This window comes from Anarhichas minor, unplaced genomic scaffold (genome assembly GCF_050575085.1).
Source record: "Anarhichas minor isolate MPS153535 unplaced genomic scaffold, ASM5057508v1 ptg000035l, whole genome shotgun sequence".
In the NCBI taxonomy this organism is placed as follows: Eukaryota; Metazoa; Chordata; class Actinopteri; order Perciformes; family Anarhichadidae; genus Anarhichas; species Anarhichas minor.
Genome location: NW_027466481.1, coordinates 2,628,381 through 2,700,469, shown reverse-complemented (window position 1 = coordinate 2,700,469; position 72,089 = coordinate 2,628,381). Strand labels below are relative to the sequence as shown.

The following is a 72,089-nucleotide window of genomic DNA, read 5'->3' as shown; positions in this document are numbered from 1 at the left end:
ACAAAACAAAATCTGCTGCATTTAACTAACTCCAAAAAAGGCATTCGGGAAATGGAGAGCAACAGAGGAATGCTTTTGGAAGACCACAGTGAGTCACTTTTGGTCAAAAGAAAAACACCCTGCCATACCACTTATGTTGAGACAGAAATCTGCCTGAAAGGTATATCTCTTTCTCTGGTACATGCTAAAATAGTTGGGACTTTTTTTTTATACAATAAACATTTTAACATTTGCAGCCTGAATCTTTGGCACTGAATTTAGCATGTCAACAGCACAGAGACTCTCACACACTAGCCGTTGCCCTGAACTTCTATTGTCGAACCGCGCGGATGCATTTAGCTTGCGGCAGAAATGGCTGTAACACTTGTGGCCAACTCGATGACTTTTTGAAAGCTTTGCCTGACAAGTCAAGTTGTGTTTCGCCTCTGTCTGGAAACACACGATGCCTGTCACTGGCCCCGCGGCTATACGAGTGCTGAACTGTAGGCCTTTAGAGCCTACAGTTTTTCCCTCTCAACATGAAATGGACAAAAGAAGGTCAGACTGAAGGCCTCAACATATACCCAGTCATGATTGGGTCATCTTCAGTTGCCATGCAAATAGCAGACAGATGGGTTTTTATGTGCTTCTGAGATTTCTGCTGCCACACCGATGCGATGGAAGGGAATGGAATTGTGTTTGTGCTCTAAAGCCGATGTAACAATATTTCAATGCTACGAGGAACACAATGCTTAGGATAATTAATTCACGTCATTTAAAAACGTATCACTAGGAAACAATACAATTCTTACGGGGCCCTGAAGGTGCACATGGGCCAGGAGCTAATTAAACTAATTAATTCATTAATAATTAATTGTGATGATTTCAAACAGGTCTAAGGCTAAGTAGCCTTCTGACAGTGGATCTCGTGGTACAATGTAAAAGTACTCTGTGGAGCTTTTGACCTTTTAGTAGCGTATTGAGCAATTGTTTTACAAATGGCACCCATTTTGCAAGTTAGCAAACATGTATGTAACAAGTTTTAAAAAAGGCTTTGCAAATGTGTTACTAGTGAGGAAATGAATTCACCGTGTTTGTCGTTTGCATTTTGGTGAGTAACACTGACTGTAAACATAACATTGTTTGTTTACAAGAAAACTCCACAGGGCACCTTTTTAAATGACTTCCTGATATCTGATATCGGTGGTATAAGTGTCTCTTTCCAAATGTGGGACTCACATCTCCAAGATGCATATTCAAACTTTCCTGCTGTCATCTTATCTTTTAGTGGTGCAGACATTTTTTTTCTTTTTGTTAAAATTTGTTTTCACTTCATGTTCTTTGGATTATCCAGAGTGATTATTAGGAAATTAAACATTTTTTTTTAAAATGTATTTTTTTATGATGTGAGCAACAAAATTCCATTGGCCTCCACTGTATTGCCGTTGGCAGCAGATATCTCAGAATCTGGGAAGATACATCAAAACTATCTGCATAGCTAGAAACCACAAGTGGCAACTGAGAAAATATGCATTTTTTTGTCATTTGGGTGAACCAACCCTTTAATTTAACTTTAACATCACAAATCAGAGGCTCTCTAGAAAGTTGCTCTTTCTGCCTATAAACTGCATTTGAGCTCAAACTCATTGAGACTTTTTCAGCTCTCATTAATAGTCTTTGGTGTTGCTCTTCCATTTACTTTGGCTACGTGAATGTTGCATGTGGGCACTCGGTAAGGACGGACTGTGACCCGAAGATATAAGTGAGGTTTGTTTCAGCAGTGTAGACCTCAGCAGCTATTACATAACCAAAATAAAGCGGAATGAATAGGAAGGTATATTCCAACTTAGCCTGTAATTCACATATTTTAGACTTGTCCCCCGCTTATGCTACTGCAGAGGTGGTCCACAGATGTGAGGACAAGTTTGCTCTGCTCTGTCCAACAACCACAGCCTTCAACTGTTTCCTGCATGCTGATCAACTCTACCAGTGCAGTAAAGCTTCTTTCTCAAAGGCATGTCAACAGTAGCGGGGGAAGAAGCGGAAAATGTTACTTATTGCACATGCCTGCCCAGACGTTTGCAGCCAGTTTAAAGATTAAAACCAGTGACCAGCTGGTCACAAGCCCACTTCTCAAAGTCAGAGGCCCTAATGTGATGCTGAGTGTTTTGCAAGGATATGCCAGAGCACAACCTGCAACTGCAACCATGGACACGTTAGTTCCAGCTGATTGAATTTGTTGACTGATCATGTATGAGAAATCTCCTTGGAAGAGGTACTCCAACACAGTCCCTATGTTGTGAAGCCTCTACAAAATAAATACATAAGAATGTGAAACTCCTGTGTTGATTATAAGTTAAATATTTTTGTCAATTGGGTCATCAAGTTGATATTTGGCTGGATAGCGCTGTATATTTATTTGTTTCTTAGAGTAACTGTTCAGAGAGAGAGTTCAAACAAGGCGCTAGCTGTGGTTTGTAGTAACAGAAGGAAAGTCATAACTTCAATTAATGCCACATAGCTGAGTGTTATGGTGGAAGATCTGGTAGTGTGCATCTATGGCTGAATGGGTATGTAGAACATAATGTTCTATGACTTCAGATTCTGAGCAGCCCAGACCCACATGCTCTCGAAGGATCAGTATTCATCGGTTGAAGAGCTTTAAAGGCACAAAAGAGTCTGGTGATTCTGGTTATGTTGTACATCATTTTACATAACAGGACTTTTGAAGTGAAAAGCAAAATTCAGAGATGCAACAAAACAGCTTTGGTGACAGTTATAAGGAGATGTAACCGTTCACTTGTTCACAAACATCAGCTGAGGGGAGTTTCTAAGTATCAAACGTGTTACCAAAATAGGATGACCAGGATTGTAATTGTTTTTCAGTGTGCTTCACCCCAGGGGAGAAGCACTACCGTGCTCAGGAATAACATATAATGAGTGAGGTCTGTGGGGAAATCATCATATCTGCAAACATGTCACACTGTCTCTCATTCTCACACACACACACACACACACACACACACACACACACACACACACACACACACACACATAACTTTTCTTCAAATATTTGTGACTGCTTTAAATTGGGAAACCTTTAAAAGCTGAGTAGATGAACATTACGTTGGTAGAGTGACATAAACTCATATTCAGACCTCATAATGACAAACAAATCCTTTGACTTAATAAACTGCTTAGGTGAAGCTCTTGTTAAATGAGAGGAGGCAGAGATTCTGACAGATGAACAGAAGAACCTGGAGGTGCTCCCATCCACTGTGGTTTGCCAGAATCCCATGTGGGTTTGATTCTCTCTCATACTGTGTTACTTAGTGGAAATAATTGTTTCCCAGAGAACGAAAGCCTTCACTGAAAGTAAATACAAATGACCAAAAAAAAAAAGCCTTAATTTGCATCAGATGTAGTGTAATTACTACACATTCATTCAACACACTTATTCCTTGGCTGGAATAAATTGTTTGGAAACTAATTAACACCTAATTTGGCAGTTAATGACGAGACACTTTTTTATATGTTTTCTTCTGAATCTCAATCTAATTTATAGCAAATTTGGTTTAAATGTACCTCACCTCATGGTTTGCTTGGCTTCAGAACTTTCAGGGCATGGAAAATTGCTACATTGGGAAAAAAAAATCGAGTTTCTGTGCAGTTGTTTGTTTTTTTTGCAAACTGAAAGAGGAGATGGCCTGAATATGTTTGTGTGGATGCAAAGGTCAGTTTGTTCCACGCGAGTTGGCTAACTGAGATAATGCTAATTCAAGGTCTTCTCTGAATTTATGGAGCAGTCAAACAGACTTCATTCAACCATTATGTTGACAAGTAACTTTTGACCTTGATGGAAAATGTTTGAAGGAAGGATGTAAAGGAGAGAGAGAGAGAGACAGTACATCAAATTAGTAAACATTAGTAAAGGGTAAATAGCACAAGACATTGTTGAGTGAAAGCTAACATTGGGCATCACATGTCTACATGCACATTTCTTAACTTTCTTAACAAAAAGAAATGCATTTCAGTTTTTTTTTTTAAATGCAAAGGTTCATTCAGTCAGCTTTTACTGCTTCTGCTTCGCCAAGCATGTGGCCTGTTAAGACATGTTTGGCTGATTGTGCCGTTATGATTAAGGGCTTCAGATTATGTCACAAACTCTCCTTCCCATTTGCATCTCTGTGTTGTCCTCGCTGAATGTTGCTCATGTCCTCGTGGATTGTGACTATTGGCAAATCCTTCCTACAGAGGGAACAATATAATACATCTCTTGTTATGCTGATGATATTTAGTTGTATTTGTTTAATTGTGGTAAGCCCATTCCTCATTATTGACCTTTTTTAAAGTTTTGGGGATCTTCTTTATCTTCAAAGTTATCCCAAACATTCTTTCATAATAACAATAATGTGAAAAGGTGAGCAAGTGAGTAAAACAAATTCATAATGAATCACTTACAGTAAGCCGTAATGTGCCCTCTCAAGTACCTACCGTACAGTGGGATTGAGTGTATTTATAGTTATAATTTCATGTTGTATGTGGTTTATCCAAAAATCCATCCACCCGCTTATCTATGTTTGCTATTTATTGCAAGCATTTGTGGGCCATATTTGTTTTCTGGATGAGGAAAATATTATACTTAACATTTCATTCTGGCTTTTCAAAGGCATTGTGATTAGCTTGAATACCTGGAGCAATCCAGTCTGTGACTAAGATCAGTGAGTGTGTAATGCTTGTGATGAGCCTGCACACAGGTTTTCTCTCATGGGGTCAGTTTAAACAGGAAATTGTGGTTGTTTGGCATCCTCGGTGGTTCATTTTCTTTTTTGTTTTTGTCACTGAATTGTATGAAAGCTATGTTTTTCAGAGAGTCAGAGACAGGTGTTATAGAAGGAAGGGCGAGTAAAAAGGGTCAAAGTGGAATCACACTGTAAATTTATTCTTCCGCTCTTACTCTGGTAGGGAAATATTTCCAGTCTCCTCCACTTCCGAAAACAACTCCACCAAGACAAAATGAGGCCACATCAGCTTCAACTCAAACAAGTTTTAGTTTCTTGTCTTGCATCCTCAAAGCTATACGATGAAACCTGATTAACTCAACTACAACACACACACACGGATCACCTGCTGTTTTGGAAGGTGGAAAAATGCTTTATTTTCTCTTTTTATTCATTTCTTTTCACCTTTTTCGTGTGATGGCAAAAAAAAAGAGTGATCTCATTTTAAACCCATTCCAACTGGTGCCAGGGGAAAATGGTTTGGTTTGAATAGAACCACTGTTCTGCTCTGTTCTGTTCTGCTAGATGTCTGTACAGAGCTCAGGGATGCTGGATCCAGAACTACTTTTGTGGCTTTTGGTTCAGCTCCAAGATTCAGTTAAGCTGTATTTCCCCCTTTTCCCCTTTTTCCATCTGATCTGTGCTGCAGAAACATGCACAGTCTGTATGTGCACTCCCTTTTACACATAATGCAAACAGCAGCCATGTTTGTCACAGATGCTCCATCACTCAATGTTGACACAGGCAACATCTTTGAGCTCACAAACACATTTTACAAAACAGGAGCATTCACAGTTTCCTCGCTGACTGTTTAGGGGCAGAGGGAGAGGGAGAGCTTTGTGTCGGCATTACATCCAAGGCTGTAGGGATCACAAAGCTTTTGCCGTTCAGGAATAGCAATGGCGATATACTACACCTTCGCGAACACGCAAGGCACTCCGAAATTGTTCCTCTCATAAACAACCTAAAGCTTTAAATGACGAAATCATATCGGGTTCATTGGACGGGCAGAGACTTTCTTAAATGGTCTCACCCTTGCACCTATTGAGTACTTTTTTTTTCTCTGACCTCAAAGCAACACATAAGTACAAGTCCACTGTTGCTCAACTTTTCATAGAGACACTATAAGTGAAGCATTTGTGCAATAGTTCTATACCGGAAATCATGACATCTCTGAGTTCTATTATTTTATGTAACAGTGTGAATTCACATTTGTCCAAGACGATCCAAATCATGCAATGGTCATCTGTCCTGGGCAAATTTTTAGAAGTAATACTTTCACAGTGAGAGATTATTAGTATCTTGAGAGATCTGGTTTTGAAAAATGTACAGATCGACATGATTCTGGTCTTCCCCCAGTTCTGAAATGTGGTCTGTGTTTCCCTCTGTCCCAATGAAACCCAAGATGTTGCACAAGTTGGACTTCTTCTCTGCATCCATACAAGCATTATGCATGAACAGTCTTTGGGAAATGTTTTATGATCATTGTGTGCAAAGATGCTTGGCTTAGTTTGCATAATCAGGAAGTACCCTGGCACTGGACCCATCAAAAGTATGTTTTAACCTCCCACAGCTCCCACGACCTTCTGAGATTGTCTGTTTTGCTGATTTAGTGTCTTTTCACACCAGATGAAGAACACATGTAGAAGACTTTGGTTCCCATGTTCCTCCTTCCATGGCTTTTCTTGTAATGGAAAATGAAAAAAAAAGAAAACAGAGGACAATTTTCTTTTGTGCAAAAACATGCAATAGCTTGATTATCCATTTAGAACAAGGATTAATAAACATCAATACAGTCATTTGGACTGCTTCCAACGCAACAGGGTGCCAAACAAATTGCCTGCCTCATGTACTTAACAAAGTCTCTCTGACTTTGATGTGTGACGCCATGCGAGTGTGCCGGTATTATTCTTCATATCTGCACATATCTCTGTCCTCTATGAACCCAAAGTAAGAAGGTGCTGGAAGCATAAGCTATAATCAGATACACATGGGAACACACTATGCTCCTCCTTGTGTTCCACTGTAATGTGCATCATCCACATAAAAAATGTTGACAAACATTTTGCACAGCAGGATGCAGCAGGATGCAAGTTTTTAGAACAGCAAAACACAAGCTTCTCTTGCAGCATGATACCCCTGTCCTAATGGATGAGCGTCGGAAACTCCATGAGAAAATGTATATACAGTATACTGTGTATATGTGAGCATATAAGTTCTCTGGCACACTGCAGCCTGTCTTGGCTGCACGTATTGTTTTTGGATCGGAGTTAAATAAAGTCCAAAGCAGTTTTCAAGTAACCAGCTTACTCTCCTCCATGCCAACCCCACCACTTTATTGATGCCAACCATCGGCAACTATTTCCTTGTTTGGCAATATCAGCGGGAGGAGGAGGGGGGGGGACTAAAACCTCCTTTGGACTCTTAAAAAAAACCAAGCACTCTGGAGCTACTGGAAGTGATTAGGTATATGCAATCTGACACTATACTCTACCACGCAAAAATGGAGTCTGATGGCTTGAACATTGTGGAGCAGTAGAGGTAGTCTTCTGTAGACTTAGACTTTGGGTCAGCTGCCATATTGCTGAACAAACACCAAAATGAGAATCTGAGAACACAGGGCAGAAGGGCAGGGTGCTGACATAGGCAGTGAGCAAATAGATGACTCCAGGTCAGAACCTCGCGGTGGGAGATCGTGTGAGGTTTCTCTGAAAATACGGGTCTCTATTAGCTTACTGTCAAATACAAAATGAGGCTGCAGGCTTTTTGTTTCTGGCATGATGGTAAGTGATGAGCCCGGTGGGTGTCTTGCAGACAGCTGCTGTTTATTTTTAATCAGTGCTGGTCGGAGAGGATGGATGAAATGCTTCATGTTGTAGCCATGCTCTCGGCATGGCTCTGGGGACGGCATCGGTCGGTCCACCACTCTTGTCCAGATTGAAATATGTCGACAACTTTCAAATCGATTGCCATTAAAATGTTGTACAGACTTTCATGGTGACGATGAATCCTGCTGACTTTAGTGATATCTTGACTTTTTCCTCTTATGCCGCCAAGAGGTTCATGTTTGTGGTGTTATAGTCAAGTCAATTTGTTCTATATAGCCCAATATCCCAAATCACAACAATAATAGTGAAATGTCTCAACCACAATTGGGTGGATTTCCATGTTCCCACAAGGATAAATTCAAATAACTTTGGTGAGTCCCTGACTTTTCATACAGCGTCATTATCAGATGTTTGTCTACTATTTTGGTTTAAGGCCAAACTCCTATCAGCCTCAGCTGTACTTTTTGTTATTGCTAATTAGCAAATATCATAGCAGGCTTATCTCACATGTCTCGCAGGGCTGCTAGCATTACTGTAGACTTAGAGTAGAATTGCTGTAGACTATTGTTTTAAATGTATACACTTAGGAGTGTAGGAGTCTACTTCACTGAGTAGAGGAGTGAAGTGAAGAGTAAATGCAACTCGGGATAATGAAAAAGACATGGGAGACAACATTACAGCCTGTAATGTACTGTATGTGTTTTAAGCATGTCACTCTGATTAGAATCATGTGGTTATGATAACTTAGTGTATTGTGTCCATCTGTGCTGTATTTTTCACACTATGTAGGACAGCCAGGTTTTTCATATTATTGTTGTTTCTCAGTTTATCGGTGTTCTTAGTTCAGGCTTCAAACAGTGTATTTTTTCCGGATGTCCTCCTTTTATTTCCATTCCTAAACCCAAAGACATGCTGTGAGGGGACTTGCATGCTGAGGGTAAGAGGACTCCATACCATCTGTTTGAAATTCAATTTCAACCACAGTCCTACTTGAAATGATTACATGGGATAACATCGGACATACAGTATATATATATATATAACCATACGGTAAGATAAGACTTATTGAACCAGAGGGGATTAACTGGTGGGTCAGTGGCAGACGCCTCCAGACACAATCAATCATCTTTATTTATCAGCAAAGAGACAGATTTGCAGAAAAAGGCTCAGCCATGTCACACCCAGCAGTTCCAAACCAAAGACAGACAGTTGACACTGTAGGCCAGCTTGCTTTCTCTCACATGTGAGACTGAAAATGCAAAAAAACTGAAAAAAAGGGACATCACAATGATTTGCAAAAGGGGACTTCCCTCTCTTCAGAGTGAGAAACAGCTGTGTTCTCCACTGGAAAATGGTGAGAAAATAGTAAGTAAATCAGGATCTTCACAAATCGGTGGAATGAGAACACTATATCTGGCTGGCTCCATAACACACATGATTAGAAGATGATTTAGTGTTTTTGTTTAAGTTTTGCATTTTAACAGGATCCAATTTGTCATGTTACCATTCAATGGCAGCAGTTGAATTATACGCATAGGTACTCTTTTTATGTAGTTTAATCCCACAGCAACACATCTAGTAACTATTTCCTGTGTTTTGCAAATAGCATAGTTTTAAGAAGGAAGGGAAATATTAATAACCTTCTTCATTCCCCTAAGGTCCTTATAGTTTATGAAGCAAATCTTAGAAGTGGCACTTGACTTTAAGAGGAAAGAACAATTAATATTACGTGCAATTGAACCTGAAGCTGTTACCATATTGTTTGAAGTATTGTATCTTATGTTCTTTGATTTTACTACTTTTAAATTATGGACAAATAATGACCAAGAAAGAAATTAACAGAAATTATCCCAAAACACATGTTACTTTTTTTAACAAGGTTTTTTTTGAATGTTTTCTGGAAAGCTACTTGTTTACAGTTAGAAGATAGGTAGTACTCATAATGAATATATAGCAGAACTGTGCAAGTACACTCACACGTATATTCACACGTTCTACAGGAAGCCATCATTATTTTATTTTTTCATCCCTGTGAGAACAAACCGTCACACCATGTTAACACATCAAAGATGAAGACAAATGCGTGGACAGAATGTGGTTATAGTGGCTCATTAAACAGTGCTTTGTTCATCAGCATTCGAAAGTCAAACGCAGGTGTTTCTTTTTCTCACCTGGTGTTTGATGGCAGTTTATGTAAATTTCATTTAATTCTCATTCTCTTTTTTCACTAGCGATCACTTTGTTCAAGCGAGGCTGATCTTTGACCCAGTGTGAAACAGAAATGTGTCACTGTTTTTCTTTTTCTTTTTTTTAACTTTCCTTCCACGACCTAAATGCTTTCACTCTGACAGCGTTGACAACTCAGGGCCACTGTCGCCGGGCGGACGGTAGTTTCAGCCCCCCTTTTCTCTGCTCCCTCTACTCTCCAGGGTCCTGGACGGCTGCTGTCATGTGTCATGCAAACACACTCGCTGCTTCGACCTCTTTCTCACACACACCCCACCCCACCCCACCCCCACACACACACACACACATACACGCTCCCACACTTAAAAAAACACATTGAGTATGTGTGTACACATATATATTCACATGCAAACAGAGTTGTGGGAATGCAAACACAAATTCACAGACATTCTCTCTCTGTATGTTTGTCTCTCACATAAACAACCACACAGATAGACATCCAGACACTCAACACCTTAACGCCTTGAAAATAAGTGATTGGAATCAAAAACCGCAAATTGCACCCATGTAGTTTTTTCCCCAGGCAAGATAAAGTAATGAAACACAAGCTTTAGTGCTTTAGCATCATTAACTACATTGACCAAATGGTTAAGTCATTATTTTCAAAACAATATTTTATGTTCTTGTTATGGGGGTCATAACTTTTCTAGAGCAGAAAATGTGAGAAAAATAGTCTGATTCCAAAGCATGAAGTTGTGAAAGTCTCCCAACATTAAATCAGACAGAAATTCCCAATGGAAAAAAAAAAATCAGTGTGGCTTCATCTGACTCTTGTGGTTGCAATGTTCCATAGTGTCACAGCAACAGTCACAACATATTCGTGGAATACAGATATACTTCGCAGAGACACTAGACACTACATGTGGTGCCAGTCCAACAGTGAGAGAAATCATCGATGGGAGTTCTACAATACTGAGCCAATACTAACAGAAACCAACACCAGAGAGGATCCGCTTTCTACTCTATATTTGGCTCCTTCTGTCACTCCTGGTGAGTTTCCCTCCATATGGAACAAAAAGAAAACTGAGCAATCCAAAGCCCCTTCTTGTAGCTGGCACAGAGTGTCCGACAGGGATTACTTCTCAGTTATCCCATGAACTGAAAATACTTAAGCCTGCAAGCTGGCAGAATAGAGGCCGCTTGTCCTCTGTGTGCTGATTCGTGGTGATGCTATAAAACTTAAAGAGACGACAGTGCAGTGAATTAAAAACTGTGTTATGGTTTATATGCGGAAACGCTGGGTTGTAGTTTGTTATTTGGCTTTTTAGCCACTAGCCACAGTAGCAGCGTGGCTCTAGGGATAGCAATGCTAGTCAGTCAGTTGGTCTGTTTGTCCACCAGTTTGGTCCAGACTGAAGTATTTTTCAAAACTAATTACTTTGACTTTTTCATCACTTTTTTGACATGCTATACAATCACTTTTTTAGGACTTTTTTGATATCATATAATCTGATTTCATGACTTTTTTTGACATACTATAATATTACTTTTTAATTCCTTTTTTATTAAGCTCTTTGACATTGATTACTATGATTTATATTGACAATTTTATCCAATTAGTTTCCTGGTACACTATAGTATGACTTTTTTTTATTACATATTCTATGGCATTCTATACAAAGACATTACATGGCATTCATGACACATTTTAAATAACTAATCGGCTACTACACAATAGATTTGCTATGACATTTTAAAATTGAATACACTACTCCTGTACTACGTCAAACAACACCCCCCGTCTTACTTGCTGTGGTGCAAATTCAACATTCGTTGGCAAGTTATTCAGGCGTACATTTTGCCATAGCTGTTAACAAAGGTATCTGAATACCTATCAACCACTAAGCAAATGCACCCATAAAGCAAATCCCTGCTGGTCCAATACATATTTTCACACTTTCAGATCATGCTTTGATTCACATGTACCGGTACCTAAAGGAAACATATTCCTTCAGCTCACAATAATGTGGATGCAGAGTGCATCACTGAGGTCAGACTCGTTAAATACTTGAGGTTTGGTGGAACATCATCAGGAAGAACCTGATCAAAGAGTTTTTACACCCGACTGGTTGTGACAATCCAACAGCCGCCTGTTTAGACTCAGCTGCTCCTTATCCCGAGTGACCACCCTGATGTGAGGCCCTGGGTTCTCTGTTCAACCTCCGAGGTCACTTGTGGTATCAAAGCCCTGTCTGATGGGGGTCGTTCCTAAATCTTGCTGTCTCCTGTTGAGATAGCTAAAAGGTTGCCCAGCTCCGACAGCAAAGAGGAGGATCTAGAAACAGGCTTGCTGTGGGTGCCTGCCTTTCTGTGGCCCTGTCACTAATGTGATGCCATATGAGAGGTTTACACTAGGACTATCCGATAAACCAGCACTAACCTCAACTGGCAGAAAGCACCTTTATTCATAGACCAGTAGTAGTTTTTGGATTACCTTTCTCACCCACAAATTTAACTTAAGTATTTTTTTTTCAGTCCTCATTCTGTGTGAATTTCCTCTGAGACCTGGCAGTACTCAGCCTGCAACTGTGCACTGCGTAGCTGACACCTTCCTAAAAATAGTGCCCACTGATCCTTGAGACCCCTCTGGGAAGCACCACACATTACCAGGACTGCATCCCGAATTACCGAAGGGAATATGATTTCTGTCGACGTTTAGATTTCACATATAAACAATTTCCCTGGTGACACACACTTGTATCAAACTTATGAGTATGCATGAATCCAGAGATATGTATTGAAACTTTTTTTGTAATGTAATATGTCACCGCGGTGCTGCACCCTCTGGTGGGGTTGATGAACACAGCTTTTAACAGCATGTGGTCAAGTGTAGTAGCAAAGTACTGAACCTGTGAGATCATATTGTCAAAACTTGCACTTGTGTGTCAGCAGAGGTTTATTTATTTTTCAAGGAAGCCTGGGAAGCCAACTGTCCATTGCATATTTAAACTATGAGCAATGAGAGATGATTCTTTTGTAAATATCATAATGGTGCCTCAATATTTCACGTTAAAGGGACGAAAAGGCATTCAAAGAAGTGATGCACTTATTTTGGATTGAGGGATAATTTGTAGGAATAATCACATTGTAAGATTATTACTGTTTCCAATTAAAACAACCGTGTATCATCATGTTGATAGCTTTAAAACAAACGGGGTTCTCACTTACTTCAAATCTTCCTCACATGCATGATGGGTCTCCTCAATGATGAATCTGACGATAAAGCCTTTTTCTTGTTTTCCCGTCTTCACTTTTCTGTTTTATTTTGATGAAAACATTTCCCTCTAAATTGTAGTTAGTTAAAACAGAGTTTGCATGCATTGCTCAGAGCTTTCCACTGCATGGTGATCAAATCCTGCGCAGCCCCGTGGGAGTTAAGAGGTTGTCTGGGCACCGCAGGTTCAAGTTAACAAACTAAAGTTACATTTCACAAGCAGCTATAAATCATTTCAACCACGTAACTTCCACATGATGATCAGTGTGGCATGTCTTAGCATTTGATAGAAGGGGGACATAAATTGTATTTGTGATGCACTTCAGCTGTCTAAAAGAGGCTTGAAACAGTGTGCCAGGTCTCCTGCTGGCCACCACTATATAGAGAAAGGGGCAGCAGTTAAAATGGCATGTACCCCCTGAGGGGATTTTGTAAAAGGAGACCCAAACTGAAATGGACAGCTGAGCCAACTCACATGCCTTGCACATCAACTGTAAGGCCTTCTGGTACCATCTCTCATCTCTAATTCTGCTTCTCTATGGTTAGCGTCCACTCGACGTTCAGTGCGAGTGGGAATAAAGAGTCTTAGGAATTACCAAGTCAAAGTACCACATTTTCCAAAACTGTCAAATTACTAAGTGATGAATAATTCCTATGCCTGTTTTAAATGAATGAAACCTCAAAGATTCAACACTTAATTTAGAACATCTGTATCATTTTCTTTCTTCCTGCAGTCATTTTCCCTAAGTTCATCAAATGCACTGTTAATGAAGACAAATGGATGAAGAGACAGCAGACTGGACAGCTTGCCTTTAATAAGACGTAAGATGCTCCCACTGACGTAACGCACATCAAAATAATTATAGCACATACACACACCAGCATTTCAGATACATATGAGTCCATGGAGTCTCAATGCATATGAGAGAAAACTTTGTCATGCTTTCACATGAGAGTTGAATAGTGGAGTAAATCCCTGTTTCTAGGGATTCACCTTAAATGACCTGCGGTTTCTTATTCGTGAAATTGCACACTCATTATTACATCCAGTTCTGCGTACAATCAATCATAGCTGAGATTTGCACACACAGTATTTCTACACACAGGAAGAAGCTGTTGCATCCAGATTTCTCAATTTAACTTTACAAAAACTGTTACAGGTAGCTTTGTACAGACCAGGATGTATAATACCTGGCTTTTACTTAGAGTGTCTACTCAGAGCAGAGTAACATAAAATGACTCTTTCATTTCAACTTTAAACCACAGACTTCCTTTGTCCATCACACAAAGTTAATTTACATTATTCACAGAAATGTACCCAGTCTTTTATATTTATCTTTCAGTTAAATAACTAAAGAACAAAGAAAAAAGAAACACTTACAGCTTATGGTAATAATTACTCAGCTGGACTGTAATGTACAAAGGAGGATACTATTGAGTATTAAGGTGCATGGAATCTATGCAACAAAGATCTTTTACAAGTGTTAACACTGACGCACCTGTGTTGCATACAGCAACACTTTTCCATCCCGTTGTCTTTTGCTTTTTGTGTCCTGATGCTGGATCGTCATCTTCTGTTGCCCGCTTCATCTTCGGAGAGAAGAATGTTTGCTTTTAGGGGCTTTGAAAACGGTTGGCACAGTTCACAGGGCTCGGGAAAGCACTGTGGCCAATGCGACGAGCACTTCAACACTGGGGACATGTCACAGGACCTCTGTGAGGGAGGCACAGAGCAAAAAGGGTGAAACGTCAGCAGCCGCTGAGCATTAATCAACACGTGCTAATGGACAAAACAGAGTCGACCTCTTTGATACGAGTAATGACATGGTCCGTAAACCTCTGACCTGTTGACGATACTAAATGCAGGATGTTTCAGAGGGCATGAGGCCATTAACATAAACAGTCTTGTGTACATGAGGGTAATGGAAAGGTCTCCAGTGAAAGTCATTGTATGGTCCAATGCAGCCAACATGTGGAATAAGTTTGTAATTGAATAGGCTGAGAAAACGAGCACACTCTCACCAGGTATGGCCATTCAAACAAACCCTTCAAGCATGTCTCAAAATAAAATGACGACCATTCAATCAGTCTCGTGTATCAATAAATGCCCCGCCAGGTCAAAGGGCGTCTCAAGTATGCTGGTTTACACGAGAAGAGAAAACGAGAAGAGAGAATGTTCACTCTTTATAGGACTCAGGCAAGAGGTGTAGGACGGAGGAAGGTAAGTGATTTCAGGAGAGAGGTCAGTGGGCTAGCAAAGGTAATGGTCCTCGGTTTGCGTAACTTAGTATTTGGGACTGCTGGCTTGTCTTCAGGCTAACAGGTGAGGATTAAGATCTAGCTGTAGGGCGCTGCTGACGTTGCGGCTGGGGGGAGGGGGCGATATGCTGCTTAATTGCCACCGGGTCTTGTTTCTAGCCCCTAGCAGTGAAGCACTTGTGGATAGGGTCTCCTCATCAGCTCGGCTATTCTAGGAATTCCTCACTGGCTGCAGGCCAAAGTCAGTGGAGCTGCTGAATAAAAGCTGTCATCGGTATAAAGATACCCCGTTCCTCTTCACCCTTCCCTACACTCTTCCTTCCATATCTCATCTCCACCCCTTTAAAACTGTAAATGGAGTCTCAGTGCCGCACCATCCACACCAGGGGTTACTCAGTCCCACAGGAGGGATGACCTATGAAGTTCAAGTTCGTTGACGCTTCGTGCCAAGGACAACGGCACCAACTATGGTGCCTTGTACCGCAGCCTTTATTGGGTAATGTGAACTTGGCCAAGTGTAAAATCAGCTCAGTGCAAATGAACCGTGGCTCTGCATGCTGCAACTCTTTATTAGGGACAGATCGAATTAGTACGTTGCCGTTCTTGGTTAACCTCGATGCTTTAACTCAGAATTTGGTTGTTTGGATACTAATAAATAGGATACTGTCAGTTATCCATTCTTTGTAGAAATCAGGTTTTTGTTAATTTCCCTCTCTGTGAATCAATAAAGCATTATCTTATCTTGTGCCGTCTCAAACCTTGAGCCTAAATCAGGCCGTTCGTAAGCTATACCAGCCTTGAGGCCATGCCATTATTTCCTTAGAGACTACTCACTGCACTTTATTCACAGCTCAGTTAGAAGCTTAATGTTCCTCTAGTTCATCTCAAACACCACCATCGACCTTTAACTAATAACATGAAACAAGGTCATAGTACATCTATTCTAGCCTCTCCGCACTGGTTGGCTTTGAGTTTTAGAATCAATTTGGAGATTATAGTAAAAAAAAATGTTTAAGTACTATTATCACCTTATTATTGGCCTTTTCGACTGAAAGTAAGGTGAGAAGATCAATAACACTCAAATATTAAGCTACAGCGAGCAGCAGCTCAGCTGAGCATGAAGACTGGAAACAGCTCTGCCCAGACGTAAAAAACAAAAAAAGTTACATTTCTGTTTTTGTATGGATTCAAAAAAACAAAACAAGATATAAGGTATTAATCAGTGAGCTTTATAAGGGCTGGTAGTCTAGCAGTCCACCCTGCTTCCAGTCTTGCTGCTGCTGGCTATAGATTCAAATCCACTTACCCGCATCACAACACAGGGTGGCCAGACCTGTACTGCACAGGATCACCAGTTGTGGTACATCCCCTCAGAGTAGCCAAGTTGGTATGATTGTTCTTATCCTTCCTTTCTTCACTTCCCTTTATATTTTCATTGCTAACTTTAGCTTTCTTTAGATCTAAAGTCTAAGTCTTTGACTTGATGTTTGGTATGCGTTGTAACTCTGTACCTGCGACATGCTGAGGCTTCATGGGGCCGGCCTTTTTCATGAATGACTCCTCACTTTCGAACGCGAGGATCGGCTCGGTGGCCATGCTGGTCTCAGACTTATCCCGCGCTCCGTTGGTGGTGTTGCCGTGATTTGCGAGATGGATGATATCTCCAAAGTGGGCGGTGTCTTCTTTAGTGGATAGACCATTTTCATGTCTCGTGGGCTGGATCCCATTGACCACAGGGACTGAGGGGCTGCTGAAGAGGGGAGACACAGAGCAGAATATGGTTTTAGTTATGATTGGACAGAGTGACTCATACAACGGATGAGTCATTGCATCGCCGTTCAATCACGGGAGTCTTTTAAAATCTACCCCATGAAGCGTATTCAAATACAACAAGCTAAACGTTTCAAGAAACCAACTCTCTCCCAGTATTACAGTTGTTTACTGAGTGTCTGAATCAAGTGTCTCCTTGTGTTTTCCGTTTAAGTTTTCAACAGTGCAAACGTACTGCAGGCTGGATTGGCGAAGTTTCTGTCACACAAGTTGTATCCGATCCGCGGTGGTCTTGCATCAACGTGAGCACAAAGAAACGTTCAGAAATCCACAAAAAAGAGGCAGTAGCTTTACCTTTCTTTGACGCTGGTCTGTCCATTTTCCTGCTTGTTATTGGTCAAGTTGATCTCTGGCTTTGGCTGATAATCAGCAGACGCTGGAGGAAACAAAGTAAAACAGTTATTAGTGATCACACAGTCAACACCCAACACTACCCTGCGTGATCAACCACCATTAATGATCAGTCTTAAACTGTGTGAGGCAAACTTAAATAAGCAGGAAAGGGATGCCAAATGTTCCTGGGCCAGTCTCCCTGTGTTGCCCAGAGTCGTCGTCAGTCGTCGTCTCCCCCCCCCCCCCCCCTACCCCAACTCTGCTTTGCTGAGTACTTGGCTGTAGTTGAGACAGATTTCCACACCACTGACTAGAATAGAGGAATGCCTGCCAGGCCTCCGACCACATAAGTGGCTGGCTAATGTCTTCCTGCATTGGGGAACCTTGACAAACAGCATATCTTACAGACCACATTGATCCCCTTCATCCTACTCATCTACTGTACGTGACGTGGGCGCTTAGACAAGGAGTCTGTGCAAGTTATACGCTTCTTAATATAGTTGTGTTAACGACAGAATTTTCCCATAATTCATGGACGAGGGGATCTCTGCTCAGTTACTCTGCTTGAGGTTTCTTTCCTTGGTTGAGTTTTTCATTACGCGCAGCGAGGGTCTAAGGACAGAGGGGTGTTGTATGCTGTTCAGATTGTAAAGCCATCTGGTGCAAATTATTGATTTCTGATGGCAATGGAAATAAAATTGACTTGACTTAGAAGTTGTCTGTCTCTGTGATCTGTGATCGCCTGGCAACCTATCCAGTGTGTACCCGGCCTTCGCCCTATGTCAGCTGGGATCGGCCCCGGCCCCAGCCCCCCCCCCCCCCCCCCGCAACCCCCAATCGGATAAGCGGCCCCGGACAATGAATGGATTAATTAGAAGTTGTAGGAAGAGTGGATTTTGGTAAGGCCTTTGCAACATCGCATGTGTCTTGATATTATTATTTCTTTCTAAAGTAAGCAAGCTTTCACCATGAGTCCGCTCTTCCTCTCCAACTCCCTCAGTCCCACAGTCCCACAGTTTGGACAACAAGCAAGTACACATGGGTCCTATTGTACTGTGTAGAAGAACTCAGACAGCAGCTGTGCAGGATATGAGGCGGAGAAATAATCTAATAACCCTTTTATACAAAAGGCTCTGGTGTGAGGCTGACTCATATGGGAAATGAGGGAAAGAAAGCACAAAACAATACCTGGGACTGTTTATTCTAACATATGGAAGAGGTAAAAGAAGCAGTGGGGGGGATGGTGCAGTTATGGGTCAACAAGTATCAACCGAAAGGTGGGATGAGTAAAATGAGTTCATCTAACATCAGTCAGACACCATTAAAAATCTACTCTGTAGATTGAAGCGTCAAGTAAAAAATCGACTTTAAGTGGATTCTGGCAACAAAGTATCCACTTTGTTTTAAATCCCTTCACAGATAACACATTACTGGGAGATCAGACCCTAAACGATTCCTGCAGATTAAAGGCTATAAGCGGGGAAATACTTTTCCTCCATTAGTTGAGGATGTTTTTGTAAAAAGCAGACGGATGTTCTGCTTACCTTTGCTGCTCTCTGCCTCTTTGTCGTTGACGTTTGTGAGAGGGGAGGACTTGGTCTCTTTCTGTGAAGATGGGAGATAATTACAGTCATTTTTATTGTTAAGTCAAGTTCTAGCCTGTTGTTTTGGTTAAAACTGAACACAAAATGTACTTTGTCGCCTGCGTCTGTCTTGCGTGTCCTCTTCATGATCTCGTCCAGACGCTGAGAAAAAAAAAAAAAGAGTCAGGGATAAGACAAAGGAAAAGGACACATAGAACCAAATGCCAAAAACAGAAGCTATTAAGTGTTTGTTGGATTTTCTATGCATTTTGTGCCGGGGGACACAAGAGATCAGCGCAGAAATGTTTATACATTTAAGAAATAAAGATGTCAGGCTGTTCAAAATTGGGTTACGTTTAGTGGGCTAGACTGAGCCCACACACCTTGTTAAACAGAGGTTTTACATGTTGCTGTTCATTGGGTCTCTTCACTGGGGAAAAGGAGTTCCTGTCTCTTGCGTCTAAGGCCGTGGTGCTTGAAGTGAATGCACTGCACTCCAGGTGGAAAGTTGAAATAATAATAAATAATGATGGAGCAGCACTTGGTCGTAGGATGGTCGAACAGTGAACAGTAGGATAGAGGTCACTATACTCGTATGAACAAACCATTCTGTGTGAATAATTTGTATGCACAGAAGGCAGAGGTTTGATGGGAAATGGAAACTTTATCTGAGGACACTGCTGGCCTGGGACAGTAAGACCATAACTGCAGCTGCCACTCATAAAAGTGAAGCATTTTTTAAGATCCAAGATTATTCATGGAGAGCTCACACACACACACACACACACACGGCTTTGGCATCTAGCTTTGCTGCAGAACTTCTGCCTCAGGACTGAAGATTCTTCTTTGTCTAAGTTATGTTTCCCCTCAGGATACTTTATTAAACCACCTGTGCACCACCTGTGCTCACTGGTCACAAACTTCTCTTTGTTGAGGCGATACCAAAAGCAGGCCGGTCAGCTTCGGTAGAAGTCAGTCAATAACAGTGTGTTGTACAGTGTAACTAAGAGTACAGTGAGTCTTTTGGGCAGAGGACATGCTGTTCTTGTGGGCCAATTCCAGCATGCAGTCAGGCTCAGCCAGCCCAAGCCTTTCTCTCATGGAGAGAATCTAGTTAGCATAGAGAAGAGCGAGCTTACTGGAGATGTGGGTGGCGTACTTGAGTAGATGGCGGTCACAGAACACACACATACATGTGAAAAAGATCTGCACAACTCCACACAGATGACTGGCACAGGGAGGTCTCCATTATTATTAGTGTGTATATATATTTACACAGTCTAAGCCCTATTAAATCCTGGCATGCAGACAAGCAATCCAGGATAAGCCAAAAACATCATTCATCTTGGTTTCAGGGACTCAACTTTCAAGGCTGCTAATGTCAAAAGGCAGACCACAGAGTGAACATAATATAGAATATAATGCCTCCACTGAGGATATGTATGCAGTTGAGAGCAAAGCTGGGTCTTTTTAAAGCATCAATCTATTTATATATATTTTTTAAGGCAGTTTTTCCCCCAAAACATCGAGCTACGGATGTTTGAAAAATGACTAGGAATTAGATATCTACTTTCATTCTGTAAAAAATGCGCATGTCCGATTGCAAATGGGTGACTTTAAAAGCTGGCTGAAAGCAGAAGTGATGGGAGGGCAGATGTGTTGCCCTACCCTTTTCCTCTCCAGCCTCTCCTGCTCCTCCTTCAGGAAGTGTTTCTCTCTCTCCAGACGCTGCTTCTCCGCCTCCTCCCGGGCTTTAGCCTCAGCTTCTTCCTTCTGAAACGCACAAGCGAGAATCCAATCACAATTTGAATGCCGGCTGAAGGGGGAAAAGAACAACTCAGCCAAAATAGGATGCCTTTGACATAACAAGGGTGTGGTTGCTTTCTGCAATTATTGTTTACAACCACAAAAAGGAATACTTTCCTGTACATCTGAGCCAAAAAAAAATCTATTTTCAACATTAACAGCCTTGTGAGGACCATTCAAAGAGAAATACAATACTCAAGCCTTTGGGTAATTATATTGGATCGTGTTTAACCACAAATGCCACTTCTGTAAAAGACCACAAGGGGGTGGCAAAGCATAATCGAGCATCAACAGAGAATAGACGATGCCTCAGCTGATTATATTACAGGTCTACAGGATAATCAAATACTGTGATGAACAGCCACATGTCCTGGTTCTACTAATCAAGCATCGCTGTTATTTTCATCCGCTTCTCCCTGGCAACATCGACAAACACACAAAGAGTCAATATTGCTGAACGGTTATTTGACAAACTGAAAAGTAAAAAGGGCACATTCATCAGAGCTACCGGCTCACCGGTTTGGATTAATATATTTTTCTTTAGAGGACAACAACATCCCACTGACGTAGAAAGTACTGGACTATGCTTTCAGACCTGTAGCTCCCAAAAAGGTCAGCGTGAGGTGAGCAGCTGAGCTGAGACAAGAAATATCTTTGTTTGCCAAAGATAGGAGAGCGTTTAAGTTTATGGCGTGGTGCATCAGTGCCTGGGAATGATGTGAGGAGTGCATGCATGTGTGTCTTAACCTTTATTTGAAACGCAGTCATAACTGTCACAGTGGTACATAATGGTCCTCGTCACTACTATGGGCTTTAAGGACTTGCAAGTTCCTTTAACCCTTATGTGACTAACCGGACCTGTCCACTGCAACCTCACCAACAACGTATATTCCAGCTGGCTGTGCATGCTGCGCATTCACAGTCAATATACCTGTTTTTGTAGGCGCAGGTTCTCCTCCTCCTCGGCTTTGGCTCTCTCCTGAGCCTCTTTCTCGTCCTGCACGCGCTGGGCTTCGTCCCTCCTCCTCTGCTCCTCGGCCATGGCACGTGCCTCCTCCTCCCTAAGTCGCCTCTCCTCGGCCTCCCTAGCTATTCGCTCCTCTCTCAGGATCCTAAAGAGTTTGGGCATGAGGGTAAGAATGAGTTATTTACCACAAAATATCCTGTGCCAACCACTTTGAATGAGGTAAACAATTTAAAAGGCAAATTATTCTATTGAATGGACATTTCTTCTTTATTTTTTACCACGTCTGCTGACGCACAAGCAACAGGAAACCAATTGGAAAAAATTGGAAGTCTTAGTGCCAACAAGAGATCACATCAATTCACAAGCTGTAAATAGCGACTTGCTGTGGTTACGATCAGCCAACAGGCTACCAAATTCGTAATGCGTCCATACATCAAAGGCAGTGTTGAGTGAGGGCTTATTAAGACATAAATGTGCTGTGATAGTGCGTGGAGCCTTCCTGTTTAGTTAATGCCTTTTTCATTCACTACATGGGAAATAGCTAAATGCCCGAGGTGAGCTTTGTTTTGCAGCATATTCTAAACCAATAAATCATCACTTTAAAAATAAATTCTTCTATACTTAGCATTGGTTCAAATGTTATATGCCTGAGGGTGACATTGCAAACTAACTTCTGTACTATTCTTGAGATGGCTGACTGGGAGAAAAAAAAGTAATGAGTAGTTACAAGACCAAACCCATAAGTGGGAACACAGCTGGGGAATTACTCATTCCTCATTACAGCTGGGGAATTACTCATTCCTCATTACAGCTGGGGAATTACTCATTCATTAGTCATTCAGCAAAGACACAGGCGTGTTTAAGAATAGTTTTTTCTCATGCAGTGTCAAAAAACGTAACAGATCTATGCAAGGTCAACACTGTGCCGACCATCTGCGGTTGTGTTTTGAGGCATATTAGAACCCTCTAACCTCTCCTTCTCCTCCTGTTCGCGGCGCTCCTGCTCGTCCCTCTCCCTCTGCTCTCGGGCCTGTCGCCGGTTCTCTGCCAGGATGCGAGCTGCCTCCTCTGGGTTGTTGGTGCCTGCCATGGGCTTGGCTGATGGAGACGGTGTAGGCGATGATGCAGGAACAGAATGAGCTGAATGGACTGGCTCAGGTGAGGCTGCAGTGGTTGATGGGGTCGAGGGACGGGGTGAGGCGGAGGCGGAGGCAACTGTGATGGCAGGAACCACGGCGGAACCTAAGACAGGGAAAATTAGTGTTACAGAAGGGACAATAACACACGTATCCTGTGCTGTGTAACTTACCAGAGATCGTTGATGCGATTAATTATGCTTCCCTACAAGTAACGACTCTTAAAGTGGTGCCGATCGATCGCTATTAATAACACATTCAACCGCAGCCTTTTCTCTGCACTGTGAAACATTCTGTCCCTAGCAACTGGAAATTGTAAACAACCATAGCTTCAGCCTACTTGGTAATAGCATAATTAAGGCTGATTAGTGAAGCCTCTTTGTGCCTTCTCAAACGCACAGACTGTGGAGCTCTGTGTGGCTCACTCAGTACTTTGTTTTAATGGCTAATTAAGCCGCATGGTAATCGCTGCCCATTGCTTCTTGAAAGAGATACTGATTTTCCTGGGGCTTTCTCACTTTTTCCATTAAGCTATTCTTCTGGCTAGTAACAGGAAGAGACCAAGGCACACAGTGAAGAATTATTTGGGTATAACAAGAAAAATAAAATCAGTATGACTCAGACATGGAGGGAAGCTACCCAAAACGAATAGGACAGTTGATCACTGTAGAGATGACAAATTGCAACAAAGTGAGGCTTATTGTGCAGTATACTGATCTACAAAATAATAATGATAATATAACAATAATAATCTGTACTCAAGGTCTACTCGCTAGCTTGTACCACAGCTTTCAAGCCCTTTAATGGCCTTCGTCAGCAGCTCCTCCAACATAGGTCAGACAATGTCAACTGATCAAACTCCATCACTGCTGAAGCTTGTGAGATGGGATTGAAAGCTCTGGAAATAAGCTAGTAACTGGACCTTGAATAAAGATTTTTTTTGTCAAACTACTATTCCCAAGGTTAAACAATTTACCTGCTAATGCTCTAGAAAAAAATCTAATTCTAATAAGGCTGATAAGGACTGGTGTCACTCTGCAAAGAATTTACTAAATACCTGAACCATCGTAAAGTACTACTCCCTGAGAAGGACATTTTCTTTAGACCCGAGTACGAGTTTTTTAATCCAGTTCAGACAGAAATAATTCCCATCAGAACATTTTCTTGTACTCACTCTTTCTCTTATCGGGAGTTGCGGGCCTGCGAGGCTCCTTCACTCTTTCGAGGGGGACGGGGGAAGAGGTGCGGTGGTCTATCCTGGCAGGGGTCCTGGCTCTTTTTGGTCGTCCTTTAAGGGTTGACGGGCTTCCACGTGTGGATGGAGGCTTGGGGGAGGCAGCAGGGCTGGGGGAGGCAGTTCTGCCCTTCGGCGTAGCTGGGGATGACGGCCGTTGTCTTGATAAAGGACTAGGACTGTAACAGGAAAATACAAGAAAGATGGGAAATTTAGCAACAATTATCTTTGGACACATTGGTGTTTTAGACGTGGGCTGAAATGTTTGTTTACAACCCAGACACATGTCCTGAAGAAACCGGACTTTAGCAGACAACGCACTCAAACATTGCATCATGACCCTCAAAGTGCTTTATCGGTCAGCATCCCAGCCATACACAGGCAAAGCAAAACTTAAGGGGAAACATCCATTATGCTGAAGAAGACATTTTATTTCCTCTTGCCCTCTGGCACTGACAGCTTTGCCACGCTCTTTGTGGCCTTTTTGAAGAATCAAAGGAACTTTTTTCCTGCTATTCCATCCCATCTGTGATGGATGTCATTTACTTCAGTGGCCTGGGTATACGAGAGGAAATGACCGCTCGTCTCGGGATCTTTCATGTCTGGGGTCAAACAGTGCATGAAATATGCAGACATAAACATGGTCTCTCTGCCTAACCCAGCTGTTGACCACAAACAAGCTGTGGGTCAGGCGGGTGTATGGTTAACCTTGTTTAAAATACGGTTCTAATGACCTATATAATCTGTATAAACGTCAAAGCAGCAGATTATTATATGTCAGATTTTTCAAATGGTTCTTGGAAATGGTTCTTGGAAATTGTATATTTTTTTGAAGTGGAGATTGTAGCTTTAAAATATATACCTTTATATGGTGCACTTTTCAGCTGGAGCTTTCACGAGGTTTCAAACTTACCGCGCATTTATCAACTATGTTAATGTTCAACCGAGACCTCGATGAACAATTCTGCCCATGATGGATTGATCTGCCCATTATTTTATCAATTAGTAATAATATGAAATAATGCTATTATGATTTCCCAGAATCCAAGTTAGAATTTCGGACTGCTGTTTGTACAAACAATACAGACATTTGAAGATTGCGAGATAATCTGATAAAAGGCAAAGGGGCAGCAAATCCTCACATTTGAGAAAAAAACAATTTGCTTTTCAGAATAAACTGTGAAATTCTCTTTCGTTATTGTAATAGCCTTTGCTATTAGGCGCTGGATTATTATTTTTTTACACGAAAAGATGAACTGCTGTATAGACCGACATAATCGATAAATAAATTAGTTATAAAATGAATGTTGCAGGCCTAACAATATAATTCCTCAATGGTTCGTCTTATTATTGAATAGAGTGGGAAACATTATACCGACTGAGAGGGCGATGACTGCAGCTCATGTCAGCTCATTTAAAATGACTGAGTTGTTGTTGCCTTCCAAAAGGGAAAAAAGGTGATTGCCTAGCAGCAGTGGTAATGGACCATAGTCTTTCTTGAATGTGTAAACAGAAAATTTATTATCATAATTAGAGATCTGATCGATGAAAACAGTAACCAGGTTAGTGGTAAATATGACACACATAAGGAACATATAACAGATGAGTAAAATCTAAATTAACTGACAGATTTAAAACTGAACTGAAAGAAATCCCCCTAACTAAAAAAGTACAAATAAAGTGTGTGTTTTACCTTGGATCCGGTCGGTGTCTCATACTGGGTAGAGACTGTCTCTTCTTAAGCACCTTCTCTTTACTGAGGGCACTCTTCTCCTTCTCATTCTCCCGTTCCTTGTCTTTCTTTTCTTTCTTGTTTTTATCCATCTGTACGACAAAAAGATGAAAATAGGTTAACACATTTAAATCTTTTTCATGTGCCATTCAAAAATAACATTCAATTATGATTGAAACAAAAAATAAGACAAGATACACTAAAGCTTGTCATACATGAAGTACAGGTCAGGCACTATGTTTTGCTCTTTTGGAAACAACAATCTCACTGGTAAATGTTTAACTGGTACAGGTGAACTGTATCCCCCCACTCCTAGAACAGAATCAGCCGTTATACATTTCATGGCTGTTTAGCTACACTTTTATCCTGGGAAACGGCTCACTTATTATTGAAAGAGTCTCAGAAGACTGTGACTACACTTGACTGTCAGATAGGAGAACCACAGGGCTAAAGCTAACTGGGCAGACTTACGGGTGTGGAGCTCTGTCTGTGTTGGCGCTGGGTGATGTCGGGTGTGCTGGAGGTCACTCTCCAGCGGTCGGAGCAGCGGCGGTGGGGCTGGTGGGCGCACAACGTGAGGGGACTGGCTGAGGCCGAGCGGGGGCAGACAGGAGAGTCTGTGGAGAGAAGTGACGTACAATTAAAGCTCGCCGACATTCATACAGCAGCACCTCATGTATTTATGGTAAGACAGATATTAAACTAACGCTCTTTATTTTTTTTATTTTTTTTTTAACTTACGACCATCTTTGCCATTGGTGAGGACACTGGCAGCACTGCGGCTCCTAGCGAGGAAAGACAGCGTCGGCGTCATCAGCCGGTCGACTATACTGCTCTCCCACGGACTCAGTGCAAGGCTACGGGCTGCAGGTTGGAAAAACAGATTGATGAAAAGATATGTCGAAAATGGATGTCCTCCGTTGAACCAGAGTGTATCACCGCCAACCGGCGGTCAAACCTGAAGTACTAGAGGAACTGAAGCCCATTTGAAATCAATCTTTGCAGAGTTCTCCGTCAGTACCCAGACACAGCGATAGAATAAAGTCTAAAACTTGTCACCAAAGAGAAGTGAAAAGAAAGAGTTATGTAAGTTATGGTTCTTGTAGCAGTATGTCTACAAGCCATAAAGACCCGATGAAATACACAGAACCCCAATAAGACACCTCGGTACTACCCAAGAGAAATGCTTGTCTAGACAGTGAGTCAGTTATTTATAACCACAGCCTCGAGCATACAAGCAGAGACGAAGAAGAGTATTTATTTGGGGGTGAAACGTCCTTCTCTGGCTTTAAGGTGCAGGACGACGAAGACGTTGCAGTGAATGTTCACACACATGGTGTTGTAGTGTTCAGGTAGAGAGGAGAGCGACAAGAGGAATAGAGTGGCTTCCCCAGCAGCACAGAGGAACAGTACAGTACCTGCTCCGGGGAGTTTTTAGAATACATTATCTCCTGAAAAATGCTGACTCACTCACTAACTTTACTTTTTTCAAGCCCTGAAGTTTCTCCCCTTTTTTGCAGGAGTACACCGTGACCTGGTTAACTGGAGACCTATAAAGAAGAGCTGCTCACACCCGCAGCATGAAGAAAGCTTGGTTGAAAGACACAAAGATAATTCAGAGACATACTTTGTCATTTAGAAATCACACCCACCTCCAGAGCATCAATCAATAAAGCATTCAGGGCAATATAAAAAGACATCCCATATCCAGTAGGTTGAAAATGAGCACAAAAGGATCTTTGACTGTGCAAACACATGAAATGACCATTACCACACAATGAACCAACAAAAGGATAGGGAAACGGACAGCACAACAAAATGTGGACACGGCACATAACTCATATAAAAATATGAGCATGCAGAACAAAAACCTGACCCAAATTCTGGAGAGTTAACAAAAAATAACTCAAAGTGGTTTTGGAAGATAGAAATGGGTCAGCTGCCAACCACCAAGCAAAAGAGTGGGACGGAAATCATGAAGGGGAAGAGCACAATGATGATAAACGGGTTCGGAGGAGTTGGCGTGGCAAAGTGATGGACACAGTTAAACGGGAGGAGGTGTGGGGGGTGGGGGGGTGGGGCATTCCAGATGTTGCCTTACTTCTGCCGGGGGAGTTCCAGAGCGTAGCAGAGGACTTGGACAGTCGCTTGTTTATAACAGAGTCCACGTGTTTGGGCAGGTTGACCGTTGACACAGAGCATCTGCCTAAGAAGCCAAGAGAGCGCCAACACAGATGTTCACACAGGTCACATGGTTGAGTCAGAGGGGGGGAACTTCTGTGGCGTCATGTGTTATGCTCGAATGATGCCTCTGTAAACATGCACCCACACACCGTGAAGGCAGCGGTACAGTACCGTACTTGTAATGTGAGCAACCTGCATTAAAGCAAATTCCTGTGTGCTGGCCGTGTATATAATAACTTCCACTGCTTTAAAGTAAATACACACACACACACACACTACACCATATGTTCACTTCAGCTAGCCTTTAGGTGTGTCATCAGGGACCCATAATCCACACAACACACTGTGAACCGTTTCCATTGGCACTATTTCTTTGCTACAGAAGTTGGTTCAGTGAAAACTGCTGGCAGTGAGGTAATCCAGGAAAACAGGGACAATATTTCAGAAGAAAATGAGTTGCTGGTGAATATTTTAAAATGGCATTGCTAATGCCGTGAGCACACCAAACTAAGAAAAAACACGTTGTCCCTTAAAGGGAAATTATTTTTATTGAATCAGTTGTAATGTTCTGCATTGTAGTTTGGCATGGGAACTTGACTTTGGCCAACCAAAACAGACTGAGGCCTCATCAAAGTGGCGAGTAAGATTTCAGGGAGGAGTCAAGTCCAGCTTACAGTCATGTATAAAAATCAGGTACTTAGGAAGGTCACTTCCCTTCAGGATCACCCCCTTTGGACAGAGTTTGAACTTTTACCATCAGGTCATGGTTTTAAAGCGCCTATTATAAGAACCAAGAGATGTAATGTTTCCTTTGTCCCTGCTGCCATTCACATGTTAAACGGCAGATAGTAGCCTATTAATCTTGTCAGTATCTTGCTCATTTACACAGACTACTTAAAATTGTTTACATTCTGTTGTTGCTTTCCATCAGTGTTTAGGGTTTTGTGTGTCTTTATGTATCCTTGCGGCAAACTGTCCATTAGAGAACATTCAACTCCATTAAAGAAAAAGAGAAAACAACTTTGCTTTTTTGTAATTTTAGTGAAATGAGGAGACTTCTTCTTCTCACCTCCCATGAGATTAACATTCCTACTTCCCAACAACACCGATTCCAAAAGTCACGTCAACCCCACTAAGAAGGAACCTTTTATGTCCACCTTATAAAAGCTACCAACAAGCAGTGAACAAGAAAATATGCCTCAAGAACAACCAAACATGTGATGGAAAGAGGCTGCTGAGAAACATCTGCCCATTTCATGGCTGATGAAGTGAAAGGGCACTTCATAAAAGGGCAAAAATAACTGAACCATCCATGAGGAATACTTGCATCTCTCCCAGGTATACATCCCTTTAATACACTGTAATCAAATGAACACACTGCTCTTTCCCCAAATGACATCAGACATGATTCAGAGAGCATTACAGTAATGGAGGCGCAGTATTAAAGCTGGCCTTGTCTGTTTACGATGAGGCAGTTTGCTCTTTTGAACGAAGCCAAGATGGGTACTTTGGAGCAAACCGAACTCTCAGCCACTCCACTGCAGCCTGTTTAGGCTTGTTTACTTTCATCATCTATCAGACGGCAGGAAGGGAGAGTAAGGAGAGATTGATTGGAGTGTCAATAATTCGCCTGGCATATGGCAGAAGCGATTACATGGCAGACGATAGAACTCAGGACTTTTTAGAGCTTCAAGTCGAGAGGATGGCACAAAGGGACAGAAGCATTCATCACACTGCACCGTTAAAAACATCATTTCTACAGCATTACATTATTCTGCAGCCAATCTGCTGTTGGTCAATAGAACCCTGCTTACTGCAACTGATGCAATAAAGCAGCTGAATACATTTTCACTTTGTGCAATCAATACAGTCTGGTGATGATCAGGGCCCAATGAACCTGAAGTAATGTCAAAGAGCAACAGCTTGCTAGGACAGAGCTGTAGTAGCCAACACATCAGAGGGAAGGGTGTGCTAAGATGGAGGAGTGCGACTGACACAGCAGCGATGGCACATCAGATTAAAATATAACAAAACCAAACTTCCCGTGCTGTCGATATCTGTTTGGGCAGTATTCCAGACTGTGCACCTGCTAACTTTATATGCCCGCCCCAGTAGTGAGCATAAAACACTGTACAACGAACTAACACATCGATTTTGCCGTATAGATTGAAAAAGAGAAAACAAAAATCGATTTTGGTACAATTCACCAATTTCAGGCTGCAATGCTTCAGATCCACCTAAGTGGTCATGTTCTAAAAAAGATCAGAAAATGAGTCAACAAATAACTGATTAATTATTCAAGAACTATATTAAGCAAAAATACCACACGTTTGCTGGTGCCAGCTTCTCAAATGTGTACATTTCAGTGTTATATGATTGTAAATGAAAGATTTAGGTGTTTTGGATACACATGAGGATGTGTATCCAGATTGGATCAGCGTACTCACCTTCTTTCTGGCTGGAGTTCTGGCTTAGTGCACCAGCCCAGGACCACCTTTGCTGGCGGATTTCTGCCCACGTTTTCTTGGTTGACCTGTGGATGGCTGCCTCATAGCGTTCCTGGAAAGGACACAGGAACAGATATCAGTTATTTGGATGTCTATTGCATCAAAAGCAAAATCCTAAATCCCCTCATCTGCAGCTGATCCTGATCAGCTGTCAATCTCGTGATGGAAGGCATAAATATTTAACCTCTGGGTATCATGTGAGGAAGGGAATTATGTGTAACTGTCCTCACTAATACAACACCATCACATATTGAATGGATTACTTTTCTAACAATCAGTTTTACTTGTCAATACGTACTTTATTCTTCTCCAGTTTCTGTTTCTGTCTCTCCTCCAGGGTGGCTCGCCGTTTCTCCGCCTTGATCCGCTGCTCCTCGAGCTTCCTGCGGCGCTCCTCCAACTGCTGCTCCCGCAGCTGCCGCGCCTTCTCCTCCTTCTCCAGCCACTGGCTCTTTTTAGCAGCTAAGATGGGGCACAAAACATGGTCAAGAGAGTGAGACTTTACCAAAAGAGCAGTGGCCAAAGGAGTCCCCTCTCTCTATCAGTTGGTATGGCACACATTCTCTTTCAAGTGTCTGTTTGGACTTGAAAGAGAAGTGTGATATCTGTTGAAAGCATCTTTTGATAGGTTGGGTGATTTTATGAACAATGTAGTTTGCCTCTCTGATGTATACTTCTCATCCACCAGCTGTTTTTGAAAACAGCTGTGTCCCTCCACCTCAATCCCACTTTGTGTTTTGGAAAATAAATTCAATTACTTGACTTTTCCACAGAATGCAGCATAAAGCGTAGTTAGACGGATACAGTACTTCTGAAATGACACTTTTACACCATACTAATCGCATCAAGCCCCCACTTCAACTTCAATAAACCGCACACTTTGATATGGAAATCGTCTCGTTGTCCCCGAGCCATTCAAAGAGGGCGTAAAGAAGCCTTTCGCAGCTGCCTCTCTGTGTACACAACTCACCATATTTCTTTAAGCTACAAAGCAAAACCTCCGTGAAGAATCAGCCTCTGCGAGGAGGCAAGGCGTAGTTCTCTTAAGGACTTGATGCAACAAAGGCAACTGGTTGTGGATTCAAGATTATGGTGACGGATCATTGCAGAAATGCTGGAGGCTAGAGGGGTTACAATTTATTGGGAGGCACACAGTTCGGCTTTTTTTATACCAAGGCACTGCTTGCCAGCACGGTGCAGCAAAGAAAATATCTGCTGCAGTGCGACTCTCAGCTCATCGCAGCACAATGGCCGCAGTTTAGGAGAAGCCACATCTTAACCTTGCAGTGCTGCGGATCTTTACACGTGGTGGTGCAAGCAAAGAGTAGTGGAAACTGCTTCATAGGTCGCTCGTTGTGCTGTGCTGAGAACAGAGGGTGGGGGGGGGGGGGAACCTGCTTCCATCTCGTGCGCAAATGTAATGTTAAAGGCTCGCAGAGAAAGATCACCATCGTCAACATCCCTGACATTTCCTCCCAACTCACAGGAGAAACTTTGAAGGCTGCACCCACTCACACCCACTCACAGTGTGTGACACCTCGCTGATTAAATATTTGAATTTGGCTCATTCAACAGAAGTGTTTGGTAATGGTTGCAGGAAGGAAAACGAGCTGGAGCTTGGCTGGAGGCTTGGGTGCTTAAGAGAGATTAGTCTGAATGATTTCAGCTCACGATGTAAACAATTGTTTTCAGTGCCATTCATCATCAGTCATTTAATCATCTATAGCAATGTGTTAAGTGATAAACAGATTCTAAGCAGAATCTAAAGCGGACATTTAAAATGCGTTCCTCAACTCTCTCCTCACGGTGATCAGTGCTGACATGTAGCATCGAGGCCTAATATAGTAAGACCATGAACTAATCAGAAGCAGAGTGCCGCTCTAACTCTAGTACATAAAGTATTTATAATAATCCACCAAAGACGGACAAGGCTGGAGAGTAGCTTCTGTGCAGTCGCAGCCAATTCGCTGATACAATTCCCTCAAAGCTTATTTTAAACATCACAAAGAACCGATAAGATACGAGCGAGGATTTCCTATTGTGGCCCATTTAATGCTAACATAGCAATACTACTGGTGATGGTTGATGAGCCTTTCTGGCCAGGATCCCTCTCAAGTTGATATTGTAAACACAAGCTTTGGATCTAATCTTATACCCAGGTCTGACTGTGATTATTAGATCAGACCCGTACCATCTGGCATGCCCTTGTGATCGCCCAATTAGACTGATCCGCGCTATGAAGTGTGTCAAACTCATCTCACTGCTGTCGAACACACAGTTGGATTTGACTGCATGGCGTTACTGAAAGTAGTTTAAAGATGTCAGTGTCATGTGAGGATATACGTCGTGATAATGAATTGTCTACAAGTGATAGAGATATATATATATATATATATAGTGTTTAATATAACGTTGAGAAAGCTTAATGAAACCGCGGCTAGCATAAGTCAGCATATTTAGACTCTATGTTACCAAGTTCTCTCTAACACTAAAGTTATAATGAACTCAGACTGTATGATTCTACTCAATCATGATTGTTTAGATGTGAATTTGCAGCCAAAATAAATTGGATTTCTTCAGTAGGATGGTAATCATAGTAGGTTTGCGGCATGTGGTTCAAACATGTTATCTTTAAATGCAAAACCCAAAGAGTTCTGTGGCGTCTGCAGATGGAACATGTGGATGAACAAAGTTCAAACAAAGGGCACGCTACCTGCTCTTATATGCGACCTGAGATTAAGCCCCATTGCTTCACAACCAATCATAACATTTCTTTATGGTTAATTGAACAGTCTATGCCTACATGATTTTTGTGAAAGATGATCTTCAGAGAGAGAAAAGGTTGCAATTAGTTGAAATGTCTATGACAAAGAAAAATATTTACGAACCATGATTTTAAAGCAAGGAACACCATGGGGATTAAATGAACGAAACCACTCTAGAGCTGGGCAATATGACTAAAACCCAATATTGTAACTTTTTTTATTTACAGTCTTTACCTCGATAATGATAAAACTGACAATAAAGTTTCAAAAATGTTTTTAGGGATTGTTCTTCAAGAGCTTTTAAAAAGCATAGCGCCAGGAGCAAGGTGCCTCAATGACTCCTAATGTCTGTATATTGGTAAGTTTTCAGTTTATTGCCCAGCTGTAGTTAAAACTACTGAACTTCATTAAATTGAGACATCCAAATATGACAGAATGATCTAAATGGGTCACCACCACCACCACATACACATAGGTGAGTGGCTTACCTTGTAACAAGCTGAGCTCTTCTGCAGGTGGGGGGGGGGGGGAGTGAGAGAGAAGACAGAGGCAACTGTCAGTCATGCAAAGCAGTGCACAACCAGCGCGTAGCCAGGTGAAAAAATGACAGCCGTGTGTTCAATAGAAAATAAGGACTCGGGCAAAGAGATGCAATATCAACTAACACAAAAAAAAAAAAAGTACGGCCATGTCAATGGCTATATTGCCCAAGTGACAGGCCCTGAGGAGATTTTGCCCCAGTTGATCACATTACATGAATTCAAGTTGGGATAAAATGTAGAAGGTTTCTGTGCTGTGATGACTCGGCGCTATTGCAAACAGATTTCAAAATAACATTAAGTCATAAGAGATACTGTATAGCTGTAAAATAATGTGATTTATTAACAGATATGGACACTATCTTTTACATATCTCTATTTAATACAGTTTGTATTAACATACATGTTAGTGGAGAGTGAGCTTAAGCGTTAATGTGTCAAACAAACATCACACATGCACGTAGAAAATAAAAGCTTGCTCGTCTTTGGTAAAATGGTGGCTTGGCTTTTGCTGATTTTAAATCACTTTTGTTGTCAGATATCAGACAGAACTGTCTGATAAGCAGTCAACTGAGTGGAGCAGGCGGATTCAAAAAGGTCCGGACCCACTTTTATACAGAAACCCAAACTACCCTTTTATCCTCTCTGTGCTGCATGTGCATGCCATCTGCAGCCTGGAGCCAGCTTAGTAGCAACACAGCTGCGAGTGTAAAACAACAACCTCTTTCACCCCAACACCAGGGGGAGCTCTCCTCCTGTGTAATGGACTTGTCCTCGCACCCCTTTATTCAACCTACCAAGATATTTGGCCTTTTCCTCTCTCCGCTCCTTGGCAAGCTTCTGCCTCTCCTCTGCTTTCACGATGTCTGGGACGAGGATGGAGAAGGAGGAAAAAGAGGGAGAGAATGTGTAAATATAAGTCTAATCCATAAATATAAATCGAATCCATAATTCCATAAGAATTCATAATTTAAGTATGTTTGGCCTAATTTTTTACAGAGTGAGATTCAAAACATACTTACACATACAGATAACATACAGATGAAAAAGCTCTTACTAAGAACTAAAAGCTGGTTAGTCAAGCTCACCTTGACTGAACTCATTCCTTGAGGACAGATCATTTATTAGTTAGTCTTTTTCCACAATGCTACATATCCACGATGGATATATGTTCTTAATAATTAATATTCAGTATATCTAAAATAGTATTTTCTTAACAAAGCACTTAAGTTACCAGTAACAACTTAAGTTCAAAGTTCTGTAAATGTATCTGTACAATAATGTGTTTTGAGACATTGAACAGTTACCTCCCTCAACCCAAAACTGACTTAGTGCAACACTGACGCACCTTTCCTCCGATAAACATAAATATATGAGTAAATGTTTTCTTCACTGCTGTAAAAAAAAAAAATCAGCACGACGGAAGCTTTACATTTAAATGTCACACTTAAGGAAACGTATGCCACGAGACAATGACAGAAACTGTCAACGTCAACAAAGAGCGGAAGCCGATCAAGAAATCAAGAAAAAAATAAATGTTTGGAGGAAAAGAATCTTCATGGAAGCCAATCTGCTCCAAATACAAACTGAGGCAAGCGGCAGGCTCACTAAATCACCGATGCCACGTCGGTGTATGTTTGACTATGATACGTTATGACTACAGGGGGCCAATTACATATATCTCTTCTCTCTGTGACATCTCTGACTTCTGCTCACACATAACAGTCCTTCCAAATACCCCAGTGGAAGCACTCAGGGGGGGAAAAAAGCCGAAGGAAACGGCAATGCAAGCAAACACTGAACTGTACCAACACTTCTAACTGCATCCTCTCATGAAAGCTACTTCTACTAAAATATTGTCTTTCTGACTTTCCAAAGGCACACTTTGTCTTTGTATGTATGGTAGTTAATGAATAATAGGGTAATGTATATCATCATATTGCCCAGGCACTTGAATCCCAATGGACAACACAAATATGATTACAGCAAATGAATGCATGCCTTCTCATTATAGAGTATAAGCTTGTTCATCAAACAAAATCGCAGCCTGGACAATGCCATCCTGAAATTCTGACCGCATTCGTGCAGCATGCCAAACACTGGCGCGTGCGGCAGCGCAGTCTTGATCTTTCTTTAGTCTTCATGCAGCATCATCACCCCTCTATCTTCACAAGCCAGATGTTCATCATCAAACCCAAAGGAACTCATCCTTCAGCAAAGTCTAACACAAACATGAAAACAAGCTGCCATGCAGCCCCCCCCCCCCCAAGAACAACCTCTGACCCACTTTGATATTTATAGGACTACGGCCCATGTGCACGGTGCTGGTCGGTGTGATGAACAGACTGGCCCAACAAACACTGCAAGGTGCAATGTTCACACACTCACAATATCAGCTCTGTGTTATTCTGTCCTCTGAATTTGAGTATGATAAGAGCCGTGCAGGCAAGATCGTGTTTACTTGACACAACCTACATGACGAGGTTCTCTTGGACGGAAGCAAATCAGCGCTTTCACCGAATAATGTTTAAGAAGTGACAAAACACAACGGAGCAGACTATTACCAGACGCAGCAGCAGTTCTCAACTCAACTCCAAGCCTCACCATTTCCTTTTACTAATTAAGTGGCTTCAGAGTGCTTTTCATCTTCATAATATCCCTCTGGGTGGTGCAAAACATCACACAAGTAATGAGCTTTACAAAAACCAGCAGAGAAGGAACTTGGAATGTCAAAAGGGAAGCGTGTGTCATTTTGGAATCAGCAGACTAAGGACTCAACTGCATATTTCTCTAAAATAGACCAGACTTATAGACTATCATAAACTCTTGATATAACTGACATGGGCTAAGGTCATAACAAGCTGGAAGTATTGTTATAGTTTTGGGAACAGTTTAGGGCTTTTGGGAGTTTATCCCCATCACCTCACGCAAGGGGAATAAAGACCATGACCACAGTGAATGGATTAATGGATAAAGAATAAAGGGGAGAGAGAAAAGAGGCTTACACTCCAAAAACCCTCAAACATTTTCCTTAGAGTTTGCATGTGTCGTTAGCCAGTGGCTGCAAGGACTTCAAGTGGCACTGCGGGAATGGCTAAATGGCTAAACTAAATGCCGTCCTGTCATCGCTCACTGAAACGGGGTTCCTATTCAGGTTGCCTACCTTTCCTTAGAAAACAGTGCATGTCCATATTTAACTGCAATATTGCCTTTACTAATTTGTTCCATGCTTGTTCCAACAACTGCAGCAGCTCTACTGGATGTAGCTTCACGTCTGAAAGCATGTGGTAGCCATCACTCAGACACTGACGCACTGCCTTGCCTCTAGAGAGCTGACCTAACTCCAGTAGATTGCAGATGCAATTGCACCACTATGAGAGCACTGCTTCGTGTCTGGCCAAATGTAGCTGTAACCTTTAAGCAACTGAACTTTGTTGTTACAGACAAGTAAATAAATGAGTCACAGGTGGAATTTCTTTTTTTACCTTTACCACTTTTCAACCTGGGGACAGGTGACGCAGGTGACCCGGGGGATCGAGGAATGACGTCAGGTTTTGTGGGGGTTGTCAATCTCCAATCGGTGTCTTTCTTAGCTGGAGACGCCATTCTCTCGGCGGTATCCGTGGTCGGGGGGCTGCTCTCCCCCTCTGGGTCAGGCCTCGTTGGGTTTGTGTTCAGAGCCGAGAGGGAAGCTGGTTGGAGAGAAAGACACAGAATAAAAAAACAAGCGAGTGAGGTAAAAGGTAAGACAAGCACACAGACGGAACTCAACCAGTTGGTCTTCATTCCTTTCACTACTGGGCCTATGAAGTAGTTTAGTGTAGATGATGTAAACTTCCTCACAAAGCTACATGGGTGGGTCCATGGCTAAGACTTTGTTTTCATTGAGAAACTGTTCAATTTGAGAACTCAAATAACCGCACTGTAACAAGATAATGAAACAGAACACCTTTCAAAGAAGCTCCTCTGTTTCTGAACAATGTTTCTTTCGGTTGTTGAGCGACATTATCTGCTGCAGAGAAGCACAAGATAATAGGTCTCAAGTCTAGCTGCTCGAACTCTACGCCTAACATCATTTTCTACTCTGTGCGTCTAATTTATCGACTGACCGGCCGGAGCAAATGGCCCGACTCCCTGGCAGAGCAAAACACAGTAATTGCTTTCTGGCATCCTGATGGTTCTATTGAGGTGAATTAAACTGCTTAGGAAAACAGAATTAGATTGATCACCTTCCCAGAAGCAGTCAAACTTTTTCTTGATAACAACAATAAATAGGAGTCCGATCAAGCCCGTGAGTTATCTGTACTCTCTGTAAATTAAAAGTTGTTTTGGATAAAAGAATAGCCGAGCCGGTTTGTTGGGATAGCAGCTTCACTCGCAGCACCATGACTCACATTTGGCACGCCGCTGAACTTGAATCTCCTACTCAAACATTAGTTTGCTCAGGCTTTGACAGCCAGACAAAGACCCTCATGGGAGGGACTCTTGGCTTTGTCCACTCAGCACTGTACCCCTTCGCTCCCTGCGGAACCGTGTTGGAGCACAGTTTCTTCTGCATAGTCTCTGAAGGTAAACGCTGGGGCAACATGCTGTATATTACGCAGACTTTGGCTCAAAACAACACAGACAGTAGGGGGTGGTCACACTGAGACGGTGAATGCACTGAAGATTTACCCTACAAATGCTGTGCTATTCAACAGTTTGGATAGAAGAGCACCAATGAGCAGCTAGACCAATGCTGTGCAGCTTAAAAGAGAATTGATTATAGCTTTCTATCGAGTATGCAACTGTACAGTGTGCCTCTTAAGCTATAAACATAAAAAAAAGCCATAAAACTTCTTTTTTTTTTTTAAACACATGACTCCCTAATGATTGAAACTTTGATTATTATAAAACCTAAGAGGCACAAAGCTGGACAAAGGTCTGCATGAATAACCGTGGCCAACTTCTCACTACTGCAACGACAATGCTTTGTAGCATTGAGCGAGGTATCAGGCCCCCATGATAAAGGATGTCTGAGCTCATCTGGGCACATGGAAAGGCGATGTCATCAGACGGAGGCAGTTACTGATGACCCTGAGAGAACAGCAGCAAGAGTCTATGAAAGAGTTCAACTGGTAGACAAGACAATGTGTTTCCCCTGTCGAGGCATGCCACTACTAAACAAGCATTCCTCGGGCAGCGATGCGCTCTGACAGAGAGGGGCCATTGTTGCGGTTGCTTCATGGCAACAGAACGGCGTCCAAAACACTGCAATGACAGCGACGGGGGGAGAGAGGAAGGAGGGGGAATGGTAGTGAGATAGACTGGAAGTAGAAGAGGTGAAATTTTGTAACAAAAAAGACAGAGGAGGAGCCAGTGATGTATTCAGGGATAAACTTCAAATTGAAATTGTTTACTGCAGAGAAACAAACGCAGTGTGCCATGTAAAAACACAGCGCCCGGCCCAAAGCATGCAACCACCTTTGTTTAAAACTATGTTACTCTATAGAGGGTACATCCTTACACAGAAAACTTTAGAAACCAAATCCAGACAACATTTTTGCAAACAAATGATGCTTCCCTCAACCCTGGGCGTTCCATCACAACACCCTCGTCTCTGAATTCATCATCTTTCAGAGCACCATTTTCTTACGAATCCCTGAGGGGCAGACACGACAACTGCCCTATCAAAGTCGGTATGAGCAGGTGCACTTCTGACAGACGAGTATTGTGTTGCCTCACATCCTCTGAAAGTTCCCCCCCTCATGTACCTGAGAACTGAAGCCACAGAGAATCGGCTGGCTGACAGCACTGTGGGCGACTGGGCCCGACAATCACTGTAATCTATACGTCAATGATGAAGAGAATGAGAATGTAACATACTCTGGTATGTTGGTGACACCGACAATGAATACCAATGAAACCTGAAGCTCTCTGGAGGAAGATTGGATGGGAGCTGAGGGAGAGGATCGCTGCTGCGTAGCAAGAGACTGAGACAAGGGCTGATTGATTCAGCAGTCTGACTGAAAAGCCCAAAGTCCAGTCCAGGTTTCCAGAGCCCAATGTGACTTCTTTAAATTGCTTTTTATCTTTACTTTAACCAATAATATATAGATAAAATATATCAAAACAATTACTTGATAAATGGCACTAAAAGTTAATTGATTATCAAAAAAGTTGGTGCTTGATTTTCTGTGGATCAAATAATCAAATTGATGGAAGAGTATTTTTTCAGGCACCAACAAAAACAGTGAAGAAGAAGTCCGCAAGCTAGCAAACATTCTAGCATATACTATAAAAAAAAGCACAATTCAAAATATATATTTAAGAAAACACCCGAATGACACATTTTCTGGGAAAGGAAATGCATTGAACACATTTTTCAAGCCTCACGTGATGCATTTTGGTTCGAAACTGAATGTGAAAACATTTGTTTACAAGAAACCTCTACAGAGCACCTTTAACATAAAAAGAACAAAGAAGTCTGCAAAGTGTAATTGCTGCCTGTCCTGGGCTGACATAGAGATGAGTACAAGTGTATTACAGCAAACAGGATTGGGACATACCCATGCGGAGCTTTGAGGAGAATGCTTAAGTAATATTTGCACAGATGTACCTCAAACCATGAGCTCCGTGATCTGCCTTTTGTCACAGACAAAACAACATGACTTGAACCACGCTAATAAAGTTATCCAGTTATTTTGTTACAGAGGGTTCTCATGTGGTGTGAAATCATTGCAGAAAGAGCAATATCTGCCTGATGTCATTACCATATTTTAACAACAAATACAACAGAGGGGGTCTATAGGCGGACCACTTTTAGCATATTTACACTCCAGCCTCCCGGAGACAGTGCACCCAGGGGACCGCCCGTCCTTCTTCAGAGGTCCTGAATAACTGGGTGTTTATCTGCTTCCTACTAAAAGCAATGGGGTCCAACATGTTTCTTTGCATTTGTGTTTGCGCTCTTCACGCTAGTTGGTACGGATCCACATTCCAATCATAACCTTACAAAACAATAATCAGAATCTGATAATAGTTGTTGGGTTATTGGGATATTCCACTGTCAAATCAAATGAAACCATCTCTGTTAAACAAATGATTGAGTTAGAAACTAAAGTGTTTTTATCAAAACTTCTTGATTGTCGCTTTACAGTCACTATAATGAGCATACTACTTGCCTTATTAGCATAATCTCTTACAAATATGTTGGTAGAAAGTGACTCAATCTAAAATCAGTGATGTTCTTGCATGGTTGCTTTGTTTCATCCTCCTGCTAATCATCAGCCGGGTATTCGACAGCTTTGAGACCCTACAAAGTGGGTCAGAGGAGGTTCAGGGATCTTCAGCATGCTGTGCATGATTATTGAATGACCATCACACCGGCCCCATAATGTCTCCCTATGGTGCCTCTCTATTGCTGCAAGTGTCAAACAAAGACTAAGGCTGATACAATGTAATAATATATATGGTAAAGTCAGCAGAAACAGTAAAGGAACCCCTTCCGAAGTGGGTGTGTGCTCGCATGCACAAGCACAGTGTGGGAGCAGAATGGCAGGTTGAGAATCAGCAGGTAATTAGCACAGGCTCAGTGCAATTCCCCAGGTAGAGGCATGGTAATATCGAAATATAAATATATGTGTGACTTCAAATGTTGGTTTGAAAAATCGTAGCATGGGCTCTGCAAAGCTCAGTCACTGTACATCACTCCCCAAACTGCCACCACAAAGGGATTTAGTACTTTAGAGTTTGACTGATGACACTGTGAGCACAGAGCCACGTTATAACTGGGACAACTAGTAATACTGCCACACAAAATGGGATTTAGCAGAAATCCCATTTCACAGCATATTATTTTGTTAGAGTAGGTTATAAATGCCCACACTGCTGCCCCTGTGCCGCTTAAATAGACTTAATTCACCTCAGTAACTGCAGGGCACAAGAAGAGCCTTTCCACTTTAATCATCTTAATAACAACAGAGTATGAATATTTATGTCCAAGAAAGAAGAAGGTAGAGGCACAGAAGGATAGGTTCTTAGAAACCCACGTGCCCACATTATAAATGAAGCACTTCTATCTCCACACAGCTATACAGGCTGCTACGGGATCTGACAGGCAACTGTACCAAGCACAGGGTTCACACAATAAACCACACTGCTACATGTCTACCTGCTCGTCAACATCACAGGGGACCCGTGTATCAGGGTGAGATAAGCGTGTGTCTGGAACAAGACAGCAAAACACATGACTCACTGTATGACAGAACCAGCAAACTATGTCAGCACATTCTCATGACTGTGTCTGCTCATTAACAGCTTAGGGAGGACACTTCCGGTTGAGAGCAGCTGTAAAAAGCCATATCAATGTGAAACAGTTTGAACCAAAAAGAAGCAGGCATTCGACAATACGAAGCTTTGAAATGATTACATGATAGTGACCGGTCATAATGAATACAGCCAACAACTGCTGCTGCTGCTCATTCCCGATGCAACATTGAGCACTGCCAATGTCTCGCCGAGACACTGTGCAGCGTAGAATATAGGGCAGGACATGGGATATTTATGACGCTAAGAGCTTCACTCTTAAGCACTACCTTCTCTGTCTCTTGCCAAACAGATAAAAAAAAAAAAGAGGCGAGGAGGGGAACGCAGACCACCAACAGGAATAACTAGAGGTTTGTAATACAGGGAATAGTTGCAATATCTCGATTAGTCTTATCTTACAAACAATGCCTGGTAAACAGGGTGGAGATGCAGCACATTCCCTTGAAAAATGGAAATGAGGCAAACAAGAGGCAAGGAAGCGGTATTGAGACCCAGAGTGTGAAATCAAAAGACTGGAAAGGGAAAAGGGCGGCAACCCCACCCCCCCCCCCCCCTCCCACCCCAAAAAGAAGGAACTCAGGAAACAAACAGAGAATGGATCTGCATCTCATTTGGGATGGGCCAGGGGTCTAATGAACTACCTCATCGCTTACCACCCCCCCCCCCCCCCTCCCCCGTCGCCCCTTCACCCTGTTGTGTCCTGGGTGATGTAAGAGGGCAAGGGGCCCCAGACACACAGGAAGCGCAGTGTAAACAACAAGCACCGGCTCCGTGCCAAACCAGGCCCTGTGTGTGTGTGTGTGTGTGTGTGTGTGTGTGTGTGTGTTTAAAGGCCAAAGTTTTCATTAGATGTGCTCACGACAGAGGACTGACATTTTAAAGGGGAACTGAACACATCGTTAAATTCTGAATGTAATGCAACTAATGATTATTAGAATTATCGATTTATCTGATCAACAGTCCAAATCCCAAAGATATTAAATTAACAATGATATGAAAAAGGAAAAAAGCGGGAAATCTGGAACCAAAGAACGTTCAGTGTTTGGTAACAACTTAAAGTTTATTCGCTATTCAAAATGTTGTTATGTCGATTGTGATCACGATACAACTGAGAAAACACACACTGCAACTTATGACTATTTTCATTATTGATCCATCTGTCTACTTATTTACTGGATTAACCAATAATCATTGAGCTTAAAAAATGAAAGAAAATACTCACAATGTGCCAGAGCTCAAGATGACATCTTCAAATGTCTTGTTTCATTCAACCAACAGTCAAAACACTAGTTTTTCTATTTACTATCACATAAACACCAAATCCTAACAATTGAGCTGTTTGGCATTATTGCCTGAAAAATGACTTGAACAACTTATAAATTATGAAAATAGTTGCAGATTATTTTTTCTATTAGATTTAGCCCTAAACTGAAATAATTAAGAATGTGTCAAAGATATCTGAGTCACACTGATGACTCATCAGGCTGGTGTTTGCCGTATAAAGCCAAAAGTGGTTCTGCAGCATACCAACCAACAAAGTTAAAGACGTTTAAAAAAAGCTGCATTCCCTCTCTGTATGCCAATCGGCCAGTGAATACTGATGTCTCCGTCAGTGACTACAACATCACCTGGCCCAGGCTGAGAACAATGCCTGGCATTTAGCTGCTGCTCTCTCTCCTGCATCAACATATGCACCAAAGCCACCGCGCTGATTAAAGGCTCTGCTTATCTGACCCAGCGGCAGCTCCCTGGGGACCCTGCATCAGCTGCTGCCAGCATCATGCTCCAACATAAAAGGATAAGTAACCTAGACAGTCTGACCAGTGGTGGTGGTGGTGTGGGGGGGGGGGGGGGGGGGGAAGAGTGTCAAGAACCGCCAAACTCAAGCCTTTTTCAATGACATCAGAGGAGGAGGAGGAGGGGTATCTGGGCCGCCATTCATAACTGGAAGCAGTACCCCAGCATGCCAGGCAGTTGCTCCTGACAACCCGCTCCACGTCCCTTTTGGGGGTTGGGAAGTGACAGCATGGTCTAATTCCCCCTGATCTCAATGGCGGGGTTTTCTGGTCCCCCGTCACTGTCGAGGACCAATTTTAGTCCAAACAGGATGTAATCCATTTGAGTTTAATCTTCTACGACAACGCTTCACAGATGCTTCAGGAGCAACATGATCAAGAAATGTAACTAATGGGAAGCTGACACCAAAATGTCCATATTGGGTTCATACTACGGTCTGTGGTAAGCCAGGAACTCGCAAAGCTTTGTCCGGCTGCTCATCACTGCCACTGCAAAGATCTCAGGTATCTGTAATCCCCTCTAGGAACTTTCCGTCTCTGTCGACAGGATAATTTCCCTTTCTGTGGAGTGATCCCCCTCTGCATCACTGGGATGAATCAGTGATTGAGAATTGAGAATTGTGCGTGTCCTTGTCTGAAGTAGCTCGCTAAGCCGTTGTTTTGTTCCAATATGGGTATTTTCGTAAACATTACTTAAAGCAAAAATCAGGCCTGAGCAGTAATCTTGTGCCTGTTCAACATACAATTATACCCAACAGTTATCATTAACTGTCTCCCCACACAGAAACCCAGAACTCTTCTGCTGGCAACAGGGTCCAATCATGGCTTTCATAATCACAGGTAACTGTGACGAGGCCAAATGTTCACTCCAACTCCCTTAGGTCCAAATCCATCAGCAAAAAACATGAAAACTGTCAAAATAACTAAAATAACTGTGAAAATGGATCAAACAATGGCTCTGAAATACTTATGGTACACTGCCAAGGAATGTGAAGGGCGATCGAGATGTGTCCACAGTGTAAAATGCATGCCCCTTAGGGACCGGTCTAATATTAGCAGATAGGTCTGGTGACTGGAACTTTCAGACGGCCGGAGAGCACACAGCAGCCCGTCTGAGATATTTTCAGACTTGGTGGAGGTGGAAGGAACAAGCGACACAGTCCAAATCAAGACTTCCCTTCCCCTTGTCCTTCCTCTAGTGTCCCAGGGAGAAGGGCAGTGTCCACAATAGCGGCAGCTGACTGACATTACATTTAGGCCACAACACTGCATCATCTGCCTTCTTTCTGTGTGTCACAGTCAAAACTAAAAAGCCTGAAAAGGGCTTAGGAAAAGCAGATGCCTTCCAAACAGTACATGTGTATGTTTCATGGGCTTCTAATGCTTTCAAGGCGAAGGGGTTAGTAGTGAGAACGGCATGTTTCTGTGGCATTCAGTCACTTTCTTACTACCCAGCTGCTGCAGCTGTGCGGGATCTTGGACCAAAGGCCTAGATTCTAGCCTCTTCATTTTTGTCATAAACTGTATTTTTTTTTCATTTCATGGTTTTAATGCATATGTAAAGCACTGTTATTTGCCTTCGTGCATTAGGTGTGCGAAATAAGCTCGCCCTTGCCGCTCCATGGTCCTATAATTTGAACAGCATCTGCATCGTAGCCCTACTGGTTTCATTATGCTCTGTGTCTTTGAAGCAATCTGCCTATTTTAATTACTAAAGGAATAGTTTGTCATTTGTGAAGTGGGGTTGGTGAGAGGTATGCGAGAAGCCAGTTAGCTTAGCACCTTACATCTCATATTAGCATTAAAAAATATCCCACTATTCTTTTAAAATCACCCTCATGCAGTTTTGACCTCACTTAGGAGTTAATACATTTTGCACAAAACAATGGTCCTGCATACTATAAACACACACACACACACACACACACACACACACACACTTACTTCTTAACACACCGACTAATCGGCAGATGATTGTGCACTCTATACCAGCCTTAAGTCTTTCAGTTCAAAGTGATCCCAGGTGGTCCCTGACAAGTCATAGCTCTCTGACTGATCAACTGTATCATATATCAAACGTTCTTGTTGTGGAGAAAAGACCAAAAGAGCTGAAGTGGCGAAGACATCATCAAGTCATTGACATGTTCTGTATGAAGTTAAAGTGTCTTTGTCCCATTTCAGAGGCTAATGCTTAACTGTAGCCTCCAGTCATTTGAAGTGTGACTAACAACACATGTAATGAGGCTATGGAAGGTGAGTGAATGACTACAGACATCATCACAATGCATGGTGCACACGCGGCATAGAAAACATGAGCGTTTATCAGCATTTGTGTAACATTAACAAGAAAATGACAATCCAGCGAAGTATTTACAAGGCGAGACCTCACAAAGATTCTTTGCTGTGTTTGAGCTACCTTGTGGTCTTATTTGATAAGAGGTGATTTAAGCGTAAGCAAGTTCAACTCTAATCCTCCCTTAATCCATGTTTTCAGAGTATTTGTCATGTTTTTCCTAATACATTTAAAACAGAACGTCCAAAATTAAAAGGACCTCATGTACACAATTTCAGAAATGTGTGTCTGTCATTCACAAAAACAAACATGAACTGTGCCTGCATGCACGTATTTCAGTAGCCATTTCCTGATTCAATACTGCAAAGGCGGAGACAGTTTGCCCACTTTTGAGTGCTGGTTAATGGGAAGGCTTTCTACATGGTTTGCTTTTGTAGAGTGGCGGGTTAGAGATCTACCGCTACTGCCTCATGAGAGGTCAGTATCTGGGCGATGTGATTTACACCATCTGGGTGCTACGGAGTGGATCGGCACTGATGTAATGCCTCCTCTATGTGGGGAGTTGAAGCAGGTCAATGACTTTATTTCACAGTGTAGCATGTCTCACCTTCGTCTGGTCTCTGTCGTTCTTCACTTTATAGCTCAACTCTTCTCTCGTCTGGATTTCTTTCTTTTTTTTATGCTTCACATCATGATTCTTGTACACAGACGCAAATATACGAATAAACCATTAACAGCTCCACTCAGAGAGTTGATACAACTTTTTTCAGATATACAAACTCCATATTCTTATACACACTTTACTCTGCTTTCAGGCCCAGAGAATCCTAATTTCATCAAATCGTGAGATAACGAAGGATTCACACTCTAAGTGACTATGCAGTTTAAGTGACAGCGTGAAATTTAAGGTGTTTAAATCCATACTGGGTGACCAAATAACAGTCATGCTGAGCTGTTCAAATACAGGGGTTATGTCTAAAACTACTAACAACTAATATGATGTGAACACCCTCAAACTCCCTCATAAGCTGCAACTCAGTTTTTTAACCGCAGTCAGTGTTTCATTTTAAATCTAATAAGCTGGAGTACAGAGGAGCCTAAACAACCTCAAATGTGTCACTGTCTAAAAACTTCTCTGTAGTTTCAAAAGCAGACCTCAGCGCCACAGTGCTGGCGTGACTTCAGTCGGTTCTTTGGGACTCAGATGTTTCTGTTCTCTCCCCAAAGTTCATAGGGACTAGCCCGAGTCCCTTCTATAAAAAAAAAAAAAAAAAAAGGTGCTGAATATGGGCTTTGCTATCTGCACATGTAAGAACTGGGAAGCCCCCCTAGACCCCTAGCCCCCCCGTCTCCTACAACAACAAAACTGCCTGAAGAAGCTTTAGAGGAATAATCTAATTAATCTACACACCAAAAGAAAAGTTCTGTCTTGTGAAAGAGTGTGGTAAAGTGTAATGATTCAGTTACTTTAATCCTTTTAGCCATGCATGCCTGGAAGAAGCCATTTGATTGACAAAGTAATCTGTGATTGCAGCCGCATACACTGAATTAAATGGATTATGCAGGATGGAGCCCACACATAGGACGGCCCCTTTTATGCGCACCTCACCGTAATATTAAGGAGATTATAAAAAAAAAAACTGTAAGGGGGAGAAATGCAATGTTGAGACATTATTTTCTCCCTCAGATATAGATATGATTCATATTTGATTCCACTGTATAAATTACATGAAGCTTCAAACAACCCATAGAACAGTACATTTCAAGCATGCTGCTCGACCCTGTACAGTAAGCATCTTATCTACGTAGAGAGAGTTACAGTAGCTTGCAACGTGCATTGCACTCCCGAAAATACACGATTAGTAAATCGCTCTGCTCCTATTCACAAACATGCAATCATACTATTGTTGACACATTCCATACACGAGTGCTTTTGCACGTTGCTAACCTGACGGAGACAAATATATCTCCTGCAGAACATGAAAACATCTCATTAGAACACACACTCCACCGATGTATTGCTCACAAGTAATCCTGGGCAAAAAACAATGTCGGTCCGTCCCGTCATCAGGCTCCATTATTAGACAGTGAAGCTCGGAGGGTCCGTGGGAGCCTGCCCACTGCTAATTTACAAAATACACTAGCGCAGCTCTCTCCAAAAATGGGACAAGGTCGCACGTACCTCCCACGATTACATAACAACTCCTGCGGCTGAAGATGTGTAGCTGACTGATCCTGTTCCATCGCAGCACAGGCTGGTGGATTCTCCCATATTCTATGATAGACAAGGACCACACTATGATCTGTTTCCCTGTCAGTCTGCTGAGGCTCTTTATCCTCAGTATCGCTGTAGTGGAGCAGCTCGTCTGTTGTCGTTTTTTGTTGCTTAAAACAAAGTTTGCATAATGGCTCATTAACAATTCAAAGCATCGCCACAGTCTCTTCTGCACAATAGATCCTGCTCCTACTGTAAGAGTATCAGAGATGGGAACAATGTAATTCCACTAGGGGGTGAATAGACTAGAAAAGGCAAACCTTAAGATGGTAAATAAACGTTTCTATTCAGCTTAGCTGTTCAGGTATGGAAATAAGTGAGGACGACCAAACCGAGCAGACTGTCAAAGAGTGGCAGAATGGAGAGCACAGAGAGAAGAAAGCCTGCATAAAGAAAAGGGGGATTAGAAGATATTCTCCATGAATCCAGAGAGCAGATTTGCTGGGCCAGGCTTTCAACAGCTCCAGCAGGACGGATAAAGAGAACATTCTTCAGTGACTGTATTGCAACAAAAGGAGAAGACTTTTCCAGTAGCCCTGCTGCTTCCAGGTGAGGTTTACATGTCTTGATCACGGATGTTTGACACGGGAAACACACATTCTGGGGAAGCCGATGTGGCAAGAAAACATGTCTTTTATCAGACATTTCAAGTGATGGCTCACTCCCCTTCGAAAGAGAGTGTCATGTCCCCGTGTCATGAAGGTACAAATCTTCCTCACGAGCAACATGATGAGATGAAGTGATATTCAGAACTTCATATTTGCATGTGTATAGGAGGAAAAAACGACATGATCACAGAGTAAAACCAACGAGCTGTGAGTTACGTACAAGGCGTGTTGGAGCTCTGATGACCGTTTCACCACAAATGATTTAAGTGAGAAAGAAAAACAACTTCTGATCATTCTCAGTCAGCAATGGAAGCTTGACGGTCTAGCTGCCAAACTGTAAATACATCCCGTGAAACAAAAAGCCTGATGTCAGTGCTTCTGCCATGAGGCACAACATGTACACTGACAGCCTTTCCCAGCTTTATGGTCATACGTGATGTTATTCAGAGCAATGGCTATTTACAAACACTCCAGTCTGATGGATTCCCACGAAAAAGGGTGGAGCTCGTCTCTCCTCCTGCTTGATGCAGAGCCAAAACCAGCTGACCTCCCTCCATGAAGCCCCCTGTCAGCAGGAAGGAAGTTTTCTGTTGTCAGAAGGAGGTCACAGTGTGTGTGTGTGTGTGTGTGTGTGTGTGTGTACCCCTTCCATTTCCAGATGCAGCAAACGTGTAAATACACAACGCTTTGGCATAGAGTGTGTCGGGTGTCTTGCATGAACAACTTGACATTGGCAGGTTCCCACCGTGGGTTTCTCATCTCGACATGTGTCCTCAGACATGACAATGGCCTTAAACTGCATGATCACACATTTGTAATCGCACATATAATGCAGTAACTAAGCCGGATCTGTCCGGAGTGTGAGGAGGACACTTTATCCGGCCATGATCTGAGCTTCTCATTACAACGTTCTTGGATTCAGGAGTTTGTTGATGCAACTCTGCACCAGCAGAAAAAAATGCACCTGTGCATGTTGGACAACTATTCACTGAATGTGGACAACGTCCTCTGGTAGAGCAATAAGTAGCAAAGAGGAGATGGGAAGGGGTGCCAGACCGTCTGTGACTGCATCATGTTAGTAGTGAGCTAAACATAACATACGGAGGGGGATGGGGTGGTACAAGTCAGATTACCTCATCTACCGCAAATTGTGTTCTTATAACCCCGAAGCCGCGAGCTCTGTGCGAAACAAACGGCAACATAGTTTTTAATTGACAGCCATGAGCAGTCAGCTAATCTTCACGCCGGTGTTGTGATTTTATCATCGAAAAGGTCTGCAAACAGTTAGTCATCATCTTTCATTGATTAGATCAAGATTAAAACCCGGTCTGAGGTTTAGGTGTTAAGCTCGTGGACAACAACGCGGTTGCGTTAGCGTTATGATTTTTGAGGACTGTCTGCACCTCCTAATGGATTATTCATAATTCATCAGAGAAATTAATTCCCGACACCGTTCTGTGTTGCTTTAGGATTACTCAGCTGCAACAATGTATCAACCCCTAAATGAGCTACAAAGTCAGCACGAGCAAGACGTTTTAAATGATTTTGTGACAACGTGACTAACAAGACAGATTCAACTCTAAAGGTAGACTGACCTACAATGAATTAAGACTTACGTGTTGATTCTGGCAGAGTATGTTCCTCCATTTCGGCGGCAATATCCTCGCTTTCTGTTCTTTTGTTCATTCAAACAGGCGAGTTTCGGCTCTTCCTCTCCGGCAGTCCTCTCATTCCTCAGGCAGAGACACGGGGCGGGGGGGGGGGGGGGGGGGGGGGAGAAACTTGGTGAAGTCACTCCAGTTGCACCAGATGTCCTGAACGAACCGGTGCAGCAAACCCTCCTGAGAGAGAGCGTCCGGATAAACCAGAGATAGGACAAGCCCGGCCAGTACCCGCCTGTTTGATGGAGGAACCGGTTGGTCCTGAGAGAAGTTACAGAAGAAAGGTTTCGGAAGGAATCCTGTGAAACGGAGAGCAGAGGAGGAGGAGGAGTGAGGGAAGTTTCTCACTCTCCCGACACACCACAGCTGATGCACTGCTCGTGCGTATGGTCCCTCGCTGGCCTTAAACGGACCGTACCATTACAGACAGGGGTGTCTGGTTGCTACCTATAGTATTTATCATGACATTCTAGCTATATGTAACATTACGGAAGACAGATACCCTATATGCAAGATATTAATGCCTATCTTATAATCTTAATTCATTAATACCGATGTAAAAATGTGAGTAGAATAGATTCTCCCCTCCGTTCTGATTGTGTCCTTCACCCACAAAACTACAATGCTCTAACAGCCAGCCAGTTCACAGTTCACACTCAATATAAATGTGTCCCTTGGAATTATTGTCTGCAATGTTTTTGTCATTGCCTATACTGCTTAAAGTGCTCTTTAACATCTGATTAAATGCAGCGTGAGTAAAGATTAGCAGGTCTGTTAATATGAAAAACTATTATATTCAAATAACAAAACATTGCTGTAACTTTTCACTGTTGTCAACTAAAAACTCCAACATACCATGATTTCACTTATTTTTGTTGGGAAAATAATAATAAAAAAAGCATTTAATTTACTCTGGATAAATCACAGACTGATTATTGCAGCCTCCCAAACACATTTGTGAAACAATGTTTCAGCCCTTAAGTCTCCTAAAGCAGGCTTCAATTTTTTCTTCAAAAAGTATGGGAGCAAGTTATGATCAGTGTGCAGAAAAACTTTTCCTTTTCTTTCACATGAATACAGAAACCAGAAAACATCACCCTAAAACATGACTAAGGGTACCCTCTACTACTATACATGCCTTTTAAAGGTGTGTGTCAGCATGCTTTGAGATTAAGTTCGGGCAGCTTTCTCACTGTCAGTGAGACTCAACCATATGTACTATTAATGATTTGTGCATGCATGTTATTTCAGTGTAAAGGGAACACTAGATTTTCCTGTCAGCGAGGTTATTGTTGTGGATGATGGATGTGTCCCCCACTCAAGATATATAGTAATATATTTCAATTTTTGTAAAATCTGAGACAACGCAGTTCAAAACATAAAACTCAACAAGGATATTTGTTACATAACAGTTGAGAGTACGGCAGAGTGTCTTCTCGTCTACCACCTGTGGATCTCTAAGAGCATCTGCCAAGGTGGGGGCTGGGCCAGGGGCTGATCGGCACGCTTGAGAGGGGACACCCCGTCAAAAGGACCCCAATGGGGATCCTTTGTGCAGCTGTTGAGTCGTGTTCACCCAAACCCCCAAGAGCCACCTGTCACTGCAACTGGAAAGTGGGGGATTTTTAAGGAGGTGGGGGTTGGGCGTGCATGCGGTAAAGTGTGTGGTTGGTAGGTTTTTGCTAAATTAAAGCCAGTAGAGTGACTGTTTAATGTGCATGTTTCAAAGTCTACTTGTATTTCTTATCACATTCATCTTAAATGTCCTTGATTAATTCACACCATGACTCAAATAAATGGTTTCTCAAAGATCCTAGTCGTCACAAGTCATCACAGTCTGAAGTCAAAACTATCTGTAAGTGAATCACAGATAAGAACAGCATTTTGTTTACTGAAAAAAAAACTAGCAATTTAGAGTTAATTTCCACTCCTTTCAAGTCAAGGAAGGATTGAAGGAGAGCAGGAAGCGTCTTTGAGTGCCAACAAAAGATCATTGGCTACATACCTCATCCAAAACTCAAGAATACAAAATGTTTTGTTTATTTACAGAAAAAGGAAGCCATATTTCTTTTCTTACACCACCCTTGTTTTTAGTAGAGCCTTATGCCCTAGACCAGTCGGCCCGCAGGATGTGCCAGGTGGCCCGCCATCCATTCTCTAACTCACCAAGGAAATTAACAGATTCACAATGGAATTTCTTTTGTACTTTTAATGTAAATAAGGTGCCAGAGTGTATGTGTATATATATATATATGGCACCTTATTTACATATATGTATATATATATATATATATATATATATATATATATATATATATATATATATATAACAAAAAAAATAGACTAATAGAGCTTGTTTATTAAAAATAAGTGTTAGGAGAGCATCCCCTGGACACCCCAACAAATGTCCGGGATAAACCCCAAATCAATCATACTCTTTCATGTCACAAACTCACCTAAAGCAATAATTATGCATTGTTGTCATAGAAGGGAAATGACAGAAGAAATTGGAATATTTTGGACAAATAAATACATATTTGTGGTATTGTGCTCATCCTTGATTTATTCTGCTGTGTTGTAAAAAAGAAAGAAAAAAAAAGAAAGACAGAAGAACCCAAGATGACTGAGCTGATGATAAGAGGGCTTAGATGTGGGGAGCATTAACTCTGCTTTTCAAGTGCTCTGCAGATGCATGTTTTTAGATCTTGTGTGCTTTAACAAATGTATTGAGACCCACCCCCATCCTTTCATCCTTTCACTCTCATCTCAATACCCAGCTGTTTTGCCAACACGTGCACAAACTTGCACATGAACACCTGTGCACACATGCACACAAAAATATTTACAAAAAAAAACATGTGTAATCAACAGCATAATGTCATATTTATACTAGTGAGCTTAAAAACAGATACACTGATTTCCAAAATTGGATGAGGCACAAACTAATCCATTTACTCCGTGCAAAATATGAATAAAACATACATTTTTAAAGAAAAATGTCAACATGGTTTATTTATGTTATTTCTGACAGATCTACTGATCTAACACAGGATTGCTACTTGCTACAGTGTAGTTTATAAACTGTGATAAATTTAACATGATTGAGCAGATATGACCAAAAGCTATCTGGGAACATTTTCTAATGTAATATTTTCTACATCTATAATTAAAAAATGTATGCTAATACTTTATAGACCAAAAATAAAGTAACTATGCCTCAAGAACATGTGACTGTGTTATAAATAAACCGTTACTATTCTACCTTGCACAGACAGTAGACCAGGTGCTTGAGCCATGCAGTCTGATAGGAAAATGAAAGGGCTCAGGATAAAAGCATACCTCAAAGACTAGTCACTGTACCATGCTGTGCTGATGAGCCATTCAAGCTAAGGTGGATGCAAATAGGATAAAAGAGCACAGTTGGCCTCCATTGGCTGCATGTTAGATGTGCTGAAATGATGCATATCTTTTCAAAAGTTCTGCAGACTGAAACGATACATTGATGAAGTGCATTCTAGTGCCTTTATCCGTCTTTCTACTATCGAACACCTCCATCTTTACCTTGAATTCATGGCAAGTTCTGTAGGCAACCTGTGCACCTGTGTCATCTCCATTTGTGAACCACTTGTATGACCTCACTGCACACAGGAAGTGGAGGACCCCCTCCTTCTCTATCCATCCCTCAGTGATCAAGAAAGGACTTGATTTTGGAGCTGCAGCTGCACTCCTCACTTAACACACAGAGACTCTCATACACACACACACACACACACACACACACTTCATTAAACTGCCACTGATCACCGTAAGCAGTTCACAGACAACACTGGGAATAAGAGAGTTCACAAAAAACATTACTTCTAAGAGTATGTGATTGCATCAGTAAGTACACATCCCCAAAACAGGGGAAACCAACTGCAGAGATAAGAAAACAGAGGGATAAGAAAGCTCAAAGGAACAGGAAGAGGGAGTTTGGATCTAGTAACAGACTCTTTGGGACGACAACTGATACCACCGAAGAACAGAGAGCGGCCAATGAGGACTTATTTGTGTGAAGATAGTATTGTGAAGACTGATGTCTCTCTTTCTTTGCACTTTTTTGAGTACTGTACTATTTAAGCAGAAACCGAGTACAGGAAGAAGGTACAGTCCAACACAATGAACTAGGCAAAGCCTGTGTGAAGCCCAGGTGTTGGAGGGCACTACAATACAATACAATACCAATATCCAGCAACTAAACGGTGGGAATTTTTCTTTGTGAAATTATTTTGCGTTACCTTGCAACAAGTTTTGTGGTCCCTCAAATCCATAGTAAAAAGCTCAAGTGGCTTAACAATACTTTTTTGGCTAATGTTAGTAGGAGTAATAAAGAACAGTCATAGCACAGCTGCCGTAGCCATATCCATAAAATCATAGGATTTAACCACAAATGCAGCCGTTGAACCATATCCACGGCCACAGCTTCACCCATCACAGCCAGGAAGAGCAGCGGCAATTGAGCTCACAGCCAGTGGCTGTATAATGTCGGAGCTCGGCCGATCAAAAGAAGTATTGAGGAGTTCCCAAAGATTTTTGTGGCCGTGACTCTTAGGGGTTGTGTACAGAATTGCTTATTTTAGAAAGTACTCAAAAATTATATTGTATACACAATGAAATTGCACAAGAGTTATAGGCGTACTAGCACTATACCGAAACATCTGTTCTGCAAAAGAAAGAGCTCCTAGCGTTCTAGCCGAAGGAGCATGATCACCACCAGCACCGCCAGTGAGTCTAGAGGTCAGTCTCCGTGAATGGCAAGGGTAACCCTCAGCCTGGTAATGAAACAACAATAGCAGGAATGTTCAGAATGTCCCAAGAGAACCTATAGACCCAGCCTATGTTATATAGACTATTGAATGCTATCTCTGCCTTTAGCAAATGTATTGAAGCAGGAGGGGTGGTGTAGCATTGGGTAAGGCTGGATACAAGGCTAATTAACTATGATTAACTGCTGAAATATGTTTGCACTTGCTCAATCTTTCTCTAGCTAAGACAGTTTTGCACACATTTCCAACATGTCGTCAGTAGATTTTGGCTAACTTGTACAACTGCTGGTTCAGTTTTTCAGGGTTCAGAAAGCAACACTATTTTGGTTACTTCACCAGTGTCTCGACTCAGCTATGGGTCAGATGTCACCTGCACCTATAGGGTGGCCCGTAGATTTATGTAATTTACGATTGTGTTGTCTTTTGTTTCCTGTAGTGTGATTTAATCACATGTCACACTGGAAAAATGTGTGTGTAAGCACAGACTGAGAGGTAGGGAGAGATAGAGTGTGGGAGCGTTCCCAGTTTCTTTGTGTTTCTCTCTAGGGTGCTGGGAAAAAAAGACCACTGTTTAGTCTGAAACATTATGAATTTAGACTGCCTCTCATCTCTTGAGCTGGGAGGTCTTGATGTATTGTAAGCCGTGTAACATCCAAGAGTCTTGTATTTTCATGCTTTGATGTAAGTAAAGGACTGAATGTTGAGACTTGTAGCTTCATTGTATTAATGCCAAACGAGGCTAGAATTCAATGTGAAGTCCTAGGTTTGAATCTCATAAAGTAACTCTCATCCCACTTCTGTCTCTCTCTCTCTCTGTTGTAGCTATCAAAGTAAATGAGTCAAAAACAATGTGTGGTCTCCAGCAATTTTCCACTGCATCTCCAAAAAGCTGGTGGATTTAGCGAGAAAAATAATGGTCAAAACAGCAGTGGTTAAGACTTTAAATCCTTTGTATGGGTCAAGCCCCCAAAACACTCAATCCTGTATTTTCCATGATGCAACCATACTGACATCATCAAGGTTATAGTTCAAACTGTAAAGCGGTCCCTCCTGTGCCAAAAAATTATATCTTTTTTGTCATTGGGTAGAACTCCCAGTGACACATAAACTGACGTCTTCGTGTAAAAACAACGGAGTTCCTCTTATAAAAAACAGTCTTTTCAGCGTTACATCAAATAAAAAATGAGCGGTGAAACACTTGAGTGTTCTAAATCACCTAATCACCTAAACTGCCAACTAAACAGCGGCAAGCATTTGGTGTGTCCAAGGTCAACCAATAAATAACAACTCAGTCTTTGTTCATGGATTTGTCAAGTCTATTTTTAAGGTAAATTACTTTTAACTGTTCTCCATATGGCATTCAACACAGACGGTAATTAACACAGCCCACCACTGCTCCTAAACGCCTCATGCACTGATGGCAGTTTTTCCCGGCCTCTCCAACAACAGGTGGCATTACCAGGGGCTTATTTTGCCGTCTTCCATGAGGAATGCGATTCCGCAGCAGTATGTCTCAAACAGCAGAGAGCAGGCCATGACGTAATGGCCTAAAACGTGCTATCAGTTAGAAGCAGGGCCAAAACACGTGGAGTTGGCTCCTCTCTCCGCTCACCCCCAGGGCCCCTCTCTATTCTCCTTTTCCTCATCTCTCTCTCTCTCTCCCTTCACCCCCAGCCCCTCCACCTCCCTTCTGCTCCACCGCACTCTCTGTTTATGAGTGCATGAATCGCTCCATTTCACTATACCCAACTCCCAGCCTACTACCAATCCGACAACTGCTTCAATAATAGAAGTCCCCCCCCCCCCCCTCCCTGTGCTTTCATTTCCATGACAACCCCACAATGAGGAGAGAGAGAGACAGGCAGGAAAAAACGTGAATGAGAGGGTGGGAGTGCCTTCGCTTGACCCCTGGTCACATTTTTATAGAGGGAAACCTACAACAGCCTGAGTTTCAGTGAGGTTAAACTGGCCAATCGAGACAGCACCAACAGCAGCACTGCTCAGTCATCGTCACACAAGGTGCATCTTGAGTATCAAGTTGACTTAATTTTGTATAGTACTTTAAAAATAAAAAAAAAAGAGTTGCAAAGTGCTTTATAGGAGGAATAAAGGATAAAGAGAAAAGAAAATTGGCAGAAAAGAAAACATCAAGACAAAGTCTGCAGCCAAAGTCAGTAGACACCGTCATCCCTGTTTTTAGCCACTAGCATGGCTACGAACAAGGAGACAAAGACAAAACACTGAATATAATGATATACAGTACTTTTTACTTTCAAAACATGGGCACAAATTCATTCATTTCCTATGTTACCTTTGGAAAGGTCTCATTAATACTAAAAAGGTGAAAAGGTCAGTCCTCCGTGATAGAAATCATTGATGCGGTGTCATATGGATGGGTGGCCTTCAGAGTGACACGGCCACAACAGAGGTAAACAAAGGGTGAAAGGTCTTGAGTTCAAGCACCAGTGACCCTTTGTCACACACACGTATACACACACACACACATGCTCTTACACACGCGTATGCACATTCACATAAGATTAGTTGTTTTAATTCAACTCCCTGGATTACAGCCAGGATTATTTCTATATGCCTCAGCACTGGTGAGGGAACATTTCTGTCCAGCTGTAACCATCATAGCTGTGTTCACTCTGTGTCTGGCCTGTTATACTATTCTTTTCCAAAATGGGCCTGAGTAGAACAGAAGAGATAACATGACACCATTGGCTTCCAGTTGATTGCCTGTAAAATAATTCCTTCCTCCTCCTGAGGGTCATGAAGATAACAAAAACCCGATCAAACGCTCCCGAGGGACACAAATACCGCAGCAGCAATTAAGAGTTGCATCCAGTGCATGTGGCAAAAACATTCCCTAAAACAAATCTGTGAAGGTTTCAGTGAGGTAATCCAGAACTACATCATACTATTTATTGTCAGGTGAAAATTCCAACACAGTACAGTGTCATCAACATTCAGGGGAGTGACAGCAAAGCAAAGAATGCTCATTATTTGCTGCCATGTGATCGTGTTACACACTTCTACTGCACTGTAAAAAAACAACAACAACAACAACTGTATGGCAGGAAGAGAGCTGTTCCAATTTAACAAGGAGGTAATGAGGAGAATGGTCCTGACCTGATCGGTGTGTGTATGCAGTAAACGTATGTGAGCACCTGCAGGCATGTGAGCATGCGGAGAGCACACTTTATACAGACCTCAGTTATAGAATCACAGCAGCCAGCTCGTTAGTGAGCTCTGTTGTTAATGATACGTTAAAAAACAAAATAATGAATTGGTAATTAACAAGCTCGTGAAGTGATGGTGAACTCAAGACCAGAGACATGATTTGCTCTTCGGAGCAGAAGTAAAATTCAGACTCATGCTTGCAACCCCACTGCTGCATTTTTAATCAAATCATGCAAGAAATGGTCAAATTTAGCTTTTCCTGTGCGTGCTGGCACAAGTTGAGTCCAGGACAGTGGGGTGACATCTCCTACGGGAGCTGGCATGGAAGAGGGTGAGCTCAGTAATCCCCGAGGTTCTGGGCCTCCCAGTGTGGCGTCCTCAATCCCCCCAAGGCCCCGCCAAAATCCCCTTGACAGCAGTCCCCATTATTTGCCTATCAGTGGCTTAGCCTCACCCCCAGACAGAACAGAGATAAAGGGATTTACTGTAGACTAGAGGAGGAAGAACAGAGAAACACTAAAGACAATACAAACACAATTTACTAATACCCCCCCCAAATCTTCTGGCACATGTGGAAAACTATAGAATGAGACTAGAAATGAAAGATCTATCATGATGATGATAAGAGGATGAATGTGGGTTTAAGGATTAAACTTAAATTTTTCAGTGTGAACAATGAGGAGACACAGTGACCTTGACTTTGTGCTATCTCCATTGAATATAGATCAGTTGATGCTGACTCAATGCACCATTACGTCTGATGAAAGCCAACGGTTTGCATTCTATTAGCCGGACAATCCTAAAGTTATTGTGTTGGAAAGCTTATTAGAATAAAGGAGACTCAGAGGGTTGCACTAACATTACATTGAATTATCTGTAATAGGAAATGATTTTGAAGCGACAGCTACTCCCTGCATTGTAGCTGTAAGGCACAGTGACTCACAGTTAACGTAGCACATTAGCATTTGCATGCTAAACATAACAGCAGCCATGTTATGGCAGTTTTTAATAGAAGAAATCTGCTTAACTGTCAAAAAGAGAATTTTCCCTCCTTTTGTGGAGAAGATATCATTTTTCAAGATGACGTTCACAAAGCACATCAGGGAGCTTTATCCATGTGCAATAGAGAGGTGTGGACACAGGTTTTCATTCCAGCCGAACAGCATTAAAGTTGATCTCACTTTTAGCCATTTTAATTAGAGAGGAGAAAATCATTAACGTTATCTGCTGTAGGTTTGACAGAAAATCTGCATGCATGTAGCTCTCAGTGACACATGGGTATATTGGGCAGACATGGGTTATTTTGGTGGGAAAAAAAAATTGATGAGCACATTACCTTGAGTATCACAAGATCAATTTATTACATAAATAACTGGGAGGCAGGGGAGCGGAATGGGGAAACAGGATAATTCCAAATTGAATTATGTTGATAAGATCGGAGTATTAATTTCCTTTCCGACACCATCCAAGGACAGAGGAGACAGATGCCTGGCTTGATTTATTGACCCGGCACCTTCTGATTTGTTCAGCATTCTGGATCATTGCAGAGGTAAATCCTCTTCACTGTGAGAGGCCCAATCAGTATTTTGGCCAAAGGAGATTGGACAGGTTTACTTTGAACCTTGTGATGCGGAATGAGTAAATAATATCATAAATCCATTAAGACAGGAAAGGGAAATGCCCCTTTCAATTTTAGTAGGTGTTGGTGATGTAAATGGGCTGAACACACAGCAGCTGATTTTAATTACTTTCTTGACAGCATGTAGGTAGAGAGATACTGAACATATATAAAAAATACTTACATCATATATCACTCAAACAGTTACACCGAGTCACACGAGGCCTTGTAAAAGGAATATGAACACACCCTTTAAAATGACTGGTACAGCCAGTTGTTCAAAACAAAATTATGAATAACTCCTTACTAATATCTTTAGTGAGTGCCATGGTTATTAGGAGCCAAGCCCAGTCTCTCAATGGAGTCATATCCCTGCTGACAGAGCACAAGAACTGACATGCATGAGTCATATAACAAGCCTCTGAGCTTATCAAAAATAATGAACATCCTGTGATCTCACACAGGACCACTGAGATCACTTGGCAATGACGACACACTGGAAAATACAAATCAGATATGTGCACAAATGTGTTATTTATAAGTATGAAATGTTTTTTGCCTACTCCTCTATCTACCAACACTGATTCTTACCTTTCCCTCCCTGCTTATTTCCACTCCTAATATAACTCAAGCCCAACTTCTAAAGTCTAAACACTTAACTTATACTTGAAAAAGTGAGGCTGAGACTAAATTACTTATTAGATGAAAAGTTTGAAACTTAAATAGCAGACCTACACAGAAGCACACAGATAAACAAAACACAGACAGACGAGCAAAGCCCATGTCGCCGTTTCTAAGGAGATGTCAACATTGTGAAAACAGATGAGGGAACACGTGTGGAATTTTAAGACTGTTCACCACTTCAACACTTCTTCCAGCCTACATCACTCGCTCCGTTACAAACAAATGGCTGCATGCAGATAACGGGCCAGTCTGAGAGATGATTTAAAGTTATTGTTTATTATCATATACAGTACAAATGATCCGTGTTTTCCCCCAGAATAATAATAAAAAAATAGCTTAGGTCCTGCTAAGTTCTCTGTAAAACAGCGTCATCAGAAGGGTACATACATTTATATATACCAAATATGTATTTATCGTGACTGTATAGGCAGTTTTTTTATTAAGCCATAACGGTTGTCCCACTTGCCAAAGCCCTGAGAGAATGTAAAAAAATAAAAATAAATAGGCCTGCAAGATCTGACTTAAAATACATTCACCGTCAACTGGAATCTATCCTGCTTGGCATCAGGTCCCCTGCAGACACAGCCCTGTGCACCACTTCCTCCAGAGGACACAGGACCAGCCTGTCAATAATTCTGTCCTTTGATGTACAACATCAGCAGCCATTAAAGAAGAGTGTCCTCGCTGTCCTCATTGTGTGTGCTGAGCTGGGTCTTCCTGTGAGCTGCGATGGCTGCCCAGATTCTACAGAGCATGCCACCTCTGAAACAAGCAATTTTGGATAGATTGAAATACAGGGTTACAAAACGAGCCATCTCAAAACACAACTGAGGCTTTTTGATGAAAGTCAAATCTTTACTACACCACCGCCTTTGAGGGCAATCCCCCCTCTCACGTTTCTGCATGGACAGATGGTGTGAGGGTGATGTGTGGCGGCAGCTCACCTTACTCCACAGTACATCAAGTCTTCTCTGGAGGCAATGTAGAAGAGACAGTCCAAGGTGAACTCATGAAAGAGCAACTAGAAAACAGGATTACACAGGTTTGGATTAACAGTGGGTCGATGCGTGATACCAATCAGCCACAGGAGTAAAAAAACAACAACAAAGAAAAAGGCCTATCTTAAGTTGAGTTTACCTGATTGATAGTGTCTTGATCTACAGGGACAGACTTGAGCCATCGCACCAAAGCCTTCACTTCTGGTTTAGAGCCTTTCTGTGTGGCCAATCCACCATCTAATAATGTACAGAGATTACAAACATTCAGACTGGATGGTTCCAATAACAGACAAACTGCATCTCATGGTATTAATGTTACACACAACCAAAATGCGTATCGTGTTTCCACAGGCAGACTTTGAGTTTGAGCACGTCAGCTGATGATCTACGCCTCCGACAGGAACCAGTCGGGCAGAAATCCAGAGCCTGAAGGTGAGGCGTGGTTGGGATTGACTGGTACAAGTGTTGAGAAACAGTAAGGAGCATACGAGTGTATTGATAATCCAAAGAGGGCTTGATCCCTTGATGCAATACTGGTCGTGCTGCAGCTTGTGCAGTTCATCATCGGACATCAGGCTGGGCTCTCTTACCAACTCTTAGATAATGGCTCACTCCTCAATGGGTTGGCAAACAAAAGGTAGATGCTTGGGCTGAATGTCCTCCATTAATTTGGTATATTTTCTTAACCTAATATTATAAGTGGAGGGAATCCTAACAAAGAAATTTACTTTACCTGGATTCAGAGGTTTGATGATGATGACTGACCCAAATAAAATATCCAAATTTTAAATGTTTGCTTTAAGCAGCTGGGAGTACTTGATGGATCAAAATCTCAATGTGATTATCCTGGCTAATTAAAGGTTAAATAAAAAAACCCGGTCAACTCATGTATATAAAGTAACATATTACATTAAAGATTCAATATTTATTCCAGCACTTTTTGTACTCTGTACCCTTGCAATATTGTATTCTCGTTTACAATTTACAGAAACACTTGACGTTATTACTTTTTATTATATTTATATACACATCTATTATTTCACCTACTTGTATGTACACAGTAATGATATGCTTATCCAACTTCATAAAAAAAACATTTTCCATCGTCCCAGAAATTGTTCTTGGAATTGTGTGAGAAAATTGAGAGCAATGAAAAAAAAACACACAAATTCTTTAAATGTATAAACATACTATGCCAATGAAACATACATCGATACGAGAGGAGAGACATTGTGTGTGTATATCCCAAAATTGCAGTCTTTTTTGTATAAAATGCCCTATTTGTGTTTGTGGACAGCGTTTCCTTACTGAACCACAGTGGAGGTATACGTCCTATTATGAACATCGACTATCGAAACGAAGATGGCGACTTGATTTGCCCGACTCAGACAGCAAAAAGCCTCATGTTAGCTTTCGCTAAACTTAAGAGGTGTTTTTTTTCCCCACAGAAAGACGACTTTGCATATTTCCTATAATGTAGTTGCGCTACCTCCTCTCCTTGACCCATAACTCTCAACAGACATTTGACATGTGAGATTTGTATTAAGTTAAACCTACAGCTTTACATACTCAAACTCACCTGGCAGTAATATGGAAGTTATTGTGCCATCTATGGATGTAACAAAGTGTGTGGTTAAAAAAAAACAAAAAAACATTACCTTCAGTGATTGCATCTTTTCTCAGTGCATCTATCAGTTCCTGCTTCCTCTGGACAGAGTTCCTCAGTAGCTCCTGATACTCTCTCTCCTTCTCATTCAGCTGACTCAGCAGTCTGAAACACAAAACACCCACCATTACTCAGCAGAAAGCAGTGCATCACAAACCTCTACTTAATTACTGTGTAGTGCCAAAGAGAGATGCGACACGACCATGAAAGCTTCACAGTAAAGAACATGACTAAACGCTACCTGCTGGTCTCTAGTCGCAGGTCCCTCAGTTCTTCACTGAGGGGGCAGCTGCTGTTGACGACGAAGTCTGTAGGGGAGTCGGGGCTTGCCGTGGGCAGGATCTCATATATGGACGCTGTCTGCTGCGTGTCTTCTGGCATAAACAGCTGGTCAGTGTCAGGGACAATAGCTACGGGAGTGTCTGGGTCAGCAGACTGGTCCTCGGGAGTGCTGTCCTCCGTCTCAAATGAGGACTGCAGCTGGAGTTTCAGCTCTGAGTGTGGGAGCGGTGAATAAATAAATAAATAAAAGGAACCCCAAAGTACTGAACTTTTACTGTATGAGAAGAAGCTGTACCTGGTAGGAGCACAGTGATAGCGTCCTGTACTGCCCGTCTCAGCAGATTGTCCAGAGCAAACATCCAGTGAGGTTTCACTTGCTGCTGCCTCAACACCTTCTTTACCTGCATACAGAGGAGATCGTTTAACATGATGGAGATCTCACGAAGCCTGCGGCTGACAGCAGTGTCATCACCAGGAAAAAATCTGTGCGTCGGCTCTGTAGCAACGTACTGCGTCCTGGAAGCTGAAGAGCACCACCTGCAGGCTGTTTGGTGATACTGCGGCAGTGAACAGTGTGGCTCGGAGTTCCAGCAGGCTGCTGGTCAGCCGCTTCCTGTCAGGGGAGCGGATGTTGTCTCGCAGGCAGCTAATGAGCTCTGTGATGTTTTCTGCAGTTAGTGTTGTTCCTTTGTCATGCTTTTAAGAGAGAAATTATTGGAAAAATGAGGAAACACTACTTTTACATGCCCTTAATAACGGAGATCCGGGTGCGTTTTCTGTAAAACACAGAAAAACTGCATTAACATTACAGTTGCGTCATTGTTTGTAGACAAACCCATAGTGCACCAGGCAGCTGTTATGAAGGAAGTACAGTACAGCTCTCATTCTGGAAGTACTTAAAGACTTTAACTCACTATCGTGGTCTTAGCTTGGAAGGAAGTCTTTTTCCAACTCATTAGGGTTAGACCAATTCAAACAATATTATCAGTAATATCAAATTTCAAATCACCTTTGTTCTTCCATATTTTTTATATCTTACATAATTTCTATAATCTGCATCATTGCACTGATGTATTATTCTTTGCAATTTACACAAGCAGTCTGACTTATAGACATTGTATTTGTTGTTCCTTGTTGTATTGTTAAATATATAGACTTTTAATATTCATCTACATGTTTATGTTAACTCTTGTTTAGCTATGTTGTCCTTGTTTTGAGCTGTATTTCTGTATCTGTGTCTGTACAATAAGAGCAACCAAAAAAAAAAACAGTCAACTTCCCGGTATGTGTACTCACACCAGACCAATAAAGCTAATTCTGATATTGAACCTCTGAAGTAACAGCTGTAGTGCTGTATTGAAAACAGCTTAGTTTAATGTTTTTATGCATTACTCTTTGCTCAAAGCACTTAAGAAATAAGTGCACAAAAATATAAACAAATGTTATGTTTTACATTTTCATACAATTGTTCATCACGCAAAAGAAATACAATTTATAATTTCAAGGATTCCTGTTATGCGACAGAATTTGCTGCATCTGTTCTGGGGGGAAAAGGCTTCCGTGCACAAGACTCAACAGCTTTTAAGTGGAAAACAAAATGCCAAACTCAGTATAAAACAAAATGGCAGAAATGCCCTTAGGCACAAGATTATTAACTCACAAGCCAACTTTAATTAAACTTTGCACTCACTGCAGACAGTCATGCCATGTGCATCACACAGAGGTTCATATTGTAAGGGTTTTGGAAATGCCAACAGTGCAACAACATGTCTGGACAATTTGTGTAATATCAAACTAAGAGGGTATCCAAACACGCGGGGCTGATTATGTGTACTTTGTCATTTACATACAATGTCTTGGCACAGTAGCTGGGAGTTTGGCGATACTGATAAACAGCATCTGTGGTATCTAATAATCTGTTTTACTCAAAGAATTGTTCTGCTATTTGTATTCTGTATCGGCCTTTGGAAATTGTTTATTTAATTGTTTAACCTGAATTTAAAAGCCTAATCAGAGAGAGGGACTGCTACTGAGCTTTAGTTAGATGCCCTACATTTTAGAAAAACACCTAGGTACTGTACATGTTGTGTATGAAGTCATGTAGTTAACAGATTTCACAATGCTGTGACCTTTGTTGTCGTGCTTTTTCCTTCACCCACCTGAGGCAGAGAATCCAGTATATTAAAGACGACGAGGCTCATGTAGTCAGTGAGGACTCGGTGCAGCGTGGCTCTCCTTTCGCTGTCCTTTCTCAGCATAAAAAGACCAACATTCTCCTCTGCTGAGGCTGGACTGCTCAAGTCTGATGAGGAGTCCTCTGGTATTCTGGACAGTAGGGGGCAACAAAGAGATCAATCACAGCAGATCAACAAATACAAAATTATACAAAAAACAAGGAATGCATCTACTAAAATGGAAATCCACAAAAAAGAAATAAAGAAAACAGGTATCAATAATTGATTATTTATGCAATATTTAATGCTGCAGAAGCCCTATTCACATTCTAATGTTTTTTATTATCATTACTATGATCTGACTCTGCGAAAATAGTGAAACATGGTTGTCTGTAGACTGTGGCATTATACCCTTTTCATGCCTACACAGGATGTAACCTCAAAAGACTATCTGCCTGAAACCACAGTGTGGTTTCACACTGATGTAAGACTCTGTAGAACTGTGGCTGATGCAGAGATTATAAGGTTTGTATATCGTCTGTTGAGCAATAATCTAACTCACGACAGGAAGCTGCTGGTGCTAAGTGGGCTCTCAGAGTTTTCATCTGCTATGAGGGTGGACTGGTGCCTCCTGAGGTCCAGGGAACAGGACAGGTCGATCGAACCAGAGTACGAATCAGTGTCCTCCACAAGGATGGAGACGGGTACAGACAGGCTGCGCTGGTAGTCGACTGCAAACCCTGGCGAGATTGTGGTTAGATATGAGTGAGTGTTCATAATTCGTGACATTAGCCAGGTTTCATAAAAACACATGCAATAACAACCGTTTAAAAGAAATGCAACAGCAGCAGAAGAAATTGAAATGAGAGAGATAGTAACGTGATAATGATGTAACTGAACTATAGAAGATCTTGTGATGGGAACAGAAAGCAATTTAGATAAACTGACAAACATATGTGAGAAAGAAGAGCCGTATGTGATTTTGAAGTGTAGTGAAGCTTCACCAGCAGAAAGGTAGTCTTTAGGTTCGGATTCCTGCGGAGCTTTGGCCCTCTTCCTGGGAGACGACCTGATGAAGGTGTCACTCAGCAGCTTTGTGGCTGTGGATCTGTCGTCGGGGTCCGGCACGAAACAGTTCATGATGAAGGCCTTTGCCCCGTCCGACATGCACTCTGGAACCTTGGGGTGGATCTTAAACATGCCCACCTTGATGGGATTGTTGAAAGGAAATTGTTAATGTTCATTTAAACAACTTCACTTTGGGATTGTGCGTTTTTAAAAAGAGAAAAGATGGAATATTTGTTCAACAAGAGTCTATAGCCATGCCCGTAGTTCTGCGATGATGTACTGATGCTGTGTTCATGTTACAGTAAATATGACTTCCCGACTTGTAAATAGCGCTCACATCAACATCCAATTGGTGGTTATGACTGGAAAACTCTTATTTTAGGCACTTCCATGTTATTCAGTGCCAAGCTGGATATATTGGAGCTTTGCTTTTATGAAAACACCACAATCTGTATGTATTAACTTTCCATTAGTTACCTTGAACATGGCTGCCTGAGGACTTCCCAGCTCATGGAAGGGTGGTTTGCCTGTCGCCATTTCTATAATAGTGCAGCCTAGGGACCAGATATCAGCCGGCTTCCCATAACCCCGAGGCCCCTGGTCTATGATCTCTGGGGCCATGTACTGGAGAGTTCCTATAGAAAAGTAATCATAAAGAGATTAAAATGCAACTAATGCAAACAGTTCACAGACAAAAAAAATAGAGTATATCCTTCTAATGTAGTTAAATCTGTAAATGCATGAACATGTGTGAAACAACACAGTCATACACGTTTTAAAATACACAGCATCTTACCAGCAAATGTCTCAGTACAGGGGTTGATCCCTGCTAATCGTTTAGAAGTTCCAAAGTCAGAGATCTTCAACACCCCACTATACGTGTTGATCAATACATTGTCACCCTGCAGCAAAGACACAGATGAGATGTTTCACAAACACTACTATCTTATACCATAAAGCTAAGATTTTTATTGATGCCATTCCCCCCCCCCCCCCCAAAGGTGCCCCACTCACCTTAATGTCTCTGTGGACTATCTGATTGTCATGAAGGTACTTGAGTCCATCGAGGATCTGTTTGGTGTAGAAGATGATGGTGGCCTCGTTGTCTTTCAGGGGACCCCATTTGGAGCGCAGGAGAGATGACAAACTTCCTACGAGCAGAAAAATGTCCAATTATGTAAGTGGATATATTTTTAAGAAAATAATTCTGCACATGTCCACTAAGGCAGAGATGAGAACAAAACACCGTTTCTACTGTTTGTGTCACACTGGAAAAATGCAATTCTCTGTTTTTATAGAAAAATAAGTAATTTCCCAGCTGCATGTGGCAATATCAAACCAAGATTTATTCTAACCTTGTACGTTTTTTTTTTAACAATCACACCATTCTCTGAAGAGATTTTTTTTCCAATGAGCAGGATGTTGAAACCGCCCACTTTCTAGCGACTGGCTTTCCAGTATATGTTACGCAATCACACATGCACTGTCAAATCACATAAACACGAGACAGACACTCACTTCCTTGATGCTTAATAAAGGCATCATCCTGTACCAAAGCTGCAGGGCAGGGCTTCCTTATGTCAGCCCTTCATAGAAAGCCAGGAACGACTTCTTTGGAAGTCTGTTTTCATTCCAGAGAATCTTTCAAAGAACATTATTTCATCTGGAGACCTTTTACTAATGGACCTTTGGCTCAGGATGTCCGTCCAGTAATAGACAGCTACCCTCTACTGCTCTTTGAAGCTGAAAGTATTCTAAGATTACATTTTAGGATCCATACCTCCAGGTACTTCCTCCATGAAGATTTTAATGAAGCCATCCTGACTAACTGAGCCCAAGTACTGGACAATATTTCTGTGTTTTAGCCTCTTGTGCAGAGCTATCTCCTCGTGAAGGGGCTGGGAGTACCTGGGAAAGACGGAGAAATGAAAGTGTGACGTTTTATAAAGGTCAACAATACAACATCCCATATGATTAGTAAAGTTGATTGTTTTAAAACCATGTCGGACTACAAACAAAAAACACACACAGACAGACAGACAGACAGACAGACAGACAGAGAGACAGAGAGACAGAGAGAGAGAACTAAAAGTCAAATTGTGTTTTTCACAAAACCTCCATTCGTATATAGCTGGTGGAGAAGAATGTAGCAGGTTTGCACAATGATCAGGTTTGGACTTTAAGTAAATAAATGAAGTGGTCAAGGAGAGTTGAACTCTGACTTGAAAAGCTTGAAAAACATGTCACATGACAGCAGCTATTGCACCACACTAGATGCGTCTTTCCTCTCCCCCCCCCCCCCCGTCTCGAGTACAGCTCGATAAATACTGCGCTGTTTCTTGGATGCTTAAAATGCGATTTAAACTTCACATTTCCTTTGATGGAATCCGTTATTTCCAGATGACATGGCCGACGTTCTTTGTGCACATTATAGTGTAACAAAGAATGAAAAGTGTAAACACTCATTAATCTCCCTCAAGATTCCTAAAGAGCACTGGGGATTCAGAGCCTGCCAGTGAGTGGCATCTCTGCCAGATCATTTCCCATTGAGGTTATTATGTAAAAAAAACATTCCTGGTGGAAACAGTGTGTCTCCCAGTAAGGGATGAATAAAGGAAAAACAGTGGGAGTGTTGGTTTCTCATACGTGCGGTCCTTCTCAGGGATTTCCTTGATGGCGATGCGTACGTGGTTGCTCAGGTCCCTCCCAGCGTACACCACACCGTACGTCCCTTTACCCAGAACTACCTTGTCGCCATTATCATTGGTCTCATAGATGTACTGCAGGGAGAAATGAAGACAGCGGGAATCAGGAAGTATGAGCATCAAAGTAACTGTGAGGAACTTCACAAGCAGAAGAGAGAAATATGAGGAGTGGAGAGAACAGATGTTTCAGTCAGGGACTTGTGCCATGATTACAGAATCAACAAAGTCCAGACTTTGGAGAATAAATCTAAAATCAAATATGAACGTATGACACCATGTTTTGGAAATGTTTTCATGTTGTTGAGAATTTGATTTCCACCAAGCAATTGCAGCTGTTTTCTACTTGTTGAGGCAAGTGAGACCTAGAATAGAGCACACACTGCGTCAGCGGAATGGAGGACTGAGACTGACCTCTAGTATTCCCTCAGCTAGATGGTTGAGGTCCGTGGCAGGCTGTTCAGCCAGCTGAAGCAGAGAGTTTACCAGCTCGCAGAAACTAGTGAGAGAACAGTGTGAGGAGGCATTGTTGGAGGTGAGAATATGCTCTTAACCGAACATGTGGTTGAATAAAGTTTCAGTGAATTTCCGTAAAAAAAAAAAAAAAAAAATCAGACATGCCTGTAGACTTTTACCAAATAAGTTACCTATAAAAGGCAAATGCCCAGGTATGTGGAAGAAAGCATCCCTTTGTGCATAGCATGAACATAGTTCACTGTGGAGGTTTTAATCACAGTTATATGGTAGGAAGTACCAAGAAAAACTCTATATTGTATCAGGATTTAGGATTCAGGCTTTGACTTCACTTCCATTATACTGAGGTGGCAGCAGAGGTTTCATCAGTGGGTCTCTTAAAACTGAATCTATCTGCAGTGGTAGACACCACAAGAGGTTAGAAGGAAAGGTCTTTTTGTGATTTGGGTCAACTGACTCTTAAAGTTACAGTGAAAAACAATCTGTCCTAGGGTGATTTTCCAAAGGACACTAAAAAATATATGACTCATACAATGCGATTGCAACACACTCCTTTCAGCAAAGCTAGATTATAACTGCCTGATCGCCGATTATCTTCCTGCACCCTAGAATGTGGGTACGTTTTTCTCTACTCATTCACACAAAAAACGCACACACACACACACACACACACACAATTTGTCCCGCTGTATCTTTGCCAATTTATTAGTCACTCACCCTTTACAGTGAAGCTCAGAAGGGAAGCAGAGCTGGAAGTCATCTGAGTTGTAGTGGACATACAGGAAGCAACTCCGCTCATCAATCTTTGAGGCACTTTTGAGGGGAAAAAAGGCACATTTAACAATTCAAATAGTCCTAATCCTAAATGTAATTGTTATGAAAACACATGGGCTGTGTCAAAAACGGTATATAGAACTCTGGTGAACATAAAGGATGTTGACACTGATTAAAACAGACGGTGTATCCATCAACCCCCTTTTCTGTTCCAGGGAACCAACGGCTGATGTTTGCATTACAAAAGGAATCAGCTTTGGGATTGATTCATTCAGTAAATGCTGATGAGCAAGGCCCTGCACCAAACACAATGCAAGATGATAACGTTGTTTGCTTGCTGTTTTTCAGTAGCCCAGCAGCTGACTGTTTTGGGGCTGAAAATTGCCCAAGTGGCAAATCGGCAGACACGGCAAGGCTAAAGTACACAGCCACACTTGATCATTATGCAGAATCAACAAAAGTCTATGTAACAAAGACGCCTGAATCCATATTGACAAAACAAAAATCTAGCTGACATGCAAGGTTTCCCAGACAACCCGCATGTTTTGGGTCCTTTGACTCAGCTGCAGGCTTGAACACACCCAGACCTCACAGATATGTGAGAGATGTTAGCGCATGATGTACTCCACATTACCTCACTCCCCGAATTGCAGAGGCTGGGAAAGTCCACTGGTGTAAGCCTTTCTGTAGAATCAAGGAGGAGAGTTAAAGACACGGGACTAAGACAGTTAGACTGCTGAATAAATAGTGTGTTGCACATGACTGAGCAGCTTTCATACGCATTCATGTAGACA

At 41.9% G+C, this 72,089-nt stretch overlaps 2 protein-coding genes across 2 annotated transcripts in view; both read right to left on the bottom strand.

Moving 5' to 3' along the window:
- Positions 1-16,775: 16,775 nt before the first annotated feature.
- map7d1a (MAP7 domain containing 1a) lies at positions 16,776-38,094 on the bottom strand. The gene is made up of 18 exons (XM_076106694.1): positions 38,034-38,094; positions 37,410-37,616; positions 34,722-34,790; positions 33,874-33,894; positions 30,919-31,082; positions 30,561-30,672; positions 28,031-28,135; positions 26,671-26,793; positions 26,401-26,546; positions 25,891-26,021; positions 24,138-24,376; positions 22,799-23,069; positions 21,792-21,972; positions 20,723-20,827; positions 19,166-19,216; positions 19,016-19,076; positions 17,433-17,514; positions 16,776-17,058 (listed from the first exon to the last, which is right to left on the bottom strand). The coding sequence occupies exons 1-18, from the start codon at positions 38,092-38,094 to the stop codon at positions 16,776-16,778; spliced, it is 2,412 nt and encodes an 803-aa protein (XP_075962809.1).
- Positions 38,095-61,671: 23,577 nt separating this feature from the next.
- The window catches only part of LOC142965772 (mitogen-activated protein kinase kinase kinase 5), a 14,264-nt gene continuing 3,846 nt past the window's right edge, over positions 61,672-72,089 (bottom strand). Inside the window, exons 10-27 of the mRNA XM_076106854.1 lie at positions 71,930-71,979; positions 71,239-71,334; positions 70,462-70,546; positions 69,992-70,125; positions 69,126-69,253; positions 68,360-68,496; positions 68,142-68,247; positions 67,823-67,980; positions 67,282-67,483; positions 66,840-67,017; positions 66,263-66,428; positions 64,614-64,799; positions 64,399-64,504; positions 64,063-64,315; positions 63,814-63,926; positions 62,295-62,392; positions 62,102-62,178; positions 61,672-61,919 (exon numbers count right to left, since the gene is read on the bottom strand). Coding sequence (XP_075962969.1) covers positions 61,823-61,919; positions 62,102-62,178; positions 62,295-62,392; positions 63,814-63,926; positions 64,063-64,315; positions 64,399-64,504; positions 64,614-64,799; positions 66,263-66,428; positions 66,840-67,017; positions 67,282-67,483; positions 67,823-67,980; positions 68,142-68,247; positions 68,360-68,496; positions 69,126-69,253; positions 69,992-70,125; positions 70,462-70,546; positions 71,239-71,334; positions 71,930-71,979 — 2,370 coding nt within the window. The 3' untranslated portion in view covers positions 61,672-61,822. The remainder of the gene's footprint in view (positions 61,920-62,101; positions 62,179-62,294; positions 62,393-63,813; positions 63,927-64,062; positions 64,316-64,398; positions 64,505-64,613; positions 64,800-66,262; positions 66,429-66,839; positions 67,018-67,281; positions 67,484-67,822; positions 67,981-68,141; positions 68,248-68,359; positions 68,497-69,125; positions 69,254-69,991; positions 70,126-70,461; positions 70,547-71,238; positions 71,335-71,929; positions 71,980-72,089) is intronic.

Excerpts from the sequence above, each read along its gene's own strand:
- map7d1a (XM_076106694.1), bottom strand. The coding sequence starts at position 38,094 with ATGCCAGAAAGCAATTACTGTGTTTTGCTCTGCCAGGGAGTCGGGCCA. Across the intron at positions 31,083-33,873 it reads AGAGCTCAGCTTGTTACAAG|CTGCTAAAAAGAGCCAGTGG; the intron begins GTAAGCCACTCA and ends GCCCCATCTTAG. Across the intron at positions 24,377-25,890 it reads AGACACCGACCGGATCCAAG|TCCTAGTCCTTTATCAAGAC; the intron begins GTAAAACACACA and ends TTCCTGTTACAG.